Raw genomic sequence first — 72,089 nt, 5'->3', positions numbered from 1 at the left:
TGGGGCCATTAAATTAAACAAACTTAATCCACTCAACCCTGTCCCTTCCCATGACTCATTTTGACATGTGCCTCTGGTCTGAGATTCAATCTCCTGCCTTCTTTATGCTTGTTTTTCATAATTACTACCTTAGGCTCAAACTTTAAGACATTTCATTCCACATATCTCTATCTCAAACTTGCCCTTGTCCTAATGAGAAGAAACTCAACCGTATCATCAGTCATTTTTTTTAACCTCCTTCCTTAAACTGAAGCCTAGAATTCCTTGATGACATTATTTACTTCAAACAACTGCCTAAGATCTTATTTTCCTCTATGCCAAGGCCACATTTTGCACTGTGCACCTAATTAATAGAACAAGGAAGAAAGTTTAGCAGTTTTGTTCCTTTCTGAAGGACAGAACTGACAATTCTTAAACATCTTAATCAGAAATCAGTGAACTTACTCCTCATTATTTGCTTTATTGATTTATTTTTTCTACTATCATCAAAAAACGTAATGGACATTATTGTAGGCCACCTACATTAATCTTCAGGACCAAAGCATTCATTTCTTCAGCTGCCCAGAATTTTAGTTGCTGGTGGCTAATGGCCAAGTCCCTCTCCTGTTTAAGCTGCCTCAAACATTCTGCATGCAACAACTCTTTGTAGTATGGTTATAGTTTCCCTTGATTTTACTAGAAAGACTCTACTACTTTCCATAGAATCAGTTGTGGCCACTTTAGCAGCAATACTTCAGTTCAACTACTCCTTCTACCCAGTTCTGTACTCTAGCATGTCTGCTATGCTAAAGTTAGGTCCTAGATTGGGAAGGAGTCGGACCAAGACTTTCAATGGGGATATTTGAGACAATACACCTGAAGATCATTAGTCCTTATAGTCTCCCCTGGGGCTCTGGAAATAGTTTATCTGTCTTATAAAAGGCTAGAGCTTCCTCCATTTGTTTAAAAATAATACAAAGGCCCCTACCTTGTAAGAATATATGTACTTCTTCCTCCCTCTTAAGATTTACTGTTACTTTTCCTTCTGGCCACCAGACTAATAATTAGGGTCAAGTTACAACTTTCCAGCCAGAAAAATATTGAACCTTCTAAGGGAGAAGGTTGTTATTTGCTGGAGTCTGCAGGACCCACCCAACGTGTTCCACCAGCAACAAGTAGAGTATATATGGGACTGATCCTGAGAATGCTGGAGAAAGGGAAATAATAGAAACTTAAATATGAATGATAATATCATTTCAGAGATATAGCATTTAACATCCTAAAAAGGACCCTAAGAGATGATACTAACAAATAAAAACACTTCTATGTTGCTTCCTGAACATTTGGAAAATTCAGTGTCTGGCTTTAAATAAGATAAAAGTAACAGAAAAACTGTTACAAACAATGGAGAGGGAATAAAAATTCTTATAGGATTGGGCATGATAGAATGAATATACTGTATAGTGACCAAAAATCTCCCTAGGCAACTGTTGAGACAGGTCCATGAATGTGCTACATTTACCAAAGCAATAAGAAATGCTCTGATGAAAAGAAAGACTTGTATTTTTAAAAGACTCCATGGTGATCATTTTGTAAACAAGGGTCAGAGTAGGTGATATAGCTATAGACCTAGCTTTCTAATAAGTGGGAATGTTAGGATTTCAAAAAAATATAAGTCACTTGGTGGTACTTAATAATAGGAAGCAAGATAGGTACAATTATTGTTTTGAGCGACAGGTCAGAGTAGAAATCAAAAGGGCCTCACTTAAAAAGAGCTATGAAAATTGTAACAGAATAATGCATTCTTAGTGGCAAGGTAGATGGGCAGTTAACCAGGTTATTGATAAATAACTATTAGTAAATCAGTGATTGGTAATCAGAAGCCTGAAGAAAGCTGCTCCAATAATGTCATAATCCCTTTTCCAGGTTCCAGACATGAATGAGCTTTCAGAATCCATTGACTGATGGGGAGGAAAGCCTGCATAAACGTGGCAGGTGTGTATATAACCATTTTTCCTTCTCCATAGTGTCATACAGACTTATATTCATATACCCAAACAATACAGAAAAGCATTTCCCAGATATTTTGAGGATCACAGACTCAGAATCTGAGCTGACACTAGTACTTGGAAATATATCATCATAGAAACCTTGTTAGAATGGCTAGGTCCCGTGGTTATTTGGAGGTTAGTTAAGCCTTCACATTATTTTTTGGGGTGTGTGTGTGTGTACGTGTGTGTGTGTGTTTATGTGTGTGTGTGTTTGCCTGTTGGGGGAGAACTATCATGGTGGGAAAGATTAAGTGGAGGCCCTTAAAACTGTCCTTCATTCCTGAACAATATTTTAAATAAAAACAGTGTTATATCTCAAACCAAATAATAGGCCCCATTGCAGCTATAATGCAGTTATTCTTGTTAGAGTGTATGAACACAACTGTAGGTGCATGTTCCATTGCTACTGATTTGGTAAATATAGTCTTTCCCATACTTATCAAAATAAGAAACACAAATAGTTCACTTTATAGTATAGTATAATATAGTTTACTTGTCTTGTTCTTAGGCTCCCATGCTTTCTCAAAATGTAATTTAAGGAAATAGTATTATTCAGATGTTTTCTAGAATAACATATTGATCCACAATATTGAAGACATTATGTTAAACAAGCCAGGTGATCACAAAGTGGCAAGTACATTGGAAATTTTGACAAGATACATGCGTTCTCCAAGGTGGTCTACTACATCAGTGACATTTTTAGGAGTCCAGTAATCCAGGATCCTCTTGAGCATCCACTCCATAGTAAAAGACAAAGTTTTTGATTTCTCCATTCCCACCAGTAAGGAGAAAGCACATCACTCGTGATGCTTTTTCAGGGTCTATGGAGGCAGCATATTTAATACTTGAAGATATTGCTCCAACGCATTTACTGAAAGCCAAGGAAGGCTGTCAGTTTGGGGGGCAAAGGGCAAAGAAGGAAAGGGCTTGGCAATAGGTTCATGCTATGATGCAACCAGCCTTGCCACTTGGTTTACATTGTGGCAGTTTTGTGGTACTGTTTTAGACATCTCTGTGCTAAGTAGAGTCTATTAACTCCAAAACTACAATTATAACTTAAAACTCTATGGTTTTATATTAAATATATTTTATCTACCTGGGTCCAGGTAAGATAGAGTCTCTGGTAATGGAACATCAAATGGTCAGCTGAGCTATTCATTTTGAGTCGTGTCTTAAATACATTAGGCCCACAAGTAGTCCATCATAAAATGGAAGTGAAATGCTGTTATCAAAACCCAAGTTTGGCTGTTTGCCACTTGAAAGCCAATACCCAAGAGAAAAGTGTTGGTTGGAAAGGAAGGTAGTTTTCTTTATCCAGGAGTCCAAAAACCTGGGGAGATATTGGACTGATGTCCAAAGGCCATCTTTGATGTTCTGGGTTAAGGAGCAGATTTTTTAAAGGGGAAATTCAGGATAGGAGATTACATACAGATTACATACACCTTGGTGAAAAGGGCAGGGAAATGTGAGTATTAATGAGGAAAGAAAGTATATGCATTGAACAAACATGCATATAACATAAATCCCATGTTCGCTTTGAGGTTGAAACTTGACACCAGAACAAGGCAGTATAAACTAGACCCCTTTCTGGGCTTATTAGTTGGGTAAGAAATCCAGGGCCTTGCTAATGTTGACCTTGAGTCCAGGCTTCTGTAGAGACAGCTAGTAGGTTTGTGATTGGCGCTTGAAACGACACAATAGCTGAATAGAGGGAAATAGTTCTCTGAAAAACAGGCTTTAAACTTCCTGCTACTTTCAAACTCGTTTACCTTTTGGGGCACGGTTTTAATTTCTCCCTGAGTTATCATCATTCCTCAATCTTGAAGAATTGGGATGATAATCCTCTGATGAATTCCTTATCTTCTCTGGTGAGGTAGGTTTCAGGTAAAGAGCAGTTTTGGCAAATCACAGTTGTAAGCAAAATTCCTTCGATGAAGGAATGTGCCTACATGCAAGCCTAAGTGGACATTTCTAATCTATAGGTCACAGAAGTAAGAGAAATAGAAATGATATGGAATCAGATGCACTAAGTTTCTTCCCTGGGATAGCACCAAAAATGAGACATGAGCAGAATCAGAAGTAAGCTGCCCAAGAAAATAGCCCAATTCCCAAATCACCCACTGCTATCGTTCCAGTGCCATCCCCATCAGCTTACATTTTGCAGTCACAAGCTCACAGAGAAGGGAAAATACCAAGCATAATTTGTGGATGAGTCAGCATGATAGGTGTATGTATGTCTAACTTGTATTGCTGCTATACTCTGGTATCACTCAGTGGTGACCCTTAAAGACAGTGGTGAGGGGCAAGTCTTCCATTGGGCTGACCCTAAGGTATTATTACACTTGGGCCTCTAATTTGAATGGAAATAAAAGGGACATATGGGCAGTGACAAAAGATTTGGCAGGCTTGTCTGAGGCCTAGAAAGACAGAGATTGAGTGAAGCCTGGTGGCTTAGTGATTGAGCATCAGGCCATGATCCCAGGGTCCTGGGACTGAGTCCCACATCAGGCTCACCACAGGGAGTCTGCTTCTCCCTCTGCCTAATATTCTGACTCTCTCTCATAAATAAATAAATAAATAAAATCTTAAAAAAGAGAGAAAGATTGTAATATTGAGGACAAGGAGATCTACTATAGTGACTCTCTCAGAAAGAGCTTCAATCCAAGAAGCAATGAAGAAAATCTGAAATCTGAAATATCTGAGACCTGCAGATCATGAGTCAACAATAGGACCAATTTAGGAATTCCTTCTTGGTGACTATGATATAAAAATGATAAAAATGCATAAATATCTGAGAGGAAGTTAATAGAAATCCTTCATACAATCCCAGGAAACTTTTACAATGATGAGGATCTTAGTTGAAGAAACCAGAACAGCAAAGACATAATATATCTAGGAATGAATAGTTTTAAGGCCTTAAGGAAAGGTATAAAGAAGAGTTGATAAACTATAGGGAAAGGAGAAGGCAGGCTGGGTCCTAATAAATCAAGTATAAACCTATATTAAAAGTTGAATTGAGGGGATCCCTGGATGGCTCAGCGGTTTAGGGCCTGCCTTCGACCCAGGGCATGATCCTGGAGTCCCGGGATTGAGTCCCACATCGGACTCCCTGCATGGAGCCTGCTTCTCCCTCTGCCTGTGTCTGTGCCTCTCTCTCTCTCTCTCTCTCTCTCTCAAATAAATAAATAAAATCTTTTTTAAAATGTTGAATTGATAGTAAACTATTTTTGTTATAGATATGCTCTTGTCAGAAAGGTGAGAATTGACAGTCCTAAATACTTGATGCTTTAAGCAAAGATGGATATCTAGGATTTTATGCCTTTTGTTGCAGGTCTCCTTTGAGAAATAATTTAAATAACTGGGTTAGGAAAACCCAAACCCAAAAGCAAAGGGTCTTAAACTGAATATGGCAGAAGACAAACTACATACATAGAGTTGACTAATTTTCAAACCTAAGTTTGGTTCTTTGTTGTTGTTTTAAAGATTTATTTACTTATTTTAAAGAGAGAGATTGAGAAAGAGAGCAGTGGGGATGGACAGAGGGCGAGGGAAAAGAATCTAAAGCAGACTCCCTGCTGAGCACAGAGCCTGACATGGGGCTTGATTCCATGACCCTGAGATCAAGACCTGAACTAAAATCAAGAGTCAGACACTTAGCTGACTGAGCCACCTAGGCTCACCCAAATCTAAGTTTGAAATGCTTGAAGGGCATTTCGTAACAACATATAAAAACTGTGAAATGTCATTTTTGCTTGTGTGAGATTTAGTACTTAGATTTTTAGTTTGTTAAGATTTCAAAAATTTTGCATTTAATGGAAAGCTATACCCATCTGTTATGGTCTGCATTGTATACCTCTCAAATTCATATTATTGAAGCCCCAGTCCCCAGTACTCAGAGTGTGAACATATTTGCAAATAGGTAATTACGAAAAACTTTTAAATAGGTAATTAAGATCAAATGAAATTATGTGGTGGGCCCTAATACAATCTTCCTTGCATCCTTATAAGAAGAGGAAATTTGAAAAAAAAAATTAAAAAAATAAAAAAATAAAAAAAAATAAAAAAAAAAGAAGAGGAAATTTGGGGGCACCTGGGTGGCTCAGAGGTTGAGTGTCTACCTTTGGCTTAGGTCATGGTCCTGGGGTCCTGGGATCCAGTCCCCTATCAGGCTCCTCATGGGGAGCCTGCTTCTGTCTCTACTTATGTCTCTGCCTCTCTTATGAATAAATAAATAAAATCTTAAAAAAGAAAAAAATTGGATAGTCAAAGACAGAAGGTATTCACAAGCACAAGGAAAAGTCTATGTGATCACTCAGTGAGCAATGAGAGGGCAGCCATCTATAACCCAAGAAGAGAGTGCTCAGAAGAAACCCAACATGTGCATACCTTGGACTTGAACTTCGAGAACTTAAGAAAATAAATTTTTGTTGTTTAAGGAACACAGTTTGTGGTATGATGTTATGGCAGCCTTAGAAAAATTAATACATTTACTATGGTAAACATTCTAGTCTATAGCTGCTGAAGATAATTATACCAGTAATGTGGGTAAGATCCTTCTGACTGAACTGAATTCAGTAAGAAATTCAAGGTGGATTGACAGACATTTGCAACTCAATTTCTTTGAACTTCAATCTTTATGAGGAAAGGAAACATAGAACATTCTTCAATATATTAGATATGTAGATACATGGTGCTCATTTGATTATATCTAGTGAGCTATGTTGAATAACACAGGCAAATTTACTTTGAGATGGATACTAGAGAGGCAGTTTTTCAACCTTGTAATGCAGTCAAATAGCATGATCAAAGCTCATTTCAAAAACTTCTGGGAAAAAAAAAAAGAAAGAAACTTCTGAGCACAGGAGGACTCAAGAGAACCAGTTGCTATTAGGAAGAGGACAACCTTTTAGTGTGGAAGTCCTCCCCTGATGTACTCTCATCTCTGAAGACATCATATCCCTGAACAATTACAGACTTGGTGCCTTAGAACATTAAGCTAATAATGCTAATTTTTAAACTTTTAAAAATAGGGAACAGGAATCTTTTATTTTTGCCTATCCCCCTTTCCACGCCTCTCCTCCAAGAGAAAGAGAAAAAGAAAAAAAAAAAAAAAACTTAATCACCTTTCTAGGCTCTCTGCTGGGCCATGTTCACTAATATTGGGCTCATTCTAAGATAGCTGGCCTTTATTATAGACTTTTTGCTTCCTGATTCTTTATAATAAATATAAAAAGAAAGGCCAGTGCCTAAGAGGAGGCTAGCTATCTCTTCTCTCAAGTTCTGACCTCTTTTTTCTCTTTTCTTCCTTCACTGTTCTATCTCACATGGCTTGCTCTTTGACTCACTCTATCTAGCTAGCTATCCAATTACCTTTCTCTGTGCTGATAAAAGAGATACAAAAAGAAAGAAATCTTTCCTCAATTGAACTAGTAGGCATGATAATCAGAATGGCTCTGGCCATCTAAAAAAACAAGAGGGACAAAGAAAAAAGTCAGTTGATCTGCTGCTATAACAGAATATAGAAAGAGAATAAACTTGAAGTCTTGATAATACTAATTATGAGATGATAAATCCCTTTATTGTCTACCATAGGTGAGTTGATATTTTTTCTTGCAACTAAATCATTGCCACTGATATGAAATATATCATTGAGTCCATTGGTTTCCTCTACAATTTGGCTAATTTGGAAAGATACCATTTTCTGAGAACCATCTCATTTGCCATTGTTTCTCCTTGACAAATTATTTCTATTAATAGAAATTTATTTTCATGAAATACTTGAACATGCAGGGAAAGATATGTATGAATATGTTCATTTCTGAATTATTTATAGTAATTTATAATTAGAATCAAGTTAAGTGATTATCAATACAGAAGGCATTAAGTAAAGTATGGTGCATTCATACCTTAAACAATAAAAAATCATTTAAAAAGGAAGTTAGGAAAATCAGTTGATATTGAAAAATATCCATAGCTTATTATTGAGTGAGAAACTAAAAGCATAATTCAACAAATTTCTGAGTACAAACAAAATAATCTTATGGTAAAAAAAAAATGTCATGGGATGTTTATTTCACATTTGTACATGTGGGGGATCCCTGGGTGGCTCAGCGGTTTAGCGCCTGCCTTTGGCCCAGGGCACGATCCTGGGGTGCCGGGATCGAGTCCTGCATCGGGTTCCCTGCATGGAGCCTGCTTCTCCCTCTGCCTGTGTGTCTGCCTCTCTCTTTCTCTCTATGTCTATCATGAATAAATAAATAAAATTTTTTAAAAAAGACTACAACATTTGTACATGTGAATAATAGTAATACAAACAATAATGACCATTAACATTTATTAAGTATCTTCTCAGAGGCAGGAACCATGCTACATGCTTTACATATATGATAGTAATTAATCTAGAGTTAAATCATTATCTTCATTTATAGATTTCAGGAAGTAAAAAATTTTACGACTTAGTCATTGAGCAGTAAGATCAAGGTTTATACCCAGGTCTATATAGGAGTTTATTATGTTATAAGTTTTATATAACACTTCTAGTATACTATTTATATAGCATATTATATATATTGTTATGTTATAATACTATACTACATTATAGAAAAATCCAGACCAGTTACTTCCAAAAGGATAATAACAAGTGCCTTTGGGTGGGAGAATAATTTTTTTCTTAATCACATTTTTCTGTATCATTATATTTTCTACAGCAAACATGTATTCATTTTTCTTTAAACATGTATCACTTTACCACCTCACACCAGTGAGAATGGGGAAAATTAACAAGGCAGGAAACCACAAATGTAGGAGAGGATGCGGAGAAAAGGGAACCCTCTTACACTGTTGGTGGGAATGTGAACTGGTGCAGCCACTCTGGAAAACTGTGTGGAGGTTCCTCAAAGAGTTAAAAATAGACCTGCCCTAGGACCCAGCAATTGCACTGTTGGGGATTTACCCCAAAGATACAGATGCAATGAAACGCCGGGACACCTGCACCCCGATGTTGATAGCAGCAATGTCCACAATAGCCAAACTGGAAGGAGCCTCGGTGTCCATCGAAAGATGAATGGATAAAGAAGATGTGGTCTATGTATACAATGGAATATTACTCAGCAATTAGAAACGACAAATACCCACCATTTGCTTCAACGTGGATGGAACTGGAGGGTATTATGCTGAGTGAAATAAGTCAATCAGAGAAGGACAAACAGTGTATGTTCTCATTCATTTGGGGAATATAAATAATAGTGAAAGGGAATATAAGGGAAGGGAGAAGAAATGTTGGGAAATATCAGAAAGGGAGACAGAACATAAAGACTCCTAACTCTGGGAAACGAACTAGGGGTGGTGGAAGGGGAGGAGGGTGGGAGGTGGCGGTGAATGGGTGACGGGCACTGAGGGGGGCACTTGACCAGATGAGCACTGGGTGTTATTCTGTATGTTGGTAAATTGAACACCAATAAAAAATTAATTTATTAAAAAATAATAAAATAATAAAAAAGGAAAGAAATATATAACATATACATTTGTAAATTATAATAAACACGCATCATAAAATGCCTTTTTGTCTCTTCTTTTTTTTTTAAGATTTTATTTATTTATTCATGAGAAAGAGAGAGAGAGAGAGAGAGAGGCAGAGACACAGGCAGAGGGAGAAGCAGGCTCCATGCACCGGGAGCCCGATGTGGGATTCGATCCCGGGTCTCCAGGATCGCGCCCTGGGCCAAAGGCAGGCGCCAAACCCCTGCGCCACCCAGGGATCCCTTGTCTCTTTTTTTTTTAAGATTTTATTTATTCATGAGAGAGAGAAAGAGAGAGGCAGAGGGAGAAACAGGCTTCATGCAGGGATCCTGGGACTCGATCTTGGGACTCAATCCTGGAACTCCAGAATCACACCCTGGGCTGAAGGCAGGCGCTTAACCACTGAGCCACCCAGGGATTCCTCTTTCTTGTCTGTTTATGCACAGGTCTACTTCTTTGCTCTGTAACTTTAGGAAGTCACTGCATCTCTTAATTTCCTCACATGCAAAGTAGATATAATATTACTTAGCTCTCCTTCAAACAGTTGTCATAAAGATTTAATTAGGTAGTGGACATCAAAGAGCTTGGGAAGTTTTAAAGCATGCTAAATCTCTTCTGAGATATTATTCTTTATTTTCTTTACAGTGAAACATATTTTCAGTGTGTATTGTGGTTTTAAGAAGTTCAGTGTCTTGAAAATGAGAATACAGTTTATGTCTTTGTTTCCTAATTTAGATAATGGGATGATAATATTGAACTTTTAAAGTTACTGTGGAAGTATGTAGATAAAACACACATAAAACATCTTGCACCATAAATTCTGACACAAAAAAGGGCCCATATAGGGATGTGTGTTTGTGTGCGTGAGAGAGAGAGTGTGTGTGTGTTTTAAACTACAAAGTCCCAGTGGAAAGTAAGCTTCTCTTTGGAATTCTCTTCTAATAAAAACTCACATTTTTGCTCAAAGGAACAATAACAGGAACAATTAAGTGTGCAATCTGGTTCCCTAAGGAAAAGCAAATTCATATTTAAGAGCTTTCATCACAGGCTGTAATATACTATCCGTCTGTCAGAAGGGATATATTTATTAGCATAATAAAAGAGTACCAGGAAATTGCATAATAGTAACTAATTGCCCTGCCTTCCTTCTTGGAAACAAAAATGTCACAAAAGTTCATAAACACACATGAGACCTTTTCATCCTGTTGTTTTAGGTTTGTTTGGTTGGTTGGGTTTTTTTCACTACTCTTCTATTGTGACTCTGAAGAGGAATTGTCTTCCGAGGAGGAAGAAACTCCACACGGTACAAAGGACTGATTTTCTACTACTCCCTGGATCCTGGAATGACCATGTAATCTGCTGAGTATTCTCCTCCATCCCTTGATTACATTTTTAGTTTTCATTTTAATTCCAGTTAGTTAACATATAGTGTAATATTAGCTTCAAGTGTACAATACAGTGATTTACATGTGCATCCATCACTCAGTGCTCAGTTGCAACAAGTGCATTCCGTAATCCCCATCACCTATTTAATACAATACTCCTCTCTGGTAACCATCAGGTTTTTTTTTTTTTTTTTTTTACTTCCATAATTAAGAGTCTGGTTTTGTTTGTCTCTCTCTTTTTTTCCCTCTGTTCATTTCTTTTTGTTTAAATTTCACATATGAGTGAAATCATATAATATTTGTTTTTCTCTGATGACTTATTTCACTTAGCATAATACCCTCTATCTCCATCCATATCACTGCAAATGGCAAGATTTCATTCTTTTTTTCTGACTCAGTAATATTCATGTATTATATATAATATGATATATATCTATTCATTCATCAATCAATGGACACTCCTTTGGGCTGCTTCCATGTCTTGGATATTGTATATAGTGCTGCTAAAAACTTTAAGGTACATGTATCCCTTTGAATTAGTGTTCTTGTATTTTTTGGGTAAATACCCAATGGTACAATTGCTGGATCACAAAGTAGTTCTATTTTTAACCTTTTGAGGAACGATCCATACTGTTTTCCACAGTGGCTGCACCAGTTTGCATTCTCAACAACAGTGTACAAATGTTCCTTTGTCTCCACATCTTTGCTGACACCTGTTTTTCTTATGTTGTTGATTTTTTTCTGACAAGCACAAAGTGATAGCTCATTGTAGTTTTGATTTGCATTTCTGGATGGTAAGTGGTTATGAACATCTTTTCATGTGTTGGCCATCTGGGTATCTTCTTTGGAGATATCTGCCCATTTTTAAATTGGATTATTTGGTTTTGGGTGTTGAGTTTGATAAGTTCCTTATATATTTTGGATACTACTCCTTTATTAGATAAGTCATTTGCAAATATCTTCTCCCATTCCATAGGTGGCCATTTAGTTTTGTTGATTGTTTCTTTCACTGTGCAGCAGCTTTTTTTTTTTTCCCTGATGGAGTCCCAATAGGCTATTTTTGCTTTTGTTTCTCTTGTCTCAGGAGACATATCTAGAAAAAAGTTGCTACAATGTCAAAGAGGTTACTGCCTGTGTTCTCTTCTAGGATTTTTATGGTTTCAGGTCTCACATTTAGGTCTTTAGTGCATTTTTAATTTATTTTTGTGTTTGGTGTAAAAGTGACCCAATTTCTTTCCTTTAAATGTTGGTGTCCAGTTTTCTCAACACCATTTGTTGAAGAGACTCTCCTTTTTCCATTGGATGTTCTTTCCTATTCATTATTGATGGATAGAAATGCATCAGATTTCTGTACAGTGATTTTGTATCCTATGACTTTCTGAATTTGTTTATCAGTTCTAGAAGTTTTTTGGTGAAGTTTTGGGGGTTTTCTATGTAGAGTATCATGTTACCTGCAGAGAGTGAAAGTTTTACTTCTTCTTTACCTTTTTGGATGCCTTTATTTCTTTTTATTGTCTAATTTCTGTGGCTAGGACTTTCAGTACTATGCTGATAAAAGTGGTGAGACTGGACATCCTTGTCTTGTTCCTGACCTTAGGGTAAAAGTTTTCAGCTTTTCACCATTGAGTACGTGAGCTGTGGGTTTTTCATAAATGGCCTTTACTATGTTGAGGTATGTTTCCTCTAAACTAACTTTGTTGAGTGTTTTTATCATGAATTGATACTGTATACTCAAAATATTTTTCTGCATCTATCGAAATGATCATGTAGTTCTTATCCTTTCTTTTATTGATGTAATGTATCACATTGATTTACAAATATTGAATCACCCTTGTAGCCCAGGAATAAATTCCACTTGACTATGGTAAATGATTCTTTTACTGTATTATTGAATTTGGTTTGCTAGTATTTTACTGAGATTTTTACATCCACATTCATCAGTGATATTAGCATGTAGGTTCTCTTTTTTAGTGGTGTCTTTATCCAGTTTTGCTATTTGGATAATATTGCCCTTATAGAGTGAACTTTTTAAGTTCTTTCTTTTCTAATTTTGGAATAGTTTGAGAAGGATAGGCATTAACTCTTCTTTATTCATTTGGTAGAATTCCCCTGTGAAGCCATCTGATCCTGGACTTTTGTTTGTTGGGAATTATATGATTACTGACTCATTATCTTTGCTGGTTATTTGTTCTGTTCAGATTTTTTGTTTCTCCCTTTTTCAGTTTTGGTAGTTGAAAATTTTTCTAGGAATGCATCCATTTGTGTAGATTGTCCAATTTTTTGGCATATAGTTTTTCATAAAATTCTTTTATAATTGTATTTCCATGGTGTTGGCTGTTATTTCTCCTCTCTCATTTGTGACTTTATTGATTTGAGTTCTTTCTCTCTTTTTCTTAATAAGTCTGGCAAGAATTTAATCAGTTTTATTGATTTTTTTTCAAATAACCTGTCCCTGATTTCATTGATCTGCCCTATTGTGTTTTGTTTTGTTTTGTTTGTTGTGTTTTTTTTCTATATAACTTATTTCTGTTCTAATATTTATTATTCCCTTCCTTCTGTAGGTTTTAGGTTTTGTTTGTTGTTCTTTTCCTAGTTCCTGTAGGCATAAGGTTAGCTTATGTTTTGATATTTTTCTTGCCCTTATGATAGGCCTGTATTGCTATAAACTGGCTTAGAACTACTTTTGCTGCATCCCAGAGTTTTAGACTGTTATGTTTTATTTTCATTTGTTTCTATGTAGCTTTTTATTCTTTTTTTTAATTTCCTGATTCATCCATTCATTGTTTGATAATATGTTATTAATTTCCATATATTTGTGGTCTTTCCAGATTATTTCTTGTGGGTGGCTTCTAGTTCCATAGCACTGTAGTCAGAAAAGGCACATGCTATGATTTTGACCTTCTTGAATTTGTTGAGGCTGGTTTTGTGGACTAATGTGTGATCTATTCTGGAGAATGTTCCATGTGCACCTGAAAACAATATGTATTTTGCTATTTTTAGGATGTAATGTTCTGAATATATCTGTTAAATCCATTCGGTACAGTGTGTTATTCTAAGGTATTGCTTCTTTATTGGTGTTCTATTTAGATGATCTGTCCACTGATGTAAGTGTGGTATTAAAGTACTTTAGTATTCTTGTGTTATTATCAATTAGTTCCTTTTGTTTATTATTTTCTGTTTTACATATTTTGGGTGCTCCTATGTTAGGTACGTGAATATTCGTAATTATTATATCTTCTTGTTGGATTGCCCCATTTATTATTAGAAAGTGTCCTTTTTTTGTCTTTAATTACAATCATTGTTTTAAAGTTCATTTTATCCAATATAAGTGTTGCTACTTTGGTTTTCTTTTGACATCCATTTGCATGATAGATAGTTCTCTACCCCCTTGCTTCGAATCTGCAGGTGTCCTTAGGTCTAAAATTAGTATTTTGTAGGCAGTATATAGATGAGTCTTTTTTTTTTCTTAATCCATTGTGTCACTCTATGCCTTTTGGCCATTTAGTCCACTTATATTCAAAGAAATTACTGATAGATATGTATTTATTGCCATTTTATTACTTGTTTTGTGGTTGTCTCTGAAAATTTTCTCTAATCCTTTCTTGTCTTTCTCTCTCTGTCATGTTTTGCTGATTTTCTTTAGTGATATATTTAGATTTTTTTTCTCCTCATTAAGCATTTTGCATGTTTATTACTGGGTTTTGATATATAGTTACCATTAAGTTTGGATAGCTTCTCTTCTATATGGCAATCTTTATGAAGTTGATGTTTCTTTGAATTTGAACCCATTCTATTTCCCCTCTTCTCCCCAATTTTATATGTTATATCCTTTTTTGTGTGTGAAATCTTTGACAGATTTTTCTGCAAAAATATTCAGTTTTACTGCTTTTGTGTTTCCAACCTTTATGCTGCCAAATTTGGTCTCTTTTTTCCACTCAAAGTGTCCCCTTTAAATTTCTTGCAGGGCTGATTTAGTGGTCATGAACTCCTTTAGTTCTTGTTTGTTTAGGAAACTCTTTATCTCTCCTTCTATTCTGAATAATAACTTTGCTGGATAGAGTATTCTTGGCTGCAGGTTTTTCCCATTCAGGACTCTCAATTGATCATGTCATCCCCTTCTGGCTTGGAAAGTTTCTGTTGAAGAATATCCTGCTAGCATTCTGAGTTTTCCCTTGTAAGTTACTGACTTCTTTTGTCTTGTTACTTTTAAGATTTTTTTTCTCCATCACTGTATTTTACAAATTTTATTGCAATATGTCTTGATGTGGGTCTGCTTTTGCTGATTTTTATGGAAGTTCTCTGTGCTCCTGGATCAGGATATCTGTTTCGTTCCCCACTTAGGAAAGTTTTTAGCTCCTATTTCTTCAAATAAATTTTCTACCCCCTTTTCTCTTTTCTTCTTCTGTGACTCCTATAATGCAAATGCTATTATATTTGATGGAGCCACAGCTCTCTACATCTAATCTCATCTTGTATAATTCTTTTTTTTTTTTTTTAATTTATTTTGTTCAACTGGTTTACTTTCCATTCTGTCTTACTGGTCACTATTTTTTTCCTCTGCTTCTTCCATCCTGCTATTTATTCCACCAAGTGTGTTTCTTATTCTGTTTATTGAGCCCATTATCTGTGCTACTCCTTATCTCTGAGTTAAGGGTTTCACTCATGTCTTCCACTCTTTTCTCAAGTGCAGTGAGTATCCTTATGATTATTTATTTATTTATTTATTTATTTATTTTATTATTTTTAAAAGAGAGACAAATTCATGAGAGACAAAAGGGGGGGAGGGCAGAAACACGGGCAGAGGTAAAAGCAGTCTCCATGCTGGGAGCCCAATGTGGGACTGGATCCCGGGTCTCCAGGATCAGGCCTTGGGCTGAAGGCAGCGCTAAACCACCAAGCCATCTGGGCTGCCCGATGATCATTCTTTTAAATTCTCTATAAATCATTTTACTTATATCTGTTTCACTTAGATTTCTGGTCCTGGCTTTCTCTTGTTCTTTCACTTGGGATAATCTTCTCTGTCTTCTCATTTTGTCTGCCTCTCTGTTTCTGGTTTTCTGTGTTAAGAAAGTCAGCTATGTCTTCTGCTGCTGAGAGTAATGACTTTATGAAGAAGAGGTCCTGGAGTGCCCTATAGTCCAGTGTTCCCTGTTCTCTAGAACCTGGCACTTCAGGAGAGTATCCTATATGTGTTGTTTGTTCTCTGATGTTGTGTCTGAGCCACTTTTCCTTTCAGTGAGGTCATGTGCACTGACTCTACCTCTTGTGGGCTGTGCTTCCTTCTGTAGTGTTAGAACCAGGTAGATCAGCTATGAGGAGACATTCTTACCAGGGAATCTTAGAAGCAGAGCAGTGATGTTTGCAAAATTTGCCATGGGCCACTAGTCCCATGTCAGATTCCCCAAAGTGCTGGTGTGGCTGGGGGCCACAAGATTGAATGCAGCTGGGTACAGCTGAGCATGGCATGCATAGATGGCTGGGGGCTTATTGGTGGACACTGTGCTGTGGCTGGGTGGGGCATGTGTGTAACTTTAACAACATTTGCCCTGAGCTTTTGACCCAGGCTACAAGTGTTGATGTAGACCCACCTTCCACAGATGGCTCTGTGTTTATGCTAAGGGACGGGGAAGGAAAGTGGCACCTGCCAGCTCTCTTGTTTTCTCAGAAGTTCCCCAATATGCTCAGAAGTCAGTATAAACAAATATGTCTCCTGTTTGACCCCAGTGTTGCCATTTTTATGTTGCTTCTCTGTGTAGCCTGCTATCTCTGTAAGGGCAGTGACCCAGCTATCACTTGCCCTCCACACTCACCTAGTGCTGAATTAACTGACTTTTAAAGCCCCTGGTTCCAAGTCCCACTGGCTTTGTGAATTCACAGAATCCAGCCCCTACGGTTTTTTTAAAGCCACACATTATGGGGATTATTTTACCTAATGTGAGATCCCTGGTGTGGGGGCCCCCTTCTCTGCTCTCTCCATGTGCAGCTGTCTCCCTCCTGCAGGCAACCTCTCTCCACCTTTCTGACCTTCCTAACCTTTCAGATGCAGCTTATCTATGTTTAGTTGTGAAGTTTGCTCTGCTTGTCTTCAAATTGCTCTCTGGTTTATTAACTTGGATGTGGATGATATATAGTTGTGATGTGGGACAGGGTGAGCAGAGGGTCCTTCTACTATGCAGTCTTCCCCTACTTCTCCACATTTCTAGTTTTTGAGTCAAAAGTCTTCAGCTAAGAAAATAGACAATGAAAACTTATGGAAAGAATCTAATGGTTTTTAAACCCTAAATGATATTTCTTTGTTACAGATATCCTCATAAAAGAGCATTTATTTTGCATTTCTATGCTCAGCTTACCTGATAGAAAATGCTTTGTTATTTCTTTTTTTTCCAGTCCTTCCTGTTTCTTAACTAGTAGCTGAGATGCTGAGTGAGCAAAACTATGATCAAAGAAAGTTCCCAAACAATATCTCATTCTCTGAACATTTTTATGCTTTTTTATGCCATTCAAATCTCCCTTTCCTTGTCCCAGGAATCAGCTCTCTACGACGTGACACTCAGAAAATCTGATGAATCAAACTCTAGTAGTGAACTAAAAAGGCTGTTAATGGGTAATGTTACTCCATCCAGAAAATTTATATTCAATTTAAACAGGTCATTTGAAAACAAAATTTTAGTCTTAAAAGTATCATTATAATGATAACTTTGAGTGTCCCCAGCAGACGTGTAGTGGATTGTGATGGAGGAATTGATGAATAAAAGACTGCAAAGTAGGTAGGCTTTTTCTCTCCAATCTTTTCATATACATATATCTATAGCATCCTGGTAGTACAAGCTTAACTTTTCTCTCTAGGAGTCTGTGATCTGACACAGTTACCAATGAAAGGTGGTCCGGAGAATTAGATACACTAATTATTGCATGGGCCATATATCAAATGAGTAAAACATTGGATATGGAAATGGTTAGTGGCCAGATTGAAAAAATATTGAGTTAAGCATACTATCCATAGGATATGAATAAGGTGAAGTGTCTCAGTCTCCTTGTCTAGAAAAGGAGAAGATTCAGATGCATTGAGGGAAAAGAGGCATTTAAGCTGGGATAATGTGAGCATTTCAGACACATAAGGTGGCCTGAACAGAGGCCCAGAGAAGATAGAGCAGAAATAATTTTAAGTTGGGAGTATGGACTAAATTTATAGGAAAGAGAATAACCAGAAAAGAAAGAACTGGGAAAGAGCATTCAGAATAACTGCGTAATATAAATATTGAGTAAGAGACTTGCATGAATTGAATTTGGAGCCTTGGCTCAATATTGTGACAATTAGCAACTATTGTTACTGCCCATAATCTTCTCAAGTGAATAAAGTTAATTTTGGTGGCCTCAGTCTTTCCTTCCTTCTTGTTGCCTTGGTTTTCTACTTTTATTTTTCCTTCAACCATAGTATCTTGAAAGATATTACTCAAATAATTCACTGTAGGAAAAATTTCCATCAAGGATAAGTGGGTTAGGCGCCCAAAATAAATTTGCATGCTAGCAGGGGATAAGATCTTAATCTCATTTTCTAATTATTAAGTTCCAGTCATATGTGTTTATGTCAGAGATATCATACCCATTTTGGGATTGTCCAATATACCCTGCCATGCACCTGACTGCCTTTGAGGACAGACCTGAGCTCCCTTTAAGGTAGGTTAATTTTCATGATGCTAAGAACTTCAACTACTCAGACATGAAGCCTGATTGGAATTCTCATACTCTGTAATAGAAAAGGACATGTCAAAAGACATCTAATTAAAAAAAAATCAGTGACATCCTCTGAGACATTTTTCCTTCCTGGCTATGCACAGATTAAGTCAAAAGAACTAAGGGGGCTGTGTACGTAGACTGAAACACTGATACTCTCAATATAGTCAAGAGGCTGAAAGGCGAGTCCAAGGAGTTTTCTGAGGTCTAGAGACCTATGCACGTTTTTCAGAATTTATATTTAGGTTCTAATTTCTAGTCTACCTTTTACCCAATGAAAATAATTTTAAATCTTCTTTCTTGGGTCCCTAATTGGCACCTTTGCAAGTTTATATCTATGTACATCTCCCAAGAGTTGTAGAACTTGTTTGATTTGATTTTTAAAAGCTCCCAGAAGCCTCATTATAGCATGGATCCCCTTTTCTGCACCAGCTTTGAAGCCCATACTGCTTTCCTTAACTCTCCTTCCTATGTATTAAAGAAATAACAATAAGACATAAGTTGTTTGCCTTTGACACCTTTCATAACACATGAGTCTGATTTTCAAAAAAGTTATTTCTAGCAAAAATAGGGAAGGTCTGTTCTGGGCTCTACCTGTTAGCAAAGACCAGCTATATAAGAAAAACCACTGCAAGAGGAATGTGATATATTCCCAGAAGGAAAGGGGGGTGTTTAGTTTATAGAAAAGGAGGCATGCTGTGGACAGATCATTTTTTATGTTCTTGAGAAGTATGTCAGGTAGGTGAGGAAATAAGAATCAATGCAAGTAACTACAGGGAGACATATTTCAGTTCAGTATAAAGGCTAACTGTCTAAAATTATTGTCCCAGTTGTCCTAGATGACATAAATGTTCTCAGAAAGTGAGAAGCTCCCTGTCACTGGCACATTTGAATTGTTGCAAACTAGCTTCAAGCACTAGATAGGGCTGGTAAGGGATTTTTAAGATACCTTTAAACCTACGAATTTTACCTTTATGCATTTTCCCCCCAAATTCTCTTCTCCAAGCTTTTATGTTTCTTCTCCATTCAATGTTTCATTTCCTCCCAAACCTTTGTTATTCATTTCACCATACTGTAACTGAAAATATATATTTATAGTAAGGAGCTAGTGACTTAATATGTTACTTTTCTCAGGAATATTTGCAATTCAAAAGAATAAAGCAAGGAATAGATAAGTTTTAACTAAAAGAAATGAATTGCTATCCCTGAAAATTAGAAAGTAACATAAACATGGTGAGAAGAAAGTTTTAAGCAAAAAAAGATGCTAAAAAGTGTTCTTTCTACAGAAAACATAATTGTGATTGCTCACAAATATGAAGTGAAACCTTAGAAGACTTAGGTAGGTTTTATAATAATCTAACAAATATTTACTCTGCAAAATATTTTGAAACATTACATTAACATCAAACAAATACTTTCTAGTTCAACAGCATTAAAAATAGATAAAATGAGGGATGTCTGGGTGGCTTAGCAGTTGAGTGTCTGCCTTTGGCTCAGAGCATGATCCTGGGATCCGGGATCAAGTCCCACATTGGACTCCCTGCGGGGAGTCTGCTTCTCCCTCTGCCTGTGTTTCTGCCTCTCTCTCTCTCTCTCTCTCTCTCTCACATGAATAAATAAATAAATCTTTAAAAAGTAGATAAAATGAGATTGTCAGACTGTTATTAGCAAGTTTGTATATAGTGTGATAGGGTAAAAAAAATACGAATTAGAAGCTGACACAATATAGGTCCTAATTCTGGTTTTCACATTAATAATTTGGGTCACGGTAAGCAAAGTACCTTGTTCTATGGGATACTATGTTACAATCTTTATGATGAGAGAGTTGAAAGAATCACTAAAATCCCTTGAAGCCCCAGATCATATGTTCTAAGAATACTCTGGGCTAGAGGTTAAGGAAGCTCCTCCTCCTCTGAACTATTAGCCAGTTGTGGACACTAGCAGAAGTATCTTGCATTGTGGAAAATACATTCACTCAGAATCAGGTTAAGTCCTTTGAAATTCATGTAAGTGAAACCTATTTCTAAGGCATGGTCAAATGGAGGTGGAGACAAATGATTTCTACTTGAATTATAAATGAAAGTCCCTATATTTTTTCCGTTAAATTTTTGATCCCTGTTTTGTCATTTAACTCCTTTGGTAACACAGTGACCAGGCTAACATGTCCTGCCTATATAATTTGTAATTGCAAACTAATTAATGAATCGTGCTTCATGAAATAAATCAAATTATGAATGACAAGTAGAACAAACAGGTATTTTTGAACCGATATGCTAAGCACAACGCAGTAGAAATGATTATAGATTACTTCATCTCTTTCCCATGGCTTTATCATGCAGTGGTAAAGAAAAATAAATTTAAATATTACTATAATGCACAACCTCTTATTTAAGCCAAAATATAGCAACCATAGACAAAGCATCAGTGTGATTATGTTCCAATAAAACTTTATTTACAAAAAATAGACAGCGGGTCATATTTGGCCCTGGGAGCTATGTTTGCTCACACCTGCTTTAGAATGTACTTTATTAGGTGATATTATAGTTGGGTAAAGTTAAAATAGAACAGTATTTGAGTTACAGAGCCAGATATATAAAAAATGATTGATTTTTCAAAGCCACTTTCCTTAACACTATAATTAGCAAGTCCCTTGCTTGCAAACTGTTCCTGTCTCCTGAATTTCAGTGATATCTAAAACATATTTATCAAGTCATGGAACCTAAAGAAAAATATCTGTGGGTTTAAAAGGAAAGAAATGAAACATATTGTCAACATAGTTAAAAAGTCTGTAGAACTTAATATTTAGCATTTCAGTTTGCACAACGGAAGTGGAGAGCAACATTCAGAAAGGAAGTCAACACTGCATTCAAGAATGATGTCTGTTGTAATGAAATGTTGGTCCCTAGCCTCCATTTCTCCAATGCACAGCATGCAATGTTAAAGAGTAAATATACATATTTGATATCCCAGAAAGCAAGGATACATTGTAATAATTTATATTCCAAAGCATAGGAAACTCTTGTGAAATATTAGTCTATGAGGATGTGGTCAAGGTATTCGAAACAAATCATAAGTGGATTCCAAGATGGAGGAGATAGACCTGTATGGGGAGAGAAGAGAAATGAGGCTAAATTCAGTATCATGGAGAATGCAAGAAGACAGAGCAAAGTTCTGTTTTGAGATAGTTAATATATTAGACATATTATGTTAAGTTACCTTTTTTACTTTTATTCAGAAAACATTCTGGTGATTTAACATTTCTCTTGGCAAATAATCAAATATTTGGGAGGTTTTATTTGTCCAGCTTCTCAGGATCTCAGTACTTTCTCTTCTACAAAAAAAATTATTTTCTCAAAGTCTGACTTACAAAGGCCATGAGAGGAAGGCAATTAGTTTTCAAATAACAGAGAAAATTTCCAATATAAACATCTCATATCGATGAGACTGAAATAACCGATGACCTATCTGGTTCTGTTTCCCATTCAATATGGTCTTGAAGGCTATCTTTGGGCTTGGAATTCTATTACTCTTTTTTTTGCAAATCTTTTCTCTCTTTATGACCTTTACTAATAGAAGATTGGATCACTGATAATGGCTGCATGCCAGAATAATTAGCGTATCACTCCAGTTTCTCTAAAGGCCTTGGTTATTCCACTCTATCATTTAAAGCTGCACTTAGTCAAGTGCCATCAACATTAACTCAAGAGAAAAGATATATAGTTGATTGGTTACAGCTGCATAAGAACCAGTCCTAGATGAGCAGACAGAAATTTTATTTCATTCTGTGGACCCTCAGTGGAGAAACATTTGAGCAAATTACTTAACCCTTCTGTATATTAGCTTCTTTTCCTATAAAATAAAGAAAATATTAATCACCTTGTCTACTTTATGACTTCTAAATACTAGATATAGCCTTTAATTCCTTTGAGAAGTACAAATGACTATATGTATGCAACTTTCACTAAGAAAATAATAAAAATGTAAAATGAAAATAAAATAAAATATAATATAATATGAAAATAAAAATTACATTTTCTATTTATCTTAGCTTTCTTCAGGAAGGTGGAGACTGAGACAGGGACTTAAATTTATCTTGGAGGAGGAAGGAAAACCAATGCAAGAGGGCATTTTCAGATTGGTTGCCATGAACAGCAATCCTGCTGTATCTTTTCAGGAGCCATCTAAAATGTGCCTCAAAATGGTTTATCTTCAGGGTGGAAGAAGAAAACAATTTTCTTCTGGTTGCTTCTCCTCACCAGTCTAGGCTTATCCAAGGGGCGATTACCTTCCTGGCACATTTAGGTTGTGCAGGATGATCAGAATTTCTTCAGGTTTCCACATTGAGGACGGAAGAAATCCCAGGAGGTGAGAGCCTGCTATTGAGGTGAGGTGCTGCCCAGTAATATGTACCTGAAGGCAGCTGTCACAGAAATGGCTGATAGAAAAGATTTGCTAAGAGAACATGAGTCCGTGCACAAGAGGAACTCAAGATACTATTTAAAAGTAGTATTAAATAAGCCTTCTAGGCTTTACTAACAAACTGGGCATGTTCCTTCCTCATGGCATTTCATCTCATTCTTCCCCACTTTGTTTGGAATCTTTTGCCACCTGTGAACACTATATATGAATTATCTGAATATAAAAAGGCATTAAATTTTAAGTAACAGGAATAGCTTTCTGCCTATGAAAGTGAAAGTATGAAGTTTGTTATCCAGGGAAGTTGAACGGTCTTACCTGTCTAGAGATACTCCTCAACTATATGCCCTGCTTCTTGTTTCTTATTGTGGAGAACTGTGCCCCACAAGCTAACATTTCTAGGCTTCCTTGAAAACTAGTTTCTGTATAGAGTCAGCCCATGGGAGAGACACAAGAGATTGGAAGGCAGGAAGGAGCATCTCAGAGAATTTCTTCCCTACAGCGGTTTCTCTCTTCATGTTTCTAGTTCCCTCCAGGTGATTCCAATCACAGGATGTGACTCAGTGTTTCCCTCCAACCCAAGGAAAGACACTGGCTCCTGCCGGTGCTAATTACCAGATAACCTCAGCTTCTCAACTTTAGCTTTCAGTTTTTCTAATACCTTCGTAAACAAATTCCCTTTATTAAATCCTCTCTATTATTATGCCTGTCATGCATATGCTCCATTTTCTTCCTAGACTCTGGCTGACATAGTACTCCCTGCCTTGCAGTACCACACTTATAGTTTATGCCACATTATCTCTATAATGATGGCTCATTTAGTCAGTGAATTTTGGGTGAGTTTCAATGTACAGTTGCAAGAGACAATATGGTCCTAGGGATAACAGCAGACTGTGTGTGTTGGGAGATGGGGTGGGATGTATATTTTTAAAAAGAATGCTCAAGTGAGTCTGGTATCCCTTCACTGGCATATGCCCTATTCCTGTGGGTGACATTCTTTGAATTAGATGCTATTTTAGGCCTCTTCAAGATATTATATTCCGCAGTCATAATGTCACCTGCCTGTATGAGCATCCTCTAATTGTGACAAGCAATCATGTCTCTAATTTTTCCCTGAAAGGAAAAAAGAGCATAAGCAGGAATGTGATGCATCTCTGGGATAAGAAGGTTTGAATTATCTAATGACAATGTTCAGATGCTTGCAACTGAGGTGAAAAAATCCACCTACTCACCTGAATGCAGAATCAACATAGTCCTGATTTAGGCTGAAAGGTAGAATGTAGCGCTAAAAACAACGCTAGGGTGTGGCCTATGAATAGCACAGTGGGTGAAATGTGACGTGAGCTAGCGCTTCATTTATGGTTCAAAGAAGACCATTGCTCTCCAGAGAGTAAAGCCATCCCCCAAACATCTAGGAGGAATAAAGGTAGGAATTACCTGAATGTTTGTTCCAGGAATCAAACAGGCACACTAACTAACCAAATCTTTCATAAAATGATAAGTAAAATGGAAATCATTATTTTTCTTTCAGTAAGTAGAATTTGGATGAGAGCAAAGACTCTGAAGTCTTACTGCCTTTATTTGATTCCAAATTGTACCATTTCCTAGTTGTGTGACCTGGGACCACTTAACCTCTCTGAGTCTGTTTGCAAATCTATGAAATGGAACAAGAATAATAGTTTTAACTTAGTGTTTTGAGAGAATCGAATGAAATAGTCTATATAAATTAGCACATAGTGTGTGTTCAGTAAAAGTTCATTGGAGGCATTATTTTTAGGGTTAAGGTTTTTTTTTTTTTTCCAGAATCCCCCAGAGTATAACAAAGGGGAAAAATTTGGGCTACTAAAAGGACTGTATTGCCTTTCTGTACTAGATAATTTGCTAACTTGATAGGATAGAACACTTGTGTAAGGAGTTCTCTCATTCTGAAAATGATACCAGAGCCACTATTCTGGCAAGTGGCATTGTTCTGCCAAGTGATGAAGTGGCTGAACTTCTAGAACAGAATCTTGTTATTTATCATAAACACTAGTTTACCTCTCTAGCTTCCATTTCCCCTTCTCCATGCAATTGCTCCAAATTGAGGAACAAGTGGGAAATCCATTTCCTCCACATTTTCAAGTCATAGAATGGGTCTGAGTGGGCTTCCGTTTCAGTTTCAGGAGCATATTTATGCCAATCCAAGCATCATATTCCCATGAAGGGAGTTGTTGAGATAGTACAATTTTACTTATTCATCTCTTATTGATGGGCATTTAGGATGCTTCCAAATTTTCATGATGGATCCAAGTATTCCTTCCCCCAGTCGTGAAAAATTAGGCAACCCATGTTTTCAGTCTTAGCCACCATTTTCTCACCTATAAAGTGAGAAATTTGGGTTAAATGATCTCCAAGTTTCTTTTCTATGCTCCACACTCTCTGAATACTGACATATCTCATTAAATAGCCAGCCCCTGTCAGTGTATATGTGTTGGACTTTCTCATTCTCTTGGCCTCTGTAACCTGGAATCAGGGTGTTTGGAGAGATGCTACACAACACACTGCTTGACTTCCCCAGACCCCAATATGCTCATATAGCGGTCCGTTACTTCTAGCCTGTGTCTTCCCATTGTTCTGATATGCCACTATAGCAACATCTGTGTTGCCTTCTGCAGACTTCACCTTAGGGAAATCTTCACCACTACAGGAAGACAGGCTTTACCTTGCAGAGCTCTTTGGCTGTTTGGGAAACAAACGTGTTCTTCCAGATGGGCTAGCAGAGCATTTCAGAATTGATTCCATGTTGGCTATTCTCCAGGAATCTCAGCAAAGAAGCTGCAAGAGAACAAGTTCAGAAAAATCTGATCCCCATAGCCTACCTATACTATATGCATGTTCTGAGGCATATGTTCTTTCTTTTCCACAAACCATACATTTCAGCAAGGCCTCCTTTTCTGATATCACAACATGTTTGAGAAAGAAAACTCAAAAGAAACAAAATATACTTTGTCAGCTATCATCTCTCTATAATGAAAAAATTAGTATATTTACTACTACTGGCAAAAACTTGATGCAATGATTTTTTTTTTTAATGAAGCAGTTTAGTTTCGTAGGCCATAACAACTCTGGAAGTTCACATTAATAACATGGATAATGTGGACTGGAATAGAAAACTGTGATAAATAAATATGCCAGAGTTTCTAGTCAATTATTATTAGTTACTAAAACTAAGCAGGTGTTAAAAACGATTAGCTTTAAACTACAATTGTGAAAAATAACCACTAGGAAGTAAAAGCCACATCTTTCCGAATAACAGTGTCTGATTCTTCTTCTGTCATAAACAGTTATGGTTAAGTTTAACTTGGGGCTTTGACACCATAAAGCATGATGTTTTCCTGCCCCTGTGACAGGACACTGCTGCAAGATTGCTCCCTTTCGCTCTGTTCCTATGTGGAATGGATAATGATAATGCAAGGAAGGAGGTTAGGTTAGCCTGCACTTATGTTCATAGCATGCTGATAATTGCAGTGCAGAAATGGCTTCTTAACCTTCAGTTCTATTGCTGATCAACAAAAAAGCTATAAGATCTTGCAGTATCAAGAGATCCTAAAGTCTTGGAACTGATCATCTTTCTGGATGCATCAGACCAAGATTAAAAATAGTGTTTTGATTAAATATGCAAATAAGGTCATATTCATATTAGGTGATAATTACTAATAGTAAGGATCAGTGAGAATTTTATCAAATTATACTTGAAAGGTTCTCTTTACAAATTTTTTAAGTGTGTTTGAAATCTAACATGATGTTAGAAAATTGGTAAGAATAGACCTTCTAAAACATATTGAATTAAGAATAGAAAATGATTAATGGTACCTATCTTGATTTTAGGGAAGCGTGCTTTATATTGGTACCTGGTGGCCTAAATCTCTTAACCAAGATATCTAATTAATAGTATATGAAGTATAATTGGTTTTTTTTTACCTTTCTTCTCTCCTTTTCTCCTTTATTTCTTCCCTTCTTTCTTCTTTTCTGTGGTAGTCATCTTCAAAGTGAATCCATAATCTTAAACATTTAAAGTTATAATCACATTGTCACCATGCACGTAAAAGCAATTATCCATATAGTCAAATTAACTGTCTGGTGGTTGTAATGTGCTTGGCAATCTTGTTGGGGAGATGACTCTCTCATTAACTAGCAACAGATGTGAAGTATATTAATAAAGTGAATCTTTGAGCAATGATAATAATTAAGATAATAATAAAGAACATGCTAACTATCCTATATCATGTAAGTGCTTTAAAAATATTATCTCAGTTGTATAAAACTCTCAGGGGTGTATAATTTGACCCAAATTTCAGATGAGGGATGTTTGGGCACATTTACTACCTACTCCCATGTTTGATGTTGAGATACCCATATTGGAGTAATTCCTGGGTATTTCTTCACCATGTCACCACCTCACCCCCATGAAAATAATTTCATTTGTTAAATTTTTAAGAAAGAATTGGACATGCCTGTTTCAGCTTTTTTCTCTCATCCCTCCTTTGGAGTCTGGCTGCCTACAGATAGGGTGTATAGTCTCATTAGCTCTCTTGGCCGCCAAGTCAATTCTCATTGAGAGCTCTGTCCCTAAACTGTAAGCTTGCAGTGTCCAGTTTTACCTATGACCACTTGGTCTAATCCAACAATTACAAGTGGTGGGAGGGCATAGGGATCACAGTCACCATTTGCTTGCATCCAAACTTTGTCCCACAAACAACTTTATTAGTAATATAAGGGTTTTTTGATGTCTATCTGCACATCTATTTCAATCTCATATTCAGATGGGAAATGAGTGGTGGGATTTGTTGATATCCTTATTCTTCAAATTCTAAAACTTGATGTCTCAGAAGAATCTCGTTTCCCAAGTCACATAAAGGTAAGTGACAGAACAACTATAGCAGCAAAGACTATACATGTTTTATAGAGATTCTAGGTGGAAAATGGTTGACCTGGGCCGTGCTACAGGGGTTATCATATGGTGTCCAACAAAGTTCCAAGATTTAACGATGGCATTTTAATGTCTCCGGGAGTAAGGAAAGGGCTGGAGGGAGAGGGGGCAGGGCAGTGAATGCTTGCTCTTTTATTTGCTATGTTACATATGCAATGTTTGTTAAAAAAAATTATAAATAATGTTTATTTTTGAAACAAAGGATTTGCCATTGCAAAAATCACTTTTTTTTTAAATCACTTTTAAAAACTACTAGAATAATCACTTTTAAAAACGACTAGAATAATTCACATTGCCAGATTAAAGAAAGCCTTAGTGGCCTTTGTGTGCTCCTCGTTTTTCAGATTTCATTTATAACTTACATATATTAACAGTTGTTTAGTTGTTCCTATGGAAGTCCCAGAAACAACAGGAGCCATCTAGACAATATTTCCATCTTCAAGAAGTCACAAACCAGGGAAAGTACAAGTACCCGTTCCCTTACATCTTTAAGCATTTTTTAAAACATGCAGCAAAAGAGATGGACATAGAAAAAACACTTAAGAATCAGCAGCATAGTATTACTGCATGAAAGGAACCCTGGCTTTTTACTTTTTCTCTTGTTTTTTTATTTAATTTCTTTTATTACTACCATTTAGCTTTAAGTATATGCTCAAAAATTTCTAGTAAGCATAACTGTGAGCTGTAAGGTGTATTATTGACATTTTCCATACTACCCCTGCATTATGGATATATGAATACCAGTTAAATCATATTCCCTAACATACATTATTTTTGACCTAAAATCTCTGCTCTTGCAAGTGTTCTACCCTCTTCTTTAGTTTGAAGAGGGTTGCCCAGTACTTCAGTACTTGCCCAGTACTTCATTCTACCTACATCCCCCACACCTCTACCCACACCTGTAGTCACCCCCCGCCCCCCACCTGAAACTGTTAAAGCTTGGATGGTTTGGGACTGAAAGGAGTGAAACTAGAAGGCAACAATACCAACTTCTCTTTTTTCACTTGTAATTTCCAGAGTTAGGTGATGTTTTTGGTCCCTTTGCGACCACTAGCACCCTAGTATAACTTTCTGACATACATGTGCAAAAATAGTACAAATAAGGCTGCTAAGCTCCTGGAATGGATTAGGCATTTCATGGGTATCTTTTTTCTTTCTTTCTTTCTTTTAGCAAAAGAAAGCTGTAAGATTTGAAGGAACATGAATTAAGTAGACAGGGAAAGGTGATCCCAGATTCACACCTATGTGGTGGAAATGATCAGTGGCAGACCAATACACTGCTTCTTTGCTCACACTTTGGTATCTGCTCTATCAAAATGAGAAAAAAAAATCATCTCTATTTCCTATTCACGAAACCTCAAATGCAATGTCTACATTGAAAATAAAAGAGAGACATTTTCAGTCCCCTCTCAGCTCTGGCTGTATCTGTTCTTGATCTAAGCATTTTTATCCCTGTTATTTCAGGGCTAAGGAAACACAAAAACAATATTGGATTGAGAATATTTCCCCTCAATTTGGCCAATGAGTTGAAAGGAAAACCAGAAGACAAAATGATATTGAGAGAACACAGAATTTAATGGGAAAAGCACACCTTTGTTGTCCTGTTGCCTTTTCTAAAAAATCATTTCTATAGTTCCCTTGCAAAAAATAATGGGTCTGTACTTGAATTCCAGTCTTTCTGAGAAAGAGAGGCAGGGGGAAGACATCGCAATAAGCCATAAAAACAAGAATTAGTAGGATTACAATATACTGTAATTACAGAAGGCAACAGGTAGTACCTCCATGGTTCATTTCATATTTTGTTTTGTGGTTTAAATTCTTTGAGAATGAAAGTCAAAACTAGGGGATCCCTTGGTGGCTCAGCAGTTTAGCACCTGCTAAAACCTCAAATGCATGATCCTGGAGTCCTGGGATTATGAAATCTGAAAAATGAGGAGCACACAAAGGCCACTAAGGCTTTCTTTATTCTGGCAATGTGAATTATTCTAGTCGTTTTTGAAAGTGATTATTCTAGTAGTTTTTGAAAGTGATTTTTGAAAAAAAAAAAAGTTATTTTTGCAATGGCAAATCCTTTGTTTCAAAAATAAATATTATCTATAATTTTAAAAAAAGCTAAACTTGCGGCATTGGCCTTGGGATTAGGTAGGAGGCAGTTGCAAGAAGAGCAGCAGGAGGCTGCTTTAGGAGGTATGAAAAAAGTACAGTCTGTATAATGTAGTTCTATAATAATTATTACAACTGCTGCTTGAGTAACTTGGAAGGTTAAATGTCTACATGACAGTTGATCTTCACATATGGTCAGATACATTTTTCCTTTGCTAGTGACTAGTAGCTCACTTATTGAATGATGAAATGGATGAATAGTTGAATGGAAATGGAGAATGAATAGAAAGGAAAGGTGAGTAATTCACATTGAAGATGACATTTGAACTGGACTTAGACATGGGGATCTTTGTTTGTTCCTAGTAGGTAAGAGCATTCCTATGGAGGATGTAGTGGATTGAGCATGAACAAAGTCATGAAACCCTAAGATATTCAAACATGTTAGGAATTAGGTACGTGGAAAAGTAAAGTGGTAGAAAATGAAATTAGAAGAACAGTTTAGCATTTGGGATGATCCTTGAATGTCATACTAAATAATTTGAGTTTCGTTTTGTAGTTAGTAGGTCCATATATATATATATATATATATATATATATATATATTTGCATTTTTTAGAAATATTGCATTGGAATGGCTTTAGACACTTGCACATTTGGCATTTCTTTTGTGTTACTACCTGTATTCAGCAATTATTTATTTAGCACATACATGTACCTTAGATAATAATAGGCATTTTGAGAGATTTCTGTTATATTTAATTCAAATATGTGGTTCTAGCCTGGGAGAACTTGTAGTTGCATTAAAAAGGCACAGATAAGGGGCACCGGGGTGGCTCAGTTGGTTAAGTGTCTGATCTTGATTTTGGCGCAGGTCATGATCTCAGAGTTGTGAAACCCAGCCTTGCATCAAGCCCCCACATCAGGCTCCTGCTGAAGCCTGCTTAAGATTCTCTCTCTCCCTCTCCCTCTGCCAGCCCCCTCTCTAAAAAAAGAATAGGAAAAAAAAAGAAAGAAAAAAAAAAAGAAGGCACAGAGAAAACATAAATAATTATATTTATTTCAATATCATATCATTTTTTAAAAGATTTTATTTATTTATTTGAGAGAGAGAGAGAGAGAGCAAGCAGGGAGGAAGGGCAGTGGGACAGGGAGAAAAAGAATCTCAAGCAGACTCCCTCTTGAGCCACATGGGCCTCCATCTCATGACCCTGAGATCATGATCTGAGCTGAAATCAAGAGTCGGCTGCTTAACTGCTGAGCCACCCAGGCACCCTTATCATGTCATATCACATCATATTTTTAAAACATTTACATTCATCCTCAGCTGATACTCATAAAATATAATTATGCAGTAAGTAGGACAGGTATAATTACTTCACATTGTTAACAAATACTTTGAGTCCTCAAGGATTTAAGGATTTGATCATGGTCAGATAATGCAGGGTAGATTCAGAGATAACACCAGCCTCTGGTTGGTGTTTGTCATAAAAACAAAGCAGTGAGGAATGCCTATTAATCTCTATACTATTTTAAAGAAACATTACTATCCTCTCCATGCATCATCCAGTGATATGTTTATATCTACACTGTCTATTTTAGATTATAAACTATAAGAAGGTAGAAAATATATTTTGGAAATTTTTTAGGGCATTATAAACTGTAATAAATTACTTTTATTTGTTACTTTCCACAAAACAAAAGATTTTCAAAATTACAGCTGCTTCCTTCTAGTAAAAACAACAACATGGGCAGCCCGGGTGGCTCAGCGGTTTAGTGCTGCCTTCAGCCTGGGGCGTGATCCTGGAGTCCCGGGTTGAGTCCCATGTGGGGCTCTTTGCATGGAGCCTGCTTCTCCCTCTGCCTATCTCTCTGTTTCTTTCTCTCTCTCTCTCTCCCTCTCTCATGAATAAATAAATAATCTTTAAAAAAAAAAAAAAGCAGAAAATGAAGTTTGTATCCTATTGTGCAATTTCTGCTTATATTCCTTTTTTTTTTTAATTTTTTTTTATTAATTTATGATAGGCACACAGTGAGACAGAGAGAGGCAGAGAGACAGGCAGAGGGAGAAGCAGGCTCCATGCACCGGGAGCCCGACGTGGGATTCGATCCTGGGTCTCCAGGATCACGCCCTGGGCCAAAGGCAGGCGCCAAACCGCTGCGCCACCCAGGGATCCCTCTGCTTATATTCCTGAAGCCTACTGAAAGAAATAAAGGAAGGAAAGCAGGAAGGAAGATAGGCTGGCTCACTGGGATGCCTGGTTGGCCTCAACAAAAATTGAAATACTACATGCACTAGGCCTTGGATATTTTAGTATCAAATGATCTTTGCATTTCATTAACAAGTGGTTCCATCCATTAAATGTAATTATAGCTAAGCAGATAAAGCATGTTGATTCAGCTGTATGCATCTGAGGGCTATGCTAATGTTTTTCCAAATCGAAGTGACGTAGTCTGTTTCTAAATGGCTTATTCTTTTTCAAATTCCACAAATATTACTTAAGATGCTTTGACTATTAATAATTTTATACCAAATTAAGAGACAGCATGTCATACAATACCAAACTGTGATGAAATTTCCCAAGTTATTGTTAAAAGAATACAATTCTTTCTAGTTTCGTCTAACCAGAAAAGTGACTTTTTAAAAGCTCCCTTTCTTCCACTTGAAGGAAGAGAAAACTATACAGTAATAACTAAATAAATAAATAACATAACATCACAAGTAAATAAATTAGGAATCTACATGACAGATTTAGGAATCTACATGACAGAAAATAAAAGAAGTTATTTTCAAAATGATTATTGAAAAAAGTAGTATTTAAAAAATGAAAAAAAATGTCTGCAGTTTAAAAGATAATTAGTCATTTGTGACTTCAAATTAATCTTTACATTATGTTTATAGATCACAACCCAAGTTTGGGTATTAGAAAAAATAGAAACAATATAGCTAGAACATGAGTATTATTAATAACAGTGATATGCCATTCTAGTAATAATAGCCACCATTTATTGAGAATTTAGTATATCCTACAAATTATGCTAAATTTCATATAGGTAATTAGCTTATGATAACAATAATACACTAACCTGTATAGTATATTTGGCATGTAGAAGCATTCAGATGTGTAATTATTAAATTTGCATAAAGTGTTCTCATACTCTCAATCTCCTTGTTGGTTTCAGTGTTACTCTACGGCAGGCAGAGTAAATAGTATTTAATTTATACTGTAGATCACAGATATGAAATGATGATGTAAGATACAAATAATACAAATATACAAATACAAATATACAATTATTTGTATACAAAAAAATGCTTCTTCAGCTTGTGTCATAGGCCAAATATTGTCCTAATTCTTTTTACAAGTACTACAGTACTTTGAAAGTAGTCCTGTTGGCTCAATTCAAAGATTTTTGAGACATCCTCAATGTGTCATGACTCTAAAACAGTCTGTTCTTAAACTTAGAACTTCTGATTATAGATTGATAAATAGACCCCTGTGATCAAGATGTTGTCAAAAATGGGGATAGCCGGTTATTTTCATAGGTGCAGAATAGATTAGAGCCTCACTTTCTCTGAACATGTGCACTTTGATTGAGTACCATATGATAGCAGTGAAGACAATCTTGTAAAACCTGAAGTCTGAATTTTCTGTAATACAAGTATTGGTGGAGTATGTGAGTGATTGTCAATGTGTTAGTTCTTTGCCTCCAGAGAATCTAGTCAGGCCCATTGCAAACCCTTTTCTCCTTGCCCTTTCAGTGGACAAATGAGTCAGTGGGCTCTCCAAAGTGAGCGGCTGTACTCCTTGAGTACTCACTGACTGCATGATTACTAATCTGTTCATTATTACTTTAGTGCACTAAGCGATACTTTGTTGGCTTGAAATAGTTAATGATTCTGCTAATTGCCTAATTTACTCCTGGGGAACACACTTTACTAGGAGGAGCTGACTGAATACAAAATACCATGTGCCAGATGCTTTAACACTCTTCACTGAAAACACCGAGGGAACTGCAGGAGGATTCCCACCCTGTCCTCACCTACCCTGAGGGAATTGCAGGACCACAGTACTCAAGACTACTGGGTTTGACTCCGCACAATACTGTTATTATTCGTTTATTTGGCTTTTGGCACTAATGAGGTAGCCATAGAACAATAAATACAGTTACAAATGGGAAGTTAAAAATGGAGCCCATTTTATTTGAAATTCATTGATGAAAATATTTTGAAAATGAATTACATATATCCTTGACTTATTATTTTTTTAAGATTTTATTTATTCATGAGACACACAGAGAGAGAGGCAGAGACACAGGCAGAGGGGGAAGCAGGCTCCATGCAGCGAACCCGATGTGGGACTCGATCCCGGGTCTCCAGGATCAGGCCCTGGGCTGAAGGCAGGGACTAAACCGCTGAGCCACCCGGGCTGCCCTCCTTGGCTTATCAAAGAAAATACAGTAAGCAACTTGTAATTTTTTTTTAAAGATTTATTTAATTTGTTCATGAGAGACACACAGAGAGAGGCAGAGACACAGGTGGAGGGAGAAGCAGGCTCCCTGCGAGGAGTCTGATATGGGACTTGATCCTGGATCCCAAGATCATACTCTGAGCCAAAGGTAGATGCTCAACTGAGCCACCCAGGCATCCCAACTTGTAATCTTTATTAGCTACCTCAGGCTCATCATTCTAACATAAGGTAATAATTGAGGTACAGAATTCTATTAGATGAGGCTAGCAAGTAGACTATTTGTACAAATCTCTACTCACCGAGAGAGTGCAAATAACTTGAAAATATTCTTTTTTCTAAAAAAAAAAATAATAATAATAAAGAAAATATTCTTTTTTTCTGTCCATTCTCATTCTTCATTACGATATGTTGTATGCTGTATTATATTTTTTTAAGATTTTATTTATTTATTCATGAGAGACAGAGAGAGAGAGAAAGAGAAAGAGAGGCAGAGACACAGGCAGAGGGAGAAGCAGACCCTCGGCAGGGAGCCCGATGTGGGACTTGAACCCGGGACTCCAGGATCAGGCCCTGGGCTGAAGGCAGGCACTAAACCACTGAGCCACCCAGGGATCCCCGAGTATGCTATATTATTTTTAAGAAAATGTAGTTAGGAAAGGAAAATCAAAGCACAGCTTATAAAACAAACTTGTATTACATTTTATTTCATTATGTAGGAAATGTAGAGAAAATAAACATTTTTGAAATATCAAGTCAGAAATTCTGACCCAAATATTGGATATATGGTTACCAAATTAGCTGATAGAGCATTGGACTTTATTACTAGAACTGTAGGAACTACTCTCAGCTATAAAACTGAGAATCCTTTTTACATTATTATGGCAAACATAACAAATTCTAGATACCATAGAGAACACAGGGCAGAAAGGTTAAGGAAGTTGAAACCAAAGCTTACAAAGAAAGCTGAAGAAACTCAGAGACTTGCAGCTCAAGTGAGATTGGGACAAAGAAATATAAAGAAACAAACAAATATTTTGAGGAATATCTTCCTTTACAAAGTAAAAGAAAGAAAGATCAAATGTAGAGTAGCAAGAAAATCTTAAAAAAAAAAAATACAAAGAAACTTAGTAGAGAAAAAAAGAAGCAAGGGAGAAACAGTTCACAGTTTCAAGGGCAAAAGAGGCCAAAGGATGGAGAATGTAACAAGACCTTTGGTTTGGTGATTGATGACCTCAGAGTCAATTGGTTTTTAGCCAAATGTCGGATATAGAAGCCAAAGAGTAATCAGGTAATATGTGGTAATGAGGAAATAAATTAGGAAATAAATAAAGAAGTATCTAACTTCTCCCAAGAATTTGACTACAGCTTGAAATGTTACCTTAATCTTCAAAAAAATCATTATTGATTTTCCAAACAAGCAAAGACACATTTCACAGTGTTTTGATTTAAAAGGTAAAAATGATGCATCACAGTGTAAAAGTACTTTCTTCCTTCAATTATTCCACCATGAATGTGAATACCTTTCAGAACAATAGGCTCTTTGAAATCTGAGATACACCAAGTGGCTGTGCCTGCATGCAGCATGTGTTTGGAAACATCTGTTACTGTGCTTGCGCAGGTAATTCTACTGGAAAGGCCAAATTTTTCTAGAGCAACAATAATGCACATCAGTCTATCTCAATGAACAGTCAAATGCATCTCCCCATATCAGTTAATGGACAAACGCTATGTTTGATACCTGCTGTCTCCTGCATGTGCTGAGCCGTAACGGATGAGTAAGAAACCAGCATTTCATTGTCATGGTTGAACTCAGAGGACACAGAATAACTTAATCATAGAAACTAAAACTGATAAAATGTTGGAAAGTGTATAATCCAGTCTCCTCTATGTACAGATAGGGAAATTTAGGTTTCACAATATTGTATGAAATGTCTGAGGCCACTTAGCAGGTCTGTAGCAGAGCTGAGTGTAACTCGCATTTTATTTTTTAAATTCCACAGCCATCTGGAAGCTGCTCATTTTAGTGTCTTTTTGTTTGTTTGTTTCTACAATCAAATGCATGCTCAGGAATCACAAGTTAATGAGGAATTTGACATAAGCACAAGGGTGAGAAGTGGTAGGAATATGTTCGAGACAAAGGGGAATATAAAGCAATCAAAGCACAGGGGGAATGTCACAATTATAAACCAAGATACAGAAATATAATTCATAAAGACCTGAAACTTGTGACACTGAAATTGTACAAGTAAAAAAAAAAAAAAAAAAAAAAGGAACTTGAGGAATAATAATACAATCAGAGGGAAAATGACTGAATATACGTTTATATATTTATGTTGTACACTTAGCCCTCTACTAGGAATGTTGGAAGATTCATGAGAAACAGGTATCTTGACCTTGGCTTCAAGGAGAAATTTTATCTGGTAGAATAATTATACAGGGAAATTACATAGCACTTATTAGAAGCCAGCCAACATTCTAGTGCTTATTACATGTTAATGTTCACTATAAGTCTATCATACAGACAGGTGCTATTATTATCTCTGTTTTACAGATGAGAAAACTAAGCAAAAAGAGGTTATATAATGAATTTGTATCCCAGGCTGCCATAACAAGGTACCACAAACTGGATAGTTTAAAACAATAGATTTCATTTTTCGCAGTTCTAGGATCTACAAATCCTGAATCCAGGTGTTCGCAAAACCACACATTCTCTGAAACCTGTTGGGGGAAATCCTTCCTTGCCTCTTTCTAGCTTCTGATAGTGGTCATCAATTCTGGCAGCATCTTGCCTTGCAGATCCATCACCTGAATCTCTGCTATGTCATCACATGCCTTTCTCCCTGTGTGATTCTATCTTCTAATAAGGATACCAGTCATAATTGGATTAAGGGTCCACCTTATTCATCTTAACTAATTGTATCTGCAAGGACCCTATTTCAAAATAGAGTCACACTCTGAAGAATAGGAAGTTAGAAATTCAACACATTTTTTGAGGGAAACAGTTCAACTAAACATGTAACTTACCCAAGTCCACATAGCTACTAAGAGGAGGAGCCAAGCAGGCTTTAACCAGAAACTTTGTTCTTAATTACTATGCTATTAGATAATTAACTGCTGCACTGGGATCTCTCTAATGCACAGAGCTATGACTGCGCATTCAAGCACTGCAAGGATGCTGAGGTATTGGGTTCCAAGTAGACCATGAGCAAGAATGAATTGTGTTTAGTTGGAGAAGATGGATGACAGAAGCTCCTAAGTAGGTGAATCCATAGGAAAGAGACAGGTTTGATGAAAACAAGTGGAATAATGAATACTAGGCTTTGGAAGAAAACATTGTATTCTAGAATTATGTGATTGGAAAAGATCTATTAAAAGAAAAATAACTTTAACAATGGACAAAATGAACCCATTCAGTCAACATCTGTGTCTACCTAAAACTGTGTCATGCCTGCACCTCCAACAACATTCACTTTACAATGGGACAGGAGCAATATTTGGGAAATTTCCAACATGAGAAAAATATGAATTTATAAACTCAAGAAATATCATGAATAATAGCATGATTAAAATTAATTAGTAAGTAAGCATAAGCAAAAAACATAAAACTCCTGAAAACCAAAGAGAAAATCTTAAAAATACATGGACTTCCATTAATTTCCCACTGAATAGTTGGAAGCTTAAAGCAGCTTCATAATATCTTAGAAATGCTAGAAATATGCATTTTAAGAAAGATGATGTAATATGGATGGAAGCTGTAAAATGTATAAAGAACAGTAAAAAAGAAACCTATGTGAATAAATCTAATGAATCTTAGATTTATATATTTCCAGCTACATATGAAGATGTTAATATGCAAGGAAAAGCAAGAAAGTGATCATAATGTATTGAGATAGTGGTTTACTAGAAGCAAGGCAGAGACCAGGGGTTGAAAGAGAGAGCAGACAGGGCCAGTAGGTTTCTATTTTGACCTGGTTATGATTCTTTGGTGTTTATGTGTGATAAGTTTCAAAGAAGTGCAGATTTTTGTTATTTAATAAGTACTTCTATGTGTATGTTACTTAAAATTAAGATGTAAATAAAAATAGTTAATGTCTATTCTTTTAATGACAGATTATAAAATCCAGCCCCTAATGCAGATATGAGGTCATGTAAATATAGATCCAAATGCAACAGTGGACGAAAATATTACATAATGATGAAGAGTCTAAAGTGAGATTCATACATAGAAAATGTTTCTTTATTCCTTCATGTAGTTAATAAAATGTGCCACCGTCAAAAATTCAATGTCAATTTTGTTTAACTGGATGGTAATAGCAGTTGATACAGCAAATATACTACAGCTTGATAAAGAAGTAACAAGTTGACCTTGTAGTCATGGTAACAAGAGATATTTTTGACATAAATGAAGTCAATTTGGAATTAATTAAACACTCGCTTAATGATATCTTCTATATGCTAGACACTACAGTAGGCAAAACACATGTGTACTTTGTCCTTTGAGAAGTTCATAGCCTAGTGCAGGAGACAGAGAAATGCAATGGAAGTCATAGGTAAAGGGCAAATAATAAACACCATAGTGACTTCTGTATGGCTTCTTGAATTTTGCATTTTTGATGCCTAAGCCATAGACTGATTTAAGAGGAAGGGATTGTCTTCTCTTACTTCTCTAGCATACCTTAATTATATGTTTTTATGGATAGAAGCAAGAAGACCAAAAGATAAAAGAGACCAGAAGGATTAAAGAACCAGCAAAGGCAGGATCAAGTAGGTCCATAACCAAGAATATAACTCATCATGTATAAAGACAGAACCCAGCAGGCTAACACCTGCAGTTGTGTGTGTGTATGTGTGTGTGTGTGTTCCTGCTGTCATGTCAAATGTATTTCCATTGCTAGTTGGATCAGTTTTAATGTCCTTTGAAGGAAATGAGTGATAAAAATCAGAATTCTGATCAGGAAAAAAGTGGGAAGGAGTAGAGCACAGAGGACCCAATACCTAAATGTCCTCAAACCATCAATAACGTGTTTGTGTTGAGATTTATAGCCATCTGTCACAGTCAAAGAATTAAAATAAAAATTCTTCATATCTGCTTTCTCAGCAAGTTTACCCTCTCCACTAAACAGTCACACCAGAGAATTCATGAGTTAGATGGGTTTTAACTTTGTGCAAATAAAATCTGCTATAATTTCACAAACGTGCCATAGGAAAAAAAAAATAAAGAGAAAAATCCACCTCTTAAAAGATGTCCTGTTGCTCCGATAAATTGCGGTAAGTGTTAACACATTTATTTTGTTCTTTGTCTCTTAATGTATATTAGAAAAATTGTTCAATTCCTCTTTTGTTGTTTCTTTTCAAAAAGGTGTCAATAACCTAGAACTATATAGATCATTTTTTTAAAAAAATCAAAGCTAATTCCCATGTGTGACATGCTTTTATAAGCAAAGCTCAAATGAAATAGGAAATGCTTTAAGTGGGTCTTTCAAAAAAATGTGTATTCTTCATAAAAAATCTAATTGTCAATAGTCTCCCAGAAGATGCTTTTTATTCTGACTTCAATTATTTCTGTGTTTTAGGAGTAAAAATATGTCTAGCAGTTTTTTGTTACTTTGCTGTCCTCTTATTTTTTTCCAATTCATCTCTTTTATTTCTTGCCACCTGTAAGACTGCAAAAGTGGCCATAATTCTCTGCAGCTCCTCCCAGTAAGAGGTGACATCTATTTCCACCACCTTGTGACTTGCTTTGGGTAATAGAATGCACCAGAAATGACACTGTGCACTATCTGAACTCAAGATGTCGTGTCTACCTCTCTGCCTTTGAAATCTGCCACCACCATGTGACCATCCAAAGCTACTGTATTAGACATGTGGCCCAATCACTTCCTTCCTCTAGCTGATAGCTGCTCGACTGCCAGACACAAATGGCCTTCATTGACCAATCAGCCAAGCAGGAATGGGTCCAGCCAACACAATGTCAGTCTAGCCCAGTCCAGATCAGCTCACCAAAGATTCTTGAGCTAAGAGTTTGGGTATTAGGCTGCTATATTTCAGCCCTTTGGTTATGTAGTAGATAACTAATATACTACCCCTCTTCTCCATCTACTCCATCTCTCCTCCTTTCCTCCTGCTCACTAAAAATATATTCACTGTTCACTAAATACTCATCCATTCAAATACCTTCTTGTCTGCTAACCTCATCTCAACTTTACGTGTTAACGTGTGTGTGAATACAATACTGCGTGTACTTTCTTTGTAGCAGTGCAGTGCAGCTAAATTACATCTCCATGTGTCTAAAAATATACTATTATTCACTCCTCAATGTTGTTGGGAAGATAAACTTGGGTAAAATGACAATGCCTGACACATCATAAAACTTGAATAAACATTTGCCATAATTGGGATGTCTGGATAACACAACAGTTGAGCATCTCTTGGTTTCAGCTCAGGTCATGATCTCAGGGTTATGGGATAAGGCCTTGCTGTGGGCTGCATGCTCAGTGGGAGTCTGCTTGAGATTTTCTGCCCCTCCGTTTCACTCTGTCTCTCACACTGCTTGCATGTGCTGTCTCTCAAATAAATAAATAAATAAATAAATAAATAAATAAATAGCCATAATTATTTGGAAGAAATCCTAGGGTCTGTATAGTCCTTTGCTCTAAACTGGCAATTCTTTAGTCATGGACAAGTCACTTTTTTTTTTTTTTCAGTTTCTTTCCTTTTTACTTGACAGAGAAGAGGGGAATATAAAATCTTCTCATGAATTCTAAAAGGTTTTGATCTTGATGAGGTCTCTATATTTCTTTGTTTCCCTATCCTTTCTAGAATGCCTATCTGTATTCATCCCTTTACTCTTCCACAATGTTAGCTAGCACACGGTTTATTTGCTGTAGGTATTTGTTCAGTTGTCTGTGTTACTCGTGTCAGTGTAATACAGATTCTACAAAAGACCTGACAGGTTTTTAATAAATCATTATCAAATTATTGTTTCAGATTGATATTTCAAGGGATCAGAGACTATATCAGTTTATTTTAGTTTTAGTGCTGTGTTATACATATACATATGTGTACATATATTAACAATTAATGATAATATATTTAAAGTTTTACTTCATTTTATAAAAAGAACATCTATAAATTAAAATACGTGAAGAACTATGAAATGTCATTTATCAATGCTCCATTACATCATTTTTTTTTAAAAATCAGCTCTATTACCAGAAGTAGAAACTACACAGAAGAGTTAGCAGTGTATTTCACGTTATGGAAAATGGCTTCCCTTTACTCAGCTGATTTCCTTCTTTATATCATCTTCTATTGCTCTGAAATGAAGGAAATGTAACCTCTCAAGTCTTGGCCTGATTAAGGAAGACCCAAACGGATCTGCCATTCTAGACAAGCCTAAGTAACATCTTTCCTTTCTTGCATCACTGTGATCTATTCTGACAAAATTTTCTTCCCCTCTTTATTCTTTCCAACAGAGAATACTACTGATACTACATTCCTTTTTACTAAGAAAATAGGAATTTCTTGATATATCTCTCATGCAAAATGGTATTAAAAGAGAAATTTGTTCTTAGATGGTTTGCCAATCAATGTGTGATAAGTACTATATTAGTTACTATAATACATAAATAATGAATTGAAATAATGTACCATTTAAAACCATGTGACAAATATTTTATAAAGTAAATCTATTTTAATCATGATATTAATGTAGATATTTTGATATTTCACAGATCCAGTTTGTATAAATTAGAACCCATAGACATTGACTTAAACATTGTATTCCTTTAGTGACCTTAGTAGGGTGATATGGCAAATACTGTACTTTTTGGATTTTTGTTTGTATGTTTGTTTTTAAAGCTTTTATTTATTTATTCATGAGACATATACAGAGAAAGGCAGAGACATAGGTCTCTGGAGCTATGGAAGGAGAATCAGGCTCTCTGCAAGGAGCCTGATGCAGCACTCGATCCCAGGACTCCAGGATCATGACCTGAGCCAAAGGCAGACGCTTAACCACCAAGCTACCCAGGTGCCCCTGGACTTTTGTATTGTGAAAATATGAGTTCTTTTACTGGTTCCTTTTTGTTAGGAGATATTTTCTTCTGTTAAATTCACTGAATATAACAGTGACTTCAAGATCAGGTTTTTCTAATTCAATTCTGTGGAATTGTGCTTATGATAAGATAATAAATGTATATTCATCAACCAGAAACACATTTAAAGTGCTCTAGACAAATGTATAGTATAATAAATTTGGCCTAGAGAAATGAGATATTTGTTAGAATCATCTCACTTTTATGCCTGTCTTACTCATAAGACTTTGATAGCTTTCCTGATCAACACTAAAATTTTCTCTGGGTCATGATGGTGTGAAGGAAAAAATAAATAATCAGGTATTAAAATATGAGTAAATGAACTAACTCTATTAACTAGTGTTGATACTACTTTTTGCCATAAATAATAGATCTCTTGAGAGAAAATGAACATTGGCTAAGAAAAATCATAACCATGCAAATTTACTGGGAAGTTTTTATCTTCAACCACTAAGCAGGCATTGTTAATGTTGTAGACAATGCAAAAGTGACAATATTTAACTAAATAAATATTTTAATGTGAGTGGTTAGCACAAGTTCATTAAAAAGTTCACAGGGTTGTGTACCTTAGATGAAACAAAGTATACTGCGAACTGTTACTGTATCTATGCTGATAAAATCTTTTCCATATATATAAATATATATATATATCCAGATATATATCCTCTCTCTCTCTCTCTCTCTCTCTCTATATATATATATATATATATATATATATATATATATATATTAAAGTAGTGAAATAGTGCTAGTCTAAGTAGGAACATATAAGCTGATCCTCCACATGACTTCAGCAAGTAGAATGCTTGCCAGCATAGACAGCTAAGATACCCACTGTAAGCCTACACCTGAAATGGATTACCTAAAAAAAAGAAAAAAAGAAAGATTCTAGATGAGGTTTCCTAAAGAGATCAGTCATACCAATTAGAGGAAACCAGAATTAAATTATACAATGTTATGAGATGCCCATTAAAAGGAATGTGAGAAGCATAAGCACCACTCTCCAGATGCTAACAACCTGACAGAGAATATATAGCACAGATCCGCAAAGCTAAAATGAAAGGCAGTACATGTAATAAAAACACTTGTTTTATAGGAATTGATAAGTGGAAGATGTGCCTTTCATTCATTTACCAAACAAAAACAAAAGCAAAAACAGACAAACTAGGTGTCTCTTATGGACCAAGCACTGTGGTAGAAGCTGGGGCTAGAGAGAAAATGGAATGAGTACCTTGTCTCCACACAGCTTGTAGTCTAATAGACAATTATAATACATTATGATAAAACAATAGGGAAGAAATATTATCTGCAAAGAATACTGTGTGAGTTCAGCAATAATTAAAATTCATTAAGCACTTATTATGTCCTATGTACTGGTCTAGGTGCCTTTCATGAAATGACATTTCATCTTATGATAACCAGATGAAGTAGTGACTGTCATTATCATCCTCTTTTAGAGGTGAAGGAACTGAGGTGTGCCCAAGTTCACATAGCAGGTAATTGATGCATTTTGTTTAGGAATGACCAACAGCCTTAGGTCTTCACTGTGCTGGACCATAACTCTCCATCATCACACACAATAGATTATCTGACTCAAAATCTAAGAAAAAGTTTAATCACGGCTGTTTCTTGATGGAGGAAAAGCCTTCCTGATGTTTTTTTTTTTTTTTTTCTGATGTAAGTATTAAAGATAGATTCAGTATTTAGCTAGTAAAGTGCTAAAGGTGAGGGGAAAGCAGAGGGTGAGCATGTCAGACAGAGGAGTAAGTAGCAACAAGGCTCAAAGAGGAGGATGGTTTATAAGCCAAGCACAACTCAGTGTTACTGAGCACAAAGACAAGAACTTGAAAGCAAGAAACAAGACTGGTTTTCTGATGAACATTGGGCAGGGAAAATAATATAAGTAATTATATCTACATTTACCTAATGGTGGTCCTGGCAAAACAATCTAAAGAGCCTGAATAACAAAGAGAAATAAAGAGACTGCATGTTTTTGTTGTTTGTTCATTTTTGTTATGGAGGTTGTAGGAGTTCCTTGTGTATTTTGAATAATAACCCTTTATCAAATATATGGTTTTCCAATATTTTCTCTTATTCAAGCCTTCTCACATTGTTGATTGTTTTCTTTGCTGTGCTAAAGCTTTTCAGTTTAATCCCATTTGTCTACTTTGTTTTTGTTGCCTGAGCTCTTGATGTTATATCCAAAAAAAATCATTGCCAAGGCCAATGTCAAGAAGTTTTTTCTCAAATTTTTCTTCTGGGAGTTTTACAGCTCCAGGACTGATGTTTAAGTCTTGAATCCATTTTGAGTTGATTTGTGTATATGGTGTAAGGAAAGGGTCCATTTTCACTCTTTTGCATGTATATATCCAGTTTTCCCAGCATCACTATTGAAGAGACTTTCCTTTCCCTGTTGCATTTTCTTGGCACCCTTGTTGAAGATCACTTAAACATACATGCATGGGTTTTTTTTAAGAACTCTCTGTTGTGTTCTCTTTGTCTATATGTCTGTCTTGATGCCAAATACCGTTTCAATGATTTTAGCTCTGTAATATAATATATAGATTGAAATAAGGAGATATGATGCCTCCAGCTTTGTTTTTCTTGCTCAAAGAACCTGAATAGTCATTTCTCCAAAGAAGACATGCATATAGCCAACAGGTACATGAAATGATGCTCGTCATTACTAATCATCGTGATAATGCAAAGCAAAACCACAGTTAGATATCACCTCACCTGTTAGGGTAAAAAGTACTGACAAGGATATAGAGTAAAAGGACCCCTTAAGCACTGGTGGTGGAAATGTAACTTGGTGCAGCTACTATGGAAAACAGTATGGCATTTCCTCAAAAAATTAAAAATTTAACTTCCATATGACCCAGCAATCCCGCTTCTGGGTACATACCTAGAAGAATTGAAATCTAGATCTCAAAGAGATATCAGTACTCCTGAGTTCATTGCAGCAGTATTCATAGTAGCCAAGTTATGGAAAAAACCTTAATGTCAGTGGATGAATGGTTAAAGAAAATGTGGTAGTTGCATACAATAGAATAGTATTCAGCCTTAAAAAAAAAAGAAATCCTATCATTTGCAATATTACTGATGAATCTATACACTAAATGAAATAAGAACAAATAAAATCTGCTTACACAAAAAAATCCGAAATAGCATTCATATAGAAACATAGAGTAGATGGTAGTCACCAGGGACTAAGGGGTGGGGGGGTAAGGAGGAGATTGGTCAAAGAGTACAAAGTTTCAGTTGTATAAAATGAATAAGCTCCTAGGGATCTATTGTATACTATAGTGCCTATACTTAACAATCCAATATCATATACCTAAAAATTTTCTAAGTGGGTAAATCTTAGGTATTCTTATCACAAGAAAATAAATAGGTAGAAGGAAGCTTTTGGAGGGGATAGGTATGTTCATGGCATATATTGCAGTGATGGTTTCATGATGTATACTTATCTTCAAGGTTACCGAATTGCATACATTAAATATACAGTTCTTTGTACGTAAGTCTCAATAAAATAATTTAAAAGAATAAGTAGAAGTGGCTCTTACACATCACAGTGCTTAAGGACAATGGGAACCAGTCTGTGATTATCCACTCAAAAGGCCCTGCCTATGCAGATACACCTGAGCTACAAGCCATGCAATCAGGATAGGCATTACGACTCTTGAGTGTATTATTTTCTACTTATTATTCTTGTGGAATTCAACTTACTTCTTAGATTAATTAAGTTAATTTTGGTAAGTTCTTGTGCATTGTTTTCATATCTTGCTTGTTTTTATTTCTAGCCATTCAGCAAAACTTGCAGTAAATAATCTGTGAAGAATATGATCCAAACCTTGAGTATATGCCAAGGCCAGTTTTCACTTTATTTTCCCTTGTAATGTGCAGTTCCACTTTAGGATATAAATGAATTAAATCCCCACAGTTAAATAGAAGTGGAGGTTGTCTACACATCTCTTCTGATGCTCCAGGAGCTTTGGGACTCATTTCCTTCTGAAGACAAAATAAAGCCTTTTAGAAAAAAACAACTGAACTGCTATAATAAAAAAATGAATACTGTTCAGACTTGAATTCAGCTTCTAAATTTCTCTGTAACCTGGAGAACACTCATTTGATCAGTTATGTCTGAGGCATAATTAAATGGGGCAATTTGAGCAATAAGTAATATGAATATAGATCAGTAGTTGAAGGATGATATCTAAAGTCATTTTTCATATAAAAGTAAAGAACTCTGTCCAAATATAGTGCATCTTTTGAGGAAGGATGACTGGTGTCTATTGAGTAAAAGCACTGAGCCAAGCCCTCTTCTGGGCACTTTCATCCTCAAAAGAGAAGTATAGCATAGTTTCCATCAACCTTTTTTACAGATCAGAAAATAAAAGCTATGATGAATTAAGTAGCTACTAAGTGATGGATCTGTAATACAAATCCAGAGTTGTCTGAATGCAAATTCCTTGTGATTTCTATTTTGATATTCCGATTCAAATCCTAACTTCTTGATGCCTTCCTTGTCTATACTGGCCCACACCAATCTCTTTTATCTAAAATTGTACATGCTTATAGTTTATGCAGTTCAATTCATTTGAATTATGCATGCATTCTTCTCTTGTTGCCTAATTGTCTCATTTCATTCACATTCATGCACATTGGCTGAATATCTACAGTCATTAGACTAGGTACTAGTGAGTGTTTGTGATTCAGGAAGTTCTGGGCTGGTGCAGTGTTTCTGATTACAGTCTGAGGGTTGCTTGCATCAGAATTATGCAACATATACTTTTGAGCAAGGTGATTTTATTGCATGTGAATCTAAGAATCACTGGTATAGTTCATCAGGCCCATCTCTTCAACCTGGACAGAAACTCTTAGAAGGCAAGGGTATCTGGGTGGCTCAATTCATTAGGTGTCTGACTCTCAATCTCAGCTTAGATTACGATTTCAGGTTCATGAGATTGAGCCCCAAGTTGGACTCTGTTCTGAGTGTGAAGCCTGCTTAAGATTCTCTCTCTTCCACTGCCCTTCCCCACATTAAAAAAAAAAAAAAAAAAAGCAAGAAACTCTTTAATACAGAAATTGTTGTCACCATTTTTTTGTTTCTGTACTATGCCAGAGGCAATCCTAGGCATAGTATTGATTGAGAACAAACTTCCAGGCATTGTTCTTAATGTCCCAAACATAAGAAATGTAGTCTTTCAATGCAGCTACTTTTTAACTTTATTCCTACATATCAATAGCAAGGTGATTTGCACTTAATTCAGTTAAAAAAAAATTATCCATCTTTACCATGGCCTTGAGAGGATTGTAGAAGGCTTCTTAGAAGAGGCACCCAGGCTGACCTGTGAAGAACGCATTAAAAAGCCAAGCATAGAAAAGTGAAAGGATGTTCTAGGAAAGGGGATTAATGTGATAAAACAACAGATGTGAGGTAATGCAATGATTAAAGAGCCATAAGAAATCAATCATGGGACACCTGGGTAGCTCAGTGATTAAGCATCTTCCTTCAGCTCAGGGCATGATCCTGGAGTCCTGGGATTGAGTCTTGCATTGGGTTCCCCATGGGGAGCCTGCTTCTCCCTCGGCCTATGTCTCTGCCTCTCTTTTTGTGTCTCTCATGATTTTTTAAAAAATTCTTTTTTAAAATAGAAATTAACCATTATTAGAATGTATATTCTAAGAGAGCTTTTGGAAGAAGGTAGGACTTGTGCATAAAGTTAGGTAGGTTCAAGGACCTCAAGGTTGGCATTCACACTTAAGGGCCCTTATAAGGCAGTTCTGCCTGCAAACAGCATAATTGTGTTAGGTTCCCAGCACAGATTTATCAAATGTCCTTTATACCAACAGATCCAAATCTCAACAAAAGCGCTTGCATGACTATGGCTTCCCTTTATCTTCTTTCCCCTCAGTGGAGATTCTCTTCTCTCCCCTGCATTAGTCAGGGTAGGACATTATAACAAATGATCCCAACATTTAGTGTTCTAATATGTAAAAAAAAAAATTCTTGGTCACTTTGGAAATCTGTGTGGGTTGATGTAGAAGAAGGAAGAATAGATGAACTTTGTTCCACAAAGCCATTGAGGTACTGTGGTTTCTTCTTCCTTGTGGCTCTCTACTACTTACTTTATTTATTTATTTATTTATTTATTTATTTATTTATTTATTTATTATTTTAAAAGAGTTACTTCTTTATTTTAGCAGGGGTGGGAAAAGGATAGATGGAAAGAATCTTCAAGCAGACTCCCTGCTGAGCATGTAGCCTCATCTCACCACCCATGAGATCATGATTAGAGTTGAACCCAAGAGTTGGACGCTCAACCCACTGAGTCACCCAGGTGCCCTCTCTACAACTTTAGATCCTTGGGGTCTTTTCCATTAAACTTACAGATAAGGAAAGAGAATAAGGATTGATGCAAAAGATTTTTATGGGCCAGGCCACTTCTGCTCACATTCCATTGGGCAGTAACAGCCATGTGACCAAGCCTACTGTGAGAGAGGATGGAAAATGTAATTTGAATGCAAAACAGAAGAAAAGAACATATATATTGGTGAGCTTAATAGCTGCTTCCCAAATATCAAATACCTTCACAATTCTTGGTCAGCCACCTCCAAGTCATGCTTTTAGAAAAGCATCTTATACATTCATTGATACCGAAAGATAAATGACCCTCAGAAAAATGTCTTTTGGACTTATGGTTCCCACGTTGACGTGTAAAGACGTTGGAAGTTGTCATTCTCATCCTCACAACAATAAAAAAGCTAAATACACTGAAAATCGGCAGTTCTTAGATGCATCAGAGAATTTTGATCACAGGACAGTCTGGCTCCCAGAAAAGTAGATATATAAATACAGAGAATCAGTTTACCAGGTGCAGAAGCCAGGAGCTGCAGCCCATTGGTCCACTTACAGGAGTTAGTACCTGTAAGAATATTTTAACTGACTGGCAAATTAATGGAGGCTCAGTCTGAATGAGCTTGAGAATTAAAATCCTGGAGGGTCATTCTTAGCAAGTTCCCAATCTTCATCTTCAGGAGCCCCACCAGGTTCTCAGGTAAAGATTAGAGAGAAATCTCATGTTTCCAACAGCAGGAGGCAAAAAATATCTATTTTGTAATTAGCCAGCCTATTAAAAGGAGCCTTCTAGGGCATCTGGGTGGCTCAGACTTTTGAGAGGCCAACTCTTCGGCTCAGCTCATGATCCTGAGTCCACCCATCCATCTCTGTGCTCAGCAGTAAATCTGCTTCAGGATTTTCTCTCTCTCCTTCCCCTCACTTTCTGACCCCCCCCCTCCAAATAAATAAATAAATCTTAAAAAAAAAAAAAAAAAAAAGACTTCTCTCCCATAGGATACTGTTTTGCCAGAACCTAACCAAGTAGAAGGCAAATACTCAACTCTTGGCCCACCTATCTTTCCTCTAACACCTAAGGGATAAAATATAGTGAAGCATTTGCAATGTCCAGTCTGGTAGCACAGGCTCACTGAAGTCTGAGATTTAATCACAGATCTATAGAATGCTTCCCCTTCCCCCACACCTTATTACCACATCAATCAGGCTCCTCTGTAGAAACAGGATTACAGCTGAAAGAACTGCAATCCTCATTATCTACTTAAAAAAAGGAGTATCTAGGAAAACAAAAAGACAATAGAGAAAACAAAAACAAAGACACTTGGCAGCCTGAGTGGCTCAGTGGTTTAGAGCTGCCTTCAGCCCAGGGCGTGATCCTGGAGACCTGGGATGAGTCCTGGGTAGGGCTCCCTGCATTGAGCCTGCTTATCCCTCTGCCTGTGTCTCTGCCTCTCTCACTCTCTCTCTCTCTCTGTGTCTCTCATGAATAAATAAATAAAATCTTAAAAAGAAAAAAAAAAAAAACAAGGTCACTAAAGGAAATTTTAGACTCTGACACCTAAAGCTGCAGAAAACATTAAACACTAACACCTAGCCAGATAAACATAAACTTTTTAAAGGCCTATTTGTCTCAGTTCCTCTTACGTGATAGAGTATGTCTGGCTATGAGCAACAACAACAAAAATTATAAGGCATGCTAAAAGACAAAAAAAGTCTTAAAAGGGACAAAATTAATTTAAGAACCAGATTCAGACATAGCATTATCAGACAAGGAATTTGAAATAACTATGATTAATATTCTAAGGCCTCTAATGGAAAAAGTGGAAAATAATGTAAGAACAGAGGGGTAATGTAATCAGGGAGATGGAACCCCTAAGAAACTTGCATTCTAAGGATATTTACAGTATCTGTACTCTTAAAATCAAGGAATGAGTCACTAATTAGGACTCTTATGCACTGAGACTATTGGTCAAGATTTTCTTTCAGACACAGTAACACCTATTTAGCCTGTTCTTGATGCAGTCTCAAATGGAAGGACCTCCCATGTCTTCCAAGGAATGATACCATATATTTTCACCTGGTAATAATGATGGCAATGCATAAATGGTATTGCACGATAAAATGATGACTTGTACCCTCAGGGAAATAAGAGTTTTGATCATGGGAATTGAGACACGAGTGATCATGGCTAAACTAATGTGTCAGATTCAAGTTTCATAAGGGAAAGAACCATATCTGATCTCTTCACCACAGAAAACCAAAACAACAACAACAACGACGACGACGACGACGGTTTGTACATACTTTTGTTTCATCTGTTGCTCCACTCCATACTTTTTTTTTTTTTTTTTTAACCAGGTTTCTCTTCAGGCTAATCCACAAGCCATTCTAAAATGTTTCCATTTTCAGGTAACACAATCAGGATTTTTCAGCAATAGACTCTTCCTAAGTCAAAATAAGTCTCTCATTTCCTAACTTAATGAAATACCATTTCTGCTTTATGCCAAACATCATAGGAAAGTGCCAATAACAGAAAGGTAGAAAGATTTGGTCCCTCCATTCAATTAAATCATAGTCTAAGAACACCTTGAGGGGATGCCTGGGTGGCTCAGCAGTTGAGCTTTTGCCTTCAGCCCAGGGTGTGATCCCGGACCCCAGGAATCGAGTCCTTTATCGGGCTCCCTGCATGGAGCCTGCTTCTCCCTCTATCTGTATCTATGCCTCTCTCTCTGTGCCTCTCATGAATAAACAGATAAAATCTTTTAAAAAGTCAAACAAAAAAAAACCCCTTGCAAATCTTTGATGAAATTGTTCAAAGAATATTATCATGAGCACTAATTATGTGATGATGAGAAGCTGGATCAAGTATAAGAGAACCAAAAACCCATTACTCACTATAATAACTTTGCTAACTGAAGTCCTACATAGGGAGCAATGTCCAAAAAACTTAGAGACAAATGGAAATAATAGGAGACTCACAGACTTCCTTAACAGTTTAACTGCTCAGAAATATCTAATATGTTTATTTCTTTTCAACTCAATCTTTAACCCTTAGTTGATCTATCTCAACATTTCTGAACAAGAACACTCAACGAAAAAAAAAATCCTCTTAAATATAATTAAGTACTTCCAAGTGTTTTGCCAAATGTGAATTTCCAGGGCCATGAGTCACACTCAGAAGCAATAATGTTGCTATTTCCATTCAAAATAATTTGTGTGGATTGCTTGACTTAACCCCACTAAATTGGCAATAGTCATACCTATTTTATAAAGTTTTTGCTGGAATTAAATGTAATAATACTTAGAATAAAAAGCTTTTGTGTTTTTGTACTATGTCAAGTATGTGTGATTAACCATAAAAAACAAATTGCTGTCAGATTTGCTCAATGCAGTTTTGTATTTATTGCATTTAGTCACATTTCCTCTAATAATTGGTAGTGGTAACATTTCTTGTGTGAAAACCATGTGCCTTCTCAGAGTTTTGCACAAATTTATCTCATACAATCCGATGAATCTATGAGGTAAAATTTATTTTAGGTCAGAGGAAAATGAGTATAATGAAGTTAAATAACTTGTGCACCATCATACAGTGGTTGTGTATGATGGAACCACTGAACACCTAAAACTATGCTTTTCATATTTCCACCATTATTAAATATTAGACATTTTTGTTAAAGGGACACAAAGTACAACTGACAAGTTATAGATACTCTTATTAGGAACTTTAAAGAGTCTGAGTTTTACCCTACCTGCAAGCTAACAATAATAGTCTGCTACACTTTCACAGATACTGTTGGAAGTCACATGACTTATGATCAGAGACAAACAACAGTTTATTTACTTGTGCAATAGCAGTAATCAGAGTATCACTATCTTTACATTGGTTCCCAGACCCCTAAATTCCATAGGCCATGTGAAGAAGGCCAGAGGGTACCTATAGATCCAATAGGTTGCACTATAAAAGATAAACCCTGAGCTTAGATTACTTGCCTTTTTTTTTTTTAACGGGCAAGCAGAAAGCATGTCTGCTTGTCCTTCGCTATTAAGACAGTATATCATCCAAAGCTGTCCGTTATACAAATGTCTTTGAAAAGGTAATCCAGAACAATGAAAGTCAGTGTCTCACTCACAAGACTTGCAGAAATGCAAAAACACCTATGAAGAATTTCCTTCAGACAACTCCTAGTCCAAAAATATGAACCTATTGCTTCTTTATGATAGTTTGTTTACCTAACAGGAAATTCTGTGTGGAATATACTGCGATTTATCTCCTATTTCTCATTATTTTATTCTCTGTCATAGTAACAACTCCCCCAGCATTCACAGGGTACATGGATTTCCAAAATAAATATATTTTCCAACTCTTATGCAAGTGGATTTGATCATGTAACAAATGTCTAGCCCATTACATTTTGATAGACATATACTTCAAACTGTGCATGTAATATAAAATTATCTAGTAACTATATATTTTTTAAAAGTAAAAAGAAAGATATGAGGGTAATTTTAAGGATATATTTTAACCTAAAATATCTAAAACATTATCATTATAACATGCAATTGATACAAAAATGCTAATGATATATTTTACGTTCTTTTTTCATAGTAAGTCTTCAGAGTCCATTGTGTTTTAAATTACAACACATCAAATTATCATAATTTTATATTGAGGTGTATTTCACATCCTCAATAGCCACACGTAACTCAGGGCTATCATATTGGACAGCACACATTCAGCCAATGGGATTTAAGCAGAAATGATGTGGCTAATTTCCAAGTTGTATTTTTAAAGGGAAAATAATGCTTTTTTTTTTTTTTTTTTTCTGTTGCCTCATCTATTCTGCTGCCTTCAAATGGTAAGGGTGACAAACCATCTGAAGTACAGTGGCATAGTAAGATAGGAGAAAAAAAGAGAAGATAAAACATGGCCTGCTTATCTACAGTTATCAGAGAGAAAAGGAAACTGCATTGCTTAAGCTACTCTTACCTTATTGTCTCTTATAGTAATTAAAACTACATCTTAAAAAATCTAAACTGTGTTTTAGTGATTTGTGTATTCTTATTACCAAATAGAATGTAATCCTGCAAATGTTTATTAAAGTAAAATGTAAGGGTACAGCAGTGATCCAAGTCACAAGTGTGTCTTAAAAATGAATATATAGTGGCTGAGAGTCATACTCAGCAGTGATACTAACCAGGATCCATTTATTTTTAAAATTCCAGAAATGAACAGTTCAGTAATTTCTGTACAGGCACACCTTAGAGATGCTGCAGGTCTGTCTCCAATACACTGCAATAAAGCAAATATCACAATAAAGTGAGTCAAATGATTTTTTTTTTTTTTTTGGTGCCCGGTGGACATGAAAGTTATGTTTATACTGTAGTCTATTAAGGGTACACTAGCATTGTCTGTAAAAAATAATGTACATACCTTAATTTAAAAAATACTTTATTACTAAAAAATTTTAACCATCATCTGAGCTTTCAGTGAGTCATAATCTTTTTGCTGGTAGAAAGGTCTTACCTCAATGTCAATGGCTGCTGGCTGATAGGGGTGGTGGTTGATGAAGATTGGGGAGGCTATACCAATTTCTTAAAATAATTTCTTAGAATAAGAAAAACGAAGTTTGTCTCATAGATCAACTCTTCCTTTCATGAGTGATTTCTCTGTAGCATGTGATGCCAATTGATACTATTTTACTCTTAGTAGAATTTCTTTCGAAATTGAAGTCAATTCTCTCAAACCCTGTTGCTGCTTTATCCACAGAACTTATGTAATATTCTAATCCTTTTGTCGTAATTTCAACAATCTTCACACCATCTTTACCAGGAATGGATTCCGTCTCAAGAAACCACTTTCCTTTGCTCATCAATAAGAAGAAACTCTTCATCCATTCAAGTTTTATCATTCGATTGGCATCAGTCTGACACATCTCCAAGCCCCATTTCTAATTCTAGTTTTCTTGTTATTTCTGACACACCTGCAGTTATTGTTTTCACTGAAAGTCACCTATCAGGACTGGAATCAACTTCTTCCAACCTCTTATTCATGTTGATATTTTGACGTTTTCCCATGATTCAAAAATGTACTTAATGACACTCAAGTTGGTGAATTCTTTCCAGAAGGTTTATTATTTATTTTGCCAAGATCCATCAAAGGAATCACTATGGCACCTATAACCTGACAAAATCTATTTCTTAAATAATAAAACTGAAAGTCAAAATTACTCCATGATTCATGAGCTACAGAATGAATGGTGTGTCAGCAGGCATTATTGTGTTACCAAGTGTATCATCAGTGAGCAGTAATATTATGAAAGGAATCTTTTTTTTTTTTTTTTTTTTTTCTGAGCAATAGGTCTTAACGGTGGGTTTAAAAAATTCAGTAAACCATGATACATCCAAGTTTTGTCATTCCATTTGGGAGCGCAGACAGTACCTTTAGCATAATTCTTTAGGACTCTAGGGCTTTTAGGATGGTAAATGAGCATTGCCTTCAACTTACAAATCACCAGCTCCATTAACTTATGATAAGTTATCTTGTCCTTTGAAGCTTTTAGCTAATCATTGACTTCTCCTCTCTAGCTATGAAAGTCCTAGATGGCATCTTCTTCTAGTAGAGGACTGTTTTGTCTACATTGAAAATCTATTGTTTGGTGCAGTCACCTTCATTAATGATCTTAATTAGATATTCTGGATAACACGCTTAGCTTCTACATCAGCACTTACTGCTTCATAATGCATGTTTACATTATGGAGATGACTTCTCTTTCTAAACCTCATGAATTAGCCTCTGTTAACTTCAAATTTTTCTTCTGCAACTTCCTCCCCTGTCTCAGCCTTCACAGAATCAGAGAGAATTAAGGTCTTGCTTTGAATTAGGCTTTGGCTAGGCTTTGGCTTACAGGAATGTTGTCATTGGTTTAAACTTCTTTCTAGGCCACTAAAACTTTCTCCATATCAGCATTAAAACTGTTTCACTTTTTATCATTTTTTGGTGCACTGGAGTAGCACATTCAATATCCTTCAAGAACTTTTCCTTTGCATTCACAACTGGGCTGTTTGGCACATGAGATTTAGCTTTCAGACTATTTTGGCTTTCAGCATGCTTTCCTCACTAAGCTTAATCTATTCTAGGTTTTGCTTTACAGGTGAGAAACACGGCAGCTTGGGTGGCTCAGCAGTTTAGTGCCACCTTCAGCCCAAGGCGTGATCCTAGTGACCTGGGATCAAGTCCCACGTCAGGCTCCCTGCATGGAGTCTACTTCTCTCTCTCTCTTTCTCTCTGTCTCTCATGAATAAATAAAGTCTTTAAAAAAAAGTGAGAAACATATGGCTCTCCCTTTCATTTGACTGCTTAGAGACCACTGTTTGATTATTAATTGGCCTAATTTTAATCTCTTTGTTTCTTAGGGAACTGGGACACCTGAGGGGAGAGACAGAGATGGGGCAACAGCTGGTCAGCAGAACAATCAGAACACACAACATTTATAACTACTTTTTATCCCCTATTATGTGTGCAGCTCATGGTGCCCCAAAATAATTTTTAACTTTTTTCCAAAACAATTGTGACAGTAATATCAAAGATCACTGACAATAAATCACATTGACAAATATGATGATGATGATGATGATGATGATGATAATTGAAATATTGTGAGAATTACCAAAATGTGACAGAAACATAGTGAGCAAACGCTGTTGGAAGAACGGCACCAACAGATTTGACATAGGATTGCCACAGCCTTCAATATGTAAAAAATACATTATCTGTGAAGCACAATAAAATGAGGTATGCCTATATAAGTTCATTTTTAAAATGTCTCAAAGCAATAATACAGTTAGCCCTTTCCAAAAAAAAAAAAAAACATAAATAACACAGGGTAGTGTTTAATCCCTTGTTAGCCTATAAACATATGCATTATTTATTTGAATTAGTGTTTTTAAAAAATTGTATTAATTAGGACTGGCATGGTCTACAAAAATTTGCTAAATGAACTGGGATTTGAGTAAAATCCTAGAGGACAGGTAGGATTTAGTTGAACACCTACTTTTTCTGTTATATATATTCTTTCTGAGAAAGTGTGGTATTTTCTCTTAGCCATATATTTTGAATAGTACATCAACATATAGGTTGTTCTATCTTAAAATAGTCCTAACCCCTGATTTCTACTAGGTGCTTGTTTCATCTTAACATATGCCTAGTGTAGGAAAGTGTAGGAAACAGAAAGCACAAAAGCTCAGGAAAAACGCTAAAAAACTCCCCATAATCTCACCACTGAAATAATAACTATTAATGTTTGGCCTTTTGGGGGCACCTTGGTGGCTCAGTCAGTTAAACTTCTGCCTTCAGCTTGGGTCATGATCCCAGTCTTGGGACGGAGCCCCACATCAGGCTCCTTGCTTGGAGGAGAGTGCTTCTCTCTCTGCCCTCGCCCTGCTCATGCTTGTGCTATCTTCCCCCACTCCTCTGAAATAAATGAAATTTAGAAGTTTAAAAAAAAGATGTTTAGCCTTTTGTCCTAGTAGTATATTTTTAAAATTATTTTTCTTTTTGGATAATTTGATTGGGATCATACGTTGCATAAAGTTTTACATACAGGGATTCCTGGGTGGCTCAATAGGTTAAGTGTTTGACTCTTGGTTTTAGCTCAGGTCATGATCTTACAGTCATGAGATTGGCTCTACATCAGGCTCTAAGCTCAGTGCAGAGTCGGCCTCAGATTCTCTCTCCTTCTCCCTATGTTTCTCCGGTACTCTTGGGCATGCTCCCTCTATCTCTCTCTCTTAAAAATAAATAAATAAATAAATAAATAAATAAATAAATAAATAAATAAATAAATAAATAATTTTTTAAAATTTGCATACTCTAATGGCCAACAGACACATGAAAAGATGCTCAACCTCACTAATTATCAGGGGAATGCAAATCAAAACCACAAGGAGATAACCACCTCACACCTTTCAGAGTGTCTAGAATAAAAAGGACAAAAAACAAGTATTGGTGAAGATGTTGGTGGGAATGTAAACTGGTGCAACCATTGCAGAAAACAGCCTGGAATTTCCTCAAAAAATTAAAAATAGAAATACTATATAATCCAATAATTCCACTACTGGGTATTTGCCTAAAGAAAATGAAAAGACTAATTCAAAAAGATATATGCATCCTTATATTTATTGCATTATTTATAGCATTATTTATAATAGCCAAGGTATGATAATAATCCTAGTGTCCATTGAAGGATGAGTGAGATGAATGGATAAGAAAGATGTCAGATAGATGATAGATAGATAGATGATAGATAGATGATAGACAGACAAGTATATAAGAAATTGAATAGTACACAGCCATAAAAAAGGATGAGATCTTGCCATTTGTCGCAATACAGGTGGGTATTATGCTAAGTGAAATAGGTCGGGCTGAGAAGGACAAATACCATATGATTTCACACATGTGGAATCTATAAAAACAAAAAAATGTATAAACAAATAAATAAAAAGCAGAATCAGACCCATAAATATAAAGAACAAACTCATGGTTGCCAGAGTGGAGGGTGGTGGAGGCTTGGGCAAAATAGGTGAAGTGGGGTGGGAAATATAGGTTTCCAGTTATGTAATGAATAAGTCATTGGAATAAAAGGCATTGTATAAGGAATATAGTCAATTATATTGTAATAGCATTGTATGGTGACACATGGTAGCTACACTTGTGGGCATAGCAAAGCATACAGAGAAGCTAAATCCCTCTGTTGTATACCTGACACTAATATAACATTGTGTGTCAACTTCTCAAATAAGAAAAAAATATATATATAGTGATGTGTACACTAAATGCTGTATTGTGGACATTTTCATTCCATTGAATTTTTTTTAGTAAATATTATTTTTACTAGTTATATAATACACAATCAGATGAATGCCCTATCAGTTAATCACTGTTGTTATGTAGGACATTAGTAATTACTTTTAGCAATCCTTTTTTTTTTTTTCACTTTTATAATAAATTTTGTTAAGCTTGTACAAACAAGCTTAATTTATCTAAATCTCTGGCTATCTCCTTGGCTTTATTTTATTTTTTTTAAGATTTTTTTTTTTTTTTTTTTTTTTTATTCATGAGAGACACAGAGAGAGAGGCAGACATAGGAAGAGAAGCAGGCTCCATGCAGGGAGCCTGATTGGGGACTCGATTCCGAACTCCCATGAGTCCCATCATGCCCTGAGCCAAAGGCAGATGCCTCAACCACTGAGCCACCCAGGTATCCCTTGGGTTTTATTTTAGAATGCTTACTCAACCAAATGTTCTCAACTATTTTGATGCATATTTCCTAATATATTGCCAATATATTGCCATAAATGCACTTAAACAAGACTATACATAAATTATCAGTTTCTCTGCCTGTTCACTGAATGTCAAATAATTTTTAATTATTTGTCCATTTTTTTAATTTCACAAAGTAATACATGTATGAAAAGGTACAAAAGAGAGTTAAGAGAAAATATCCATTATCTCTACCTCCAGAAATAACCTTATAGGTTAACAAGATGCGTAATACTCCCTAACCCAAAAGGTAATTCAACTTAAGGAACATCTTTCCCTGTAAAAAGTATCATTTATGGGACGCCGGGGTGGCTCAGCAGGTTAGCATCTGCCTTTGGTTCAGGGCATGATCCCAAGGTCCTAGGATCGAGTCCCACGTCAGACTCCCTTCATGGAGCCTGCTTCTCCCTCTGCTTGTGTCTCTCTGTCTCTCTCTCTCATGAATAAATAAATAAAATATTTTTTTTAATTTTTTACACCCTTTTTTTTAAGGTTTTATTTATTTATTAGTGAGAGACAGAGAGATAGAAAGAGAGAAAGATAGGGAGAGAGAGAGAGGCAGAGACACAGGCAGAGGGAGAAGCAGGCTCCGTAAAGGGAGCCCAATGTGGGACTCGATCCCGGGTATCCAGGAACAGGCCCTGGGGTAAAGGAGGTGCTAAACCACTGAGCCACCCGGGCTGCCCAAATAAAATCTTTTAAAAAATAAAAAGTATCACTTAATTTTATTTTATAAGTACACAAGAGTTTATTGCATGACTGTCGTTATTAAGTATATTATGGGACATTTAATTTCAAATTTGCACTATTGTACACATGTGCAAACCAGATGTCCTTGTATATTGTTTTGTACACACATTAGATTAAATCTGAATAGCAGAATTCTTAGATTAATAGCTATTAGCCTCTTGAAATATTTTGATAATTATAGCTAAAGTGTCTTTCAAAACGTTTACATCAATTTGTGCTTTAATGGCAATATATGAGATCTTTGTTTTGCCTGTAAGTTGCCTATTTGATAGGCAAAAGTTGTATTTTGTTAATTATATAAGTTGTAATGCTTTGATTAGTTGTGTTGAATAAATTTTTCTTTCATTGATACTATATTTCATGATACAGAGAAGCTAAGTCACTAAGTCTCAAGAATCTGATATTTTTACAGGTTCCTTAGACATTTCCTATGTGCATGGAACTTGAAAAATTCTCCCTCAGGGAGTTCTTAGGGTTTAGCCCAGTGCAGGTTTTTACTTTGTTTTGTTGGTTTTTTGTTGTTGTTGTTGATTGGTTTGGTTTTTCTAGATCAAATGCTTTCTCAACTCAACAGATCAATGGCTTTGATATAAATTCTTACATTACTAACCACATTTAGCTCTTAATTTTGCATTTGAATTTAGAATATCCAATAGAAACTTGTTTGTTTTTGTTATCATCACCTTCAGTATTGTTTTCTTGTTACATTCCTAGGAACAGAAAATGTTTTGCCAGCAAAAGCATAAAAGGACTTGAAATTAAGCAAACCACTTAAATTTTGTCTATGAATTACTAAAAGACAGTTTGAAGTACGCCTCTTTTTAATTAGTAAATGTAATGTTTATGTAAAGGCCCGATCATACCCAGAAAGACACTAGAGACTGAGACAGACTAATATGCCAGGGAAGGATGACATTTGAAATGGATCTGGGGTTCTACACAAGTTGGAATAATTGCTTTTCTGATAGTTTCTTGTTACTTAGAAGTAAATTTTAAAACTACGGTTTCTGAATAACTATAAAGTCAGGATCAGAGGCCAGCAGATGAAAAGAAATGAAAATTAGCAAAAGTGCCCGTCCATGCTGCTGAGTCAGATGCAGGTGTCAATACGTGGTCCACTGTGGAGCCTGCGGCGACCAGAAGGAAATTTAATTATATCCTATCAACCTAATAGCTTTTACTCTCTCATAGCATTTGTTGCCATAAATGTCACATGCCAGCCAATTTAGCACTGTAGAAATATCCCAAGAGCTGATGAAAGAGAGGGGCTAAACTTCAGCTTTTAAGACAGAGCTAAGTGTTTGGACACTGTCACCTGTAAGAGATGTATAGAGAGCTGTCACTTGGCCCAGTTCCATCAGGGAGAGAAAAGCATTAGAATCAAAGGGCTCTTGTTACTCTTTGTGAAATGAGTTAGTCATTTCAAGCCAATTTCTCATGGACAAATATCCGGACAACTGTTGCTGTGGTTACTCTTAACAGTTTTTTGGGAAGTTAATCAAATCTATATGCTTATATGTAAGATATAATCATTGTATCAGAATGTACTAACACAGAATCATGATAGCAAACTTAGTAACACTATATAGCAATCCTGAGACTATAGAGAGGATCCTTTGTCTCCATGTATTTGGACCAATGGAAACAACTACAGATTTTAAAAAGTATTAGGAAGTGAAAGAAAGCTTTGAATCTATTTCTGGCATCAGTGCAATTTAAGTCTCCAAGAAAATGTATACCTTAATAAAGAAAAAGCATAAAAATAGATTCGGCAACTTCCCTTGACAGTGTGTTTCAGAATACTAAAAACTAGGTTAAGAAAATATTTTTAAGTTTATTCAAGACTCTGTATGGCATAGTGTTTTTTGTTTCCTTTTCTTCTTCTAGTTACAGAGTATATAACTATAAATATATGTAGGCTATTATTAAATTGCTCATGTTTTTTTCTCTAAAAATCCTATCTTTACCTAATTCACTAGTTTTAATTTGTTATTATTCAGATTAAAAAACAACCCCAGCTCATTACAATGCTATGTCAGGAAATAACCACGTGCTTTAGGGCTGTTTTTGCTTTAGGCTACCATACTATTGAAGAAAATTAACTTGCATGTGTACATAAAAGAAGCATCTAAACATGATTTATTATATAGAAATTAGGGATTATATTTATAAATTTTAAATATTGATGACAAAATTATTTAGAGCATTAATCTCAATTGGTGGTGCTGGTTAAAGATTGTATAAGCTTCCTCTGTATCCTCTTTGTATCTTTTCTGTAAGCCTTAAATTATTCCAAAAAAGTTTAATTAAAAAGTAGTATGGGAATCTGTTTTAGTAATTGCTTACAGGTTTGTTGAACACTATATCTAAAAGGAATTTTAAAGATGATAATCATCGTGTTAAGGAGATGATGATCAATAATGATTATAGTAATAATGATGACAAATATTGAGTAGGTATAGATACCTAACACTAAGAAACATTTTTTTTTTTTTTTTGATGTTTGATCCCAGGGCACCTGTGTGGCTCAGTTGGTTAAACATCTGACTCTTGATCTCAGCACAGGTCTTGATCTCTGAAATGTGAGTTTAAGGCCCACGTTGCATTCCACTTTGAGTGTGGAGCCTACATTAATAGATGAAAGACTTTAATGTGAGACAAGAAACCATCAAAATCCTAGAGGAGAACACAGGCAGAAACCTCTTTGACCTCAACCATAGAAAGTTCTTACTAGACATGTCATCACAGAAAAGAGAAACAAAAGCAAAAATGAACTGTTGGGACTTCAAAATAAAAAGGTTCTGCACAGCAAAGAGTCAACAAAACTAAAAGGCAGACTATGGAATAGGAGAAGATATTTGCAAAGAACATATCTGATAAAGTGTTGGTGTTGAAAATCTACAAAGAACTTATCAAACTCAACACCTATAAAAACAAATAACCTGCTTAAGAAATGGACAGAAGACATGAATAGACATTTTTCCAAAAAAAAAAAAAAAAGACATCCAGATGGCCAACAGATGCATGAAAAGATGCTCAACATTACTCATCATCAGGGAAATACAAGTCAGAACCATAAGATACCATCTCACTCCTCTCAGGATGGTTAAACATAAGAAACATCAGGTATTGGCAAGGATGTGGAGAAAGCGGAACTCTATTGCATTATTGGTGGGAATGTAAACTGGTGCAGCACTCTAGAGAACAGTATGGAGGTTCCTCAAAAAGTTAAAAATAGAGCTATCCCACGATCCAGCAATTACACTAGTAGGTATTACCCAAAGGATACAAAAACACAGATTTGAAGCGATAAATGCACCCTGATGTTTATAGCAGCATTATCAACAATCACCAAACTATGGAGAAAGCCCAAATGTCCACTGATTGATGAATGGATAAATAAGATGTGGTATCTATATATGCACACACACACACACACACACACACACTGGGATATCACTCATCAAAAAGAATGAAATCTTGTCATTTGCATCAATGTGGATAGAGCTAGAGTATATTATACTAAATGAAATAGAGAAAGACAAATACCATATTATCTCATGCATATGTGGAATTTAAGAAACAAAACAAATAAACATATGGGAAAGGAGAGAAAAGAAAAAAAAAGGAGAGAGGAAAACAAGCAGTAAGAGAATCTTAATGCTAGAGAGCAACCTGGAGGATTGATGGAATGGTGTGGGTGGGAGATAGGCTAGATGAGTGCTGGGTATAAAGGAGATACTTGTTATGATGAGCACTAAGTGTTGTATGAGTGTTAATCACTAAATTGTACTCCAGAAACCAGTATTATACTGTATGTTAACTATCTAAAATTTAAGTAAAAGAAAAAAGAAACAAATGTTTTATCTCATTTGCAATGTCCTTTTTTTTCAGTAACTACTGTCTTATTGAAGAACACCAGCAAGTTGATAGCAGACTTGCTGCTTTCTTAGTGATTAACATAATCTTCAACCCAAGTCTAAATTTTAAGAAATTAAATATATTAAGGGAACTTCTCACTGGATAAATGTGAATGCCTGATTTGACTTAATTAATAAAATACTACTTAAAGAAATGTGCTTTATCATGCATATTAAAATTATGCAAAGGATAGCAGGAATTTATTTTTCAATGACTGAGTGAAGAGAAGTAAAACACTGAATGATGAAAATTAAAAAAAAATAAACTGCAGAGTAATTTCATTTCCTGCTGAATAATGCTATTCTTTATTAGAGAGAAATAGTATGAATATCAACATGGCTTCACAGTGTTTCCATTGAGTTGTTTAAAACAAAGCAAGACATATATCCTTCAGTTCTCCTGCTGTCTGCATAGTTTCAGGCATAAAACCAATGTCTAAACCAGTAACTTTCAAACTTGTCTCAGCCTCAGAATGCTTCCAGCAAACGCTCAATAGAGATGTGGAATGTCTCTGGTTAATGCAGCATGATGTTCTAGAACGGTGTCTCTCTCTTTCTCTTCTCTCTCAGGAGCACCGGAATGAAGGAAGTATTTGGGTAGAGTTTGGTGTATAGTTTGAAAGCCCCTGTTACATCAGTTGAGATAGATAGATAGAAAGATAGATGATAGATAGATAGATGATATAGATGATGGATAGATAGATAGATAGATAGATAGATGATAGATAGATAGATAGATAGATAGATAGATATAGATAGATAGATAGATCTTGGTTGTATACTTGGATAGAATGAGAGAACAAAGAAAGCTTTATTGATTCTTTTACAATAGAGCATTAATGATTTTCTCTTGTATCATTTCAGAAGCTTTCCACTACAAAATATATAAAGTCCAAACAAAAATGATTTAAGCTAAGAGATAAGGTTTTGTTTCACGTAGATAATAGGTCTCAGGATAGGACTGGTACCAAAACCTTAGACATAGGTTTTAATTACAATATCAAGGAACCGTATTTTTCCAGTTCCTTGGCTGTGCACCTCTCTATCTGCCTTTGGCTGTGTATCTCTATCCTCAGTCACCACGGAATAGATGGTCTCCAATATAGTCACAGAATGACTACAGCTCCTCCAAAGCCAGTGTTTTCTCAGCTTTAGTCCATGAATAAGAACACAGGTATCATTCTAAAAAATTCTGTAAGAAGATTCATTGTGCTTTCTCGTATCCATCTGGGCCATGAACCCAATATCCTGGTTGAGTGATGCATTAACTTACTTGTACATAAGCTACAGGTTCTACTTTTGAACAGATGAAAGCTTCACTTTATGCAAGGGAGCTGAGTTTGGGGCTAAGGGTGGTTCCCAGAGACAGTCTGAGTAGAATGAGGAATAGATATGAGAAACTAGAAAAATAGCGAGTGCTTACTACTTTTCCTAAAATTGATGGAGTTTATTCCTTAACTCATTTCCTAACAAAGCTGTTTTGAGTTTCTACTGTGCTAGTTCTATGTTGTTTCCTGTCTAAGTGTTGTCTGTATCTTAATAGAGCCCACTGTATCACACAAATACATAAAAATTTAAATTGCTCTATCTAACCGTCTGGAAATTATTCACTGTGTGCATTTTTTTTTTTTTTTAATAAATTTATTTTTTATTGGTGTTCAATTTACCAACATAGAGAATAACATCCAGTGCTTATCCCGTCAAGTGCCCCCCTCAGTGCCCGTCACCCATTCACCCCCACCCCCAACCCTCCTCCCCTTCCACCACCCCTAGTTCGTTTCCCAGGTTAGGAGTCTTTATGTTCTGTCTCCCTTTCTGATATTTCCCACACATTTCTTCTCCCTTCCCTTATATTCCCTTTCACTATTATTTATATTCCCCAAATGAATGAGAACATAAAATGTTTGTCCTTCTCGGATTGACTTACTTCACTCAGCATAATACCTTCCAGTTCCATCCACGTTGAAGCAAATGGTGGGTATTTGTCGTTTCTAATGGCTGAGGAATATTCCATTGTATACATAAACCACATCTTCTTTATCCATTCATCTTTCGATGGACACTGAGGCTCCTTCCACAGTTTGGCTATTGTGGACATTGCTGCTAGAAACATCGGGGGTGCAGGTGTCCCGGCGTTTCATTGCATCTGTATCTTTGGGGTAAATCCCCAACAGTGCAATTGCTGGGTCCTAGGGCAGGTCTATTTTTAACTCTTTGAGGAAGCTCCACACAGTTTTCCGGAGTGGCTGCACCAGTTCACATTCCCACCAACAGTGTAAGAGGGTTCCCTTTTCTCCGCATCCTTTCCAACATTTGTGGTGCAGAGAAAGCATTTGACAAAATACAGCATCCATTCCTGATCAAAACTCTTCAGAGTGTAGGGATAGAGGGAACATTCCTCAACACCTTAAAAGCCATCTACAAAAAGCCCACAGCAAATATCATTCTCAATGGGGAAGCACTTGGAGCCTTTCCCCTAAGATCAGGAACAAGACAGGGATGTCCACTCTCACCACTGCTATTCAACATAGTACTGGAAGTCCTCGCCTCAGCAATCAGACAACAAAAAGACATTAAAGGCATTCAAACTGGCAAAGAAGTCAAACACTTCCTCTTCGCCGATGACATGATACTCTACATAGAAAACCCCAAAGCCTCCACCCCAAGATTGCTAGAACTCATACAGCAATTTGGTAGCGTGGCAGGATACAAAATCAATGCCCAGAAATCAATGGCATTTCTATACACTAACAATGAGACTGAAGAAAGAGAAATTAAGGAGTCAATCCCATTTACAATTGCACCCATATGCATAAGATACCTAGGAATAAACCTAACCAAAGAGGTAAAGGATCTATACCCTAAAAACTATAGAACACTTCTGAAAGAAACTGAGTAAGACACAAAGAGATGGAAAAATATTCCATTCTCATGGATTGGCAGGATTAATATTGTGAAAATGTCAATGTTACCCAGGGCAATTTACACGTTTAATGCCTTTTTAATAGAATGTGTGAAGCTGAAAAAAGTCTTCATGACCATCCCCCATCTCCATACATTTCAATGTTACTATTGGCAGAAGGCTGCAAGTGACTTTGGGTTTTCTGATACCCCTTGTGGTATGTTAATCAGATTCAGTTAGAAATAAAGAAAGAAAAATTGTACATTCCATGTGCTGAGTGTTAGATTAGGTATAAATTCTGACCAAATACCTGCTACCAGTTTGCCTGAAAGAAACCTCTGAGGAATTACACGAATGCTTTTCTTGCTAAATATCCGAACATGAAAAGGACATGATGATGAATAACTTTTGTATAAATAAAAACATATAAATCATAAAATGTAACAATTCTATTCTGAGGAAAATGATAGATATAACTGTTTATGAATCAAGGTAATATGAAACATAGGTTATAAGATAGATTGGTAGAAAATAAAATGTGAATTTCAATGGCATTTTATATTAAAAAGTCAGTGCTATTTTAAAGCCAAATAAACATATGATTCTCTTCAAAATAACATCTACTATCATTATTAAGCTCATTTTTGTATTACCTATTACGGGAAACATGTAATTAGCAAGAAGGGAATTTCTAGAAGAATTTAAATAATAAAAAGAATAAAATAATTGTCATAAAATTTGCACATGTTAACAAGCAAAAAGTTTTAAGTTTAGTGCAAAATGTACCTAAAAAGATGAAAAACATACTATGTGATCTCATATGTAATAAGCAAGCCTAATTGCGAATCCCTTCATAACGTCTTTATCTGCAAATAATTTTATAACCTCTTCTTAATGGGAGCAAAATGGTTAAACGAGCACTTTAAATGGTTCATCAAGAATGAATTGAAATGATAATCATAAAAATTATAGAAAATCACAAAGAGAACAAGAATGCATGTATAAGTAAGAGACCCTGGTATGTGTTCTTTTGCCAAGCACACTGGAGCAAGATATAAGATGTGATGCATGGCCATGGCATGCTGCTAGGTCACAGGCTCTTAGAGGAGAGAGGCATTGTTGCACAGATAAACATGTCATGGGTAGATAATACATACAAATACATTTGTGCTCTCTCAAATAAATAAATATATTTTTTAAAGATTTTATTTATTTATTCATGAGAGAAACAGAGAGAGAGAGAGAGAGAGAGAGAGAGAGGCAGAGACACAGTCAGAGGGAGAAGCAGGCTCCATGCAGGGAGCCCGACGTGGGACTCAATCAGGGACTCCAGGATCACGGCCTGGGTGGAAGGCAGGTGCTAAACCGCTGAGCCACCCAGGGATCCCAATAATTTTTTTTAATAAAATAAAATAAAGGGATGTTCCATACATGCCTTTGCCCTGTCTTCTGCATACCTCATGGCTTTTGTATTCTGTTGACTACAAGGAGATAAAGCCTTACTATCAATCTTTGCTTCCCCCCATTGTTCCGATACATAGAATAGATTCTCACAACTCCTGATCTCTGTATTTCCAATTTCTCTTTCTTCTCCCTCCTTTGCCCCTGCACATTTATAAATTGTACCTGTTAGAATTGTAACCAGGTCTGGATATCTTGAGTCCCTACTCTGAAGAAATTATCATTTCAATTTGCATTTGTTTGGTCTAAAAACACTGTGGCACAGAAAGAACAAAGATGAGCAAACAGGATAAAGAAAGTAGAATTGTTTCATCCCTACATGCATCCAAAGGCTTTAGTTGTGTCTGTTTCTCTGGTTCTAAGTTTGAGACTTTTAAGAATTTGTTATCACATTAGAATGACAGGTTAAGTGGAGGAATCTTCTCTCTCAACTAATGCTAAAGAGGGAAGTGAACACGTAGGCAACAACTTCCTACAAGGCAGATACTTCTGATTATTTCTTTTATGAGCCAATTTGTGTTTGGGGAAGTGAGCCACAAAGTCGATTGATTCCAAAAAGTCAGAAACCGACTGGATTTACTACCTACACATTTCAAAGCAGCATATTCTGAAGTATAGCCCACAAACCACCAATACCATGAAATATGGAGGGAAAAGAAGTTGAGTAGTCAATTTTGAGAAACATGTTTCTTTTGGTTACTCACATGGCATAACTGCATTTTAAATTCCCTTAGAATTTTGCTGAAATAAGGAAATCTGATTAATTCTGTTTATGTGAGTGCTTCTCAAGCTCATTAGGTCAAGCTCCTTGTAGGGTGCTTCTCTGTCAAACAGACTGAATTGGGTTGCTTTTCTAAAGGCAAATAAGTGCATAAGCAAAGGGATACCTGACTGATTTGAAAAACAATATGCTGATGTCTGAGTTCACTTGTGAGCTATGTTACAGCTTCGGAAAAACATCAATTCATTGCTCCAGTTCAGCCCCACTTGCTATCAAGTGATTTAATTACTGCAAACTAAATTATAATCCTCTTCTTTTGATGCAGAATTGTTTCTAGCCTGACCTTTAATGACTCTCCAAACAATAATGTTTGGCAAAAAGAAATGTTGTCAGTCAAGCAGAACCATAAACATCTGTGATTGTTTAGAGTAAACTTTCCTATTTAATTAAATATATAGATATTCAGGAAAATTTCATATTACCAGAAAGTCCACTGGAAAAATGTCAGATCTTCCAGAAACAGTGTGTACCATCTGAAAAAGTCAGTCTCTCTCTTATCACCAAAGGGTTGATTTTCTTGTTGTGACTGTTTTTGAAATGCAAGTGCCTGAACTTTTTACCTTCCAAATCACTAAAACTGTTCTTTATCGTCAAGGGCATAAGGAAATAAATTTTAAATGTTTTGGAGTAGAGTTAGAACAGAAGTCTTACTAAAGAGTAGAGTGTCAAAGTTTTTATGTTGCACCAAACTGTCATCTTCAGTCTGTCTTGAAAAATACTTTTGCCTCATTTTATAACAAGATTCTGATAAAACAATGGCAATGTATTCTCGATTGTTCACTAGTCTAAAAATAGTTCATTAGCATGAATATTAGACATGATTAAACACTGCAGCATAATTATTTTGTCCTAGGCCACATAATATCCACTTGTCTTTTCTCTTGAAATCATTCCAAATCTTTTTTTATATCCCTAAAAATTTAAGAACTTTTATAATGAGATCTAAAAAGAAGTAGAAATGCATATGCGCATATATATGAAAACAGTTCTCTGAAAAAAAAAAGCATGTGGTTTTTCAGAATGATCTGAGAATAGTTCTTACATTATATTAATCTATATAAGACAACATTCTATAATTAATTACAAAAAAAGATAAGCTATATTTTGGAAACAGTGACTACATTCTTCATATTTCTCTTCCCAATAATATTATCAAATGGTTAAAATATCATGGAGTAGTAATAATTTAAATAGTTTTAATGATCATCAAATGAGTAGGTTCTCTTGGATTAGAAAGGTAACATATCATTAATAATTGTTAAGATTTTGCATTTGGCAATTCAAAACTATTTCACAGAATAACTATCACAACTCTACCTATAAACAATATCAATGTCATCCTTATTGTACATGTATATGTATTTATTGATTTGTATACTATGTATGACCAACAGGAAAACCTTACTGAATATTGAATATTAAATAGATTTCTCCCATTATTTTCATATTTTTCCCCTTTAAGACATGGACCTATATTATAAAAATTAATTATATTGGAAAGAAAATTGTGAGATCGAATGATTTACAATAAGATATATTTCCTGTTTCAATTGAGAAAAGATACAGATGACAGATCTTTGTTACATGAATTAACGTTGGATTTCATTAGTTAATTCCTCCAAAATAGGATGCAGATTTGTGGTTCCATGGTGCAAGCAGACAGACCTCTGTAGTGACTAGGTTTAATAGAATGTTTCTCTTTCATGTCTGGGGTATGTATTGTCCATGGATTTTGACTCACTTTGCTGAATTTCAAAATTTAATGATTCAAAAATAATCTTGAAACATAAGGGGTACAAGAAATAGAATACAGTTTCTAAAAAATTTCACTGTGTCTGGTCTTAGAGCTTATGTTCATCCTTATGAAATACTGCAAGAAGACAGCCCAGAAAGACCCCTATAGTAGCGTCAGAGGCCACTTCTGTAAGCAATTAAGCACTTCCCTCTGCCAAAGATGGGTAATAAGCTGAAACAGTAGCTGAACAAATTAGTCCTCTAGTAGGCTTATCCTGCTGCACTCAAATGACTGCATATTTCTTGCGTCTGGCAGCCCCAGCTGAGTCTGGAGTCATAATCTTACTTGTTACTCTGGCTCAAAGTTTCTCATCTTCACCTTATCCAGCAGCATTGCCACTCTTCAAGTGAGTGCACCTGAGGTAACCTTGATTTTCCAGGTGTTTTTTGTTCCAAATCTCCCTCTTAGCTAGGTTTTCTTGACCTTCGCCTGTGAGTTAGACCAGTTCCAATTCCCAGGAAAATAATAATAAATTCAGGAAGGAAAATTGAGCAACTTATTAAGGGACTCTATAAACAATCTCTTCCTGCCCTGACATACCTCACTGAAAAAGAAAGGGGGCTGGGGGGGGGGGGCTTTTTTATATCAGCGTCATGGCACACATTGCAGTCTATGTAAGTGGCTGGATTTGAGACTCGTTCCTGTGTCAGTCTCCTTCTTGGTGGCCCACCTGTACCTTTTAATCCAACGAGGTCCAGGGCTCTGTCTTGCCAGGTCCAGGGCTCTGTCTTTCTCACTCCAAGGCCGGGCACTGATGTCTCGTGTTGATGGTGAAACCCCTGCGATGTTCTGACAGACTGACCTGCTGCTGAATTGCCTGCCTGAGTTTCAGGTTGTTGGCTCCTCATGCAGACTTTGCTCTTGTGTTTTACTGATGTGTTAGAATAGACTCTCTCCCTTGATCTTAGAAACCTCCTCCAAGATGCTATAATGACTACATCTGCTAGATACTCTCTACTACCTGCTAGATTTCACTTCTGCCAGACTGTGATTCTGTGTGCAAGTCCTCAAGATCCTTCTCTACTCAATGAATGCATAGGGTTCCAGATTTTGTTGATGTTGGTTATTAAATGACTGGGGTTAG

Source organism: Vulpes lagopus, chromosome 5 (assembly GCF_018345385.1).
Source record: "Vulpes lagopus strain Blue_001 chromosome 5, ASM1834538v1, whole genome shotgun sequence".
Taxonomy (NCBI): Eukaryota; Metazoa; Chordata; class Mammalia; order Carnivora; family Canidae; genus Vulpes; species Vulpes lagopus.
Note: the sequence above shows the minus strand (reverse complement) of the source record.